Here is a 72,089-nt window from a genome sequence, read left to right as displayed (position 1 = left end):
ACCAGCTAGTCTTTCTAGCATTTGGTCTATGAATGGTAAAGGAAAATGATCCTTTCTGGTGGTTGTATTGAGCCTTCTGTAGTCAATACACATACGCCACCCTGTGAATGTTCTTGTAGGAACCAGTTCATTTTTTTCATTATGAACCACTGTCATGCCTCCCTTTTTGGGGACAACTTGGACAGGGCTCACCCAGGGGCTATCAGAAATAGGATAAATAATCCCAGCCTCTAGTAATTTAGTGACCTCTTTCTGCACCACCTCCTTCATGGCTGGATTTAGCCTTCTCTGTGGTTGGACCACTGGTTTGGCATTATCCTCCAACAGGATCTTGTGCATGCATCTAGCTGGGCTAATGCCCTTAAGATCACTTATGGACCACCCAAGAGCTATCTTGTATGTCCTTAGCACTTGAATCAATGCTTCCTCTTCCTGTGGATTTAAAGCAGAGCTTATAATCACTGGAAAAGTGTCACCCTCTCCCAGAAATGCATACTTCAGGGATGGTGGTAGTGGTTTGAGTTCAGGTTTGGGAGGCTTATCCTCCTCCTGAGGAATTTTCGAAAATTCCTTTGTTTCCTCTGGTTCTTCTTGATCAGGTTGAGCATCCTTGAAGATGTCCTCAAGCTCTTATTCTAGGCTTTCAGTCATATTGATCTCTTCTACCAGAGAGTCAATAATGTCAGCTTCCATGCAGTCATTTGGTGTGTCTGGATGCTGCATAGCTTTTACAGCATTCAACTTGAACTCATCCTCATTGACTCTCAGGGTTACTTCCCCTTTTTGCACATCAATGAGAGTTCGTCCAGTTGCTAGGAAAGGTCTTCCTAGAATGAGAGTTGCACTCTTGTGCTCCTCCATTTCCAGCACTACAAAGTCAGTTGGAAAGGCGAATGGCCCAACCTTGACAATCATGTCCTCTATTATGCCTGATGGATATTTAATGGAGCCATCAGCAAGTTGGAGGCATATCCGGGTTGGTTTGACTTCTTCAGTCAACCCAAGCTTTCTGATAGTGGATGCAGGTATTAGATTGATGCTTGCTCCAAGATCACATAGGGCTGTCTTGGTGCAAGCACCTTCTAATGTGCATGGTATCATAAAGTTTCCTGGATCTTGAAGCTTTTCTGGTAAGCTTTTCAGGATGACTGCACTGCATTCTTCAGTGAGAAATATTTTTTCAGTTTCTCTCCAATCCTTCTTATGACTTAAGATCTCTTTCATGAACTTAGCATAAGAAGGTATTTGCTTAAGTGCCTCTGCAAACGGAATCTTTATTTCAAGAGTCCTTAGATAGTCTGCAAAGCGGGCAAATTGCTTATCCTGTTCCGCTTTGCGGAGTTTCTGAGGATAAGGCATCTTGGCTTGATATTCTTCAACCTTAGTTGCTGCAGGTTTATTCCTTACAGAAGTGGTTGAAGAAGCCATTTTAGAGGGATTACTGTCAGCACTCTCAGGTGTCTGATCCTCCCTTGACGTCTGAACGCCAGGAATGGGTGAAGATTGGACGTTTAACGCCAACTTCTCTCCCTTTTCTGGCGTTTGAACGCCAGAACTGGGTAGGAAATGGGCGTTTAACGCCAATTTTCCTCCCCTTTCTGGCGTTTGAACGCCAACAGTATTCCTCTCTGGGCTCTTGCTGTCCTCAGAGGGATTTTGGACAGTGGTTTGGTTATCCTCTGTCAATTGTTCCTTATTTGGCTTTTTGCTACTTTGAGCAGTGTTATTCAATGTCTTCCCACTCCTCAGTTGAACTGATTGACACTCTTCTGTTATCTGTTTAGATATCTGTTGTTTTGCTTGATTCAACTGCAGTTCTATGTTCTTGTTAGCAATTTTAGTTTCATGGAGCATCTCTTTAAATTCTACTAACTGTTTTGTCATCAGGTGTAATTGTTGATTAAGCTCTATCATCTGTTCTTGAGGATTAGGATCAGTGGCTACTGCCAAGATTTCCTCTGTTGGAGAGAACTCATCGCTAGAATACAAATATTGATTTCTAGCAACAGTGTCTATAAGCTCTTGAGCCTCTTCAATTGTCTTTCTCATGTGTATAGATCCACCAGCTGAGTGGTCTAAAGACATCTGAGCTTTTTCTGTAAGCCCATAGTAGAAGATGTCTAACTTTACCCACTCTGAAAACATTTCAGAAGGGCATTTTCTTAGCATACTTCTATACCTCTCCCAGGCATTGTAAAGGGATTCATTATCCTCTTGTTTAAAGCCTTGGATGTCCAGCCTTAGCTGTGTCATCCTCTTTGGAGGGTAAAAGTGATTCAGGAATTTGTCTGATAACTGTTTCCATGTCTTTATGCTTGCTGTAGGTTGGTTATTCAACCACCTCTTAGCTTGATCTTTTACAGCAAATGGAAACAGTAATAGTCTGTAGACATCCTGATCCACCTCTTTATCATGTACTATGTCAGCAATTTGTAAGAACTGTGCCAGAAACTCAGTAGGCTCTTCCTGAGGAAGACCGAAATACTGGCAATTTTGCTGCACTATGATAATGAGTTGAGGGTTTAGCTCAAAGCTGCTTGCTTTGATGGGAGGTGTACAGATGCTACTCCCATATGCAGCTGTAATGGGGTTAGCATATGACCCCAGAGTCCTTCTGGACTGATCAATCCCACTTAGGTCCATGATGGATAAAGGGAATGATATGGATTGCAAGTAGATAAATTTTTTTTTTGAATTAACCGAAAAATTAAAATAAAATAAAACAAAAGGAAAATAAAATAAAAATTCGAAAATTAAAAGAAAGTAAGACAAAGCAAATTGAAAATTGAATCAATTAGTTAATTAAAAAGATTTTGAGATTAGCAATTAGAAAGATATGGTTGAAAAATTTTTATGAAACAGATTTGATTTTTGAAAAGAGGAAAGAGAAAAACAACAAAATGACACCAAACTTAAAATTTTTTAGAAAATCAAACACAATTTTTTCGGAAATTTTAAAGGAAAAACACAAAGAGGACACCAAACTTAGAATTTTTACGGATCAAAAAGGGACTAAAGACATGCAAATTCGAAAATTAGAAGAAAAACAAAAGCATGCAATTGACACCAAACATAAAATATGAAACTAGACTCAACTAAAAGACTCTAAACCAATAAAAATAAAACAGTCCTAATCTAAGCAACAAGATAGGCCGTCAGTTGTCCAAACTCGAACAATCCCCTGCAACGGCGCCAAAAACTTGGTGCACGAAATTGCAATCACACTTTTGCAATCCCGCACAACTAACCAGCAAGTGCACTGGGTCGTCCAAGTAATACCTTACGTGAGTAAGGGTCGATCTCACGGAGATTGTCGGCTTGAAGCAAGCTATGGTTATCTTGTAAATCTTAGTCAGGATATCAGAAATTATCAGGATTGATTGTGAAAAGCAAAAGAACATGAAATAAGTACTTGTTTTGCAGTAATGGAGAATAGGTTGAGGCTTTGGAGATGCTCGGCCTTCTGAATCTCTGCTTTCCTACTGTCTTCTTCATCAAACACGCAAGGCTCCTTCCATGGCAAGCTGTATGCAAGGGTTTCACCGTTGTCAGTGGCTACCTCCCATCCTCTCAGTGGAAAGGTTCAACACACCCTGTCACGGCACGGCTATCCATCTGTCGGTTCTCAATCAGGCCAGAATAGAATCCAGTGATTCTTTTGCGTCTGTCACTAACGCCCCGCCCTCAGGAGTTTGAAGCTCGTCACAGTCATTCAATCATTGAATCCTACTCAGAATACCACAGACAAGGTTTAGACCTTCCAGATTCTCTTGAATGCCGCCATCAGTTCTAGCTTATACCACAAAGATTCTGATTAAAGAATCCAAGAGATATCTACTTAATCTAAGGTAGAACAGAGGTGGTTGTCAGGCACACGTTCATAGTTGAGAATGATGATGAGTGTCACGGATCATCACATTCATCCGGTTTAAGAACAAGTAATATCTTAGAATGGAAGCAAGCATGATTGAATGAAAAACAGTAGTAATTGCATTAATCCATCGAGACACAGCAGAGCTCCTCACCCCCAACCATGGGGTTTAGAGACTCATGCTGTAAGAAGTACACAAAGAAACGTGTAAAGTGTCATGAGGTACAGATACAATGTCAAAAGATCCTATTAATAGTGAACTAGTAACCTAGGGTATACAGAAATAAGTAAATGACGTAAAAATCCACTTCTGGGTTCACTTAGTGTGTGCTTGGGCTGAGCATTGAAGCTTTCATGTGTAGAGACCTTTTCTGGAGTTAAACGCCAGCTTTCATGCCAGTTTGGGCGTTTAACTCCAATTTTTATGCCAGTTCCAGCGTTAAACGCTGGAAATTCTGAGGCTGATTTGCAACGCCGGTTTGGGCCATCAAATCTCGGGCAAGGTATGGACTATTATACATTGCTGGAAAGCCCAGGATGTCTACTTTCCAACGCCGTTGAGAGCGCGCCAATTAGGCTTCTGTAGCTCCAGAAAATCCACTTCGAGTGCAGGGAGATCAGAATCCAACAGCATCTGCAGTCCTTTTCAGTCTCTGAATCAGATTTTTGCTCAGGACCCTCAATTTCAGCCAGAAAATACCTGAAATCACAGAAAAACACACAAACTCATAGTAAAGTCCAGAAAAGTGAATTTTAACTAAAAACTAATAAAAATATACTAAAAACTAACTAAATCATACTAAAAACATACTAAAAACAATGCCAAAAAGCGTATAAATTATCCGCTCATCATAGGAACCAGTTCATTTTTTTCGTTATGAACCACTGTCATGCCACCTTTCTTAGGGACGACTTGGACAGGGCTTACCCAGGGGCTATCAGAAATAGGATAAATAATCCCAGCCTCTAGTAACTTAGTGACCTCTTTCTGCACCACCTCCTTCATGGCTGGATTCAGCCGCCTTTGTGGTTGAACCACTGGCTTGGCGTCACCCTCCAGTAAGATCTTGTGCATGCATCTGGCTGGGCTAATGTCCTTGAGATCACTGATGGACCACCCAAGAGCTGTCTTGTGTGTCCTTAGCACTTGAATTAGTGCTTCCTCTTCCTGTGGCTCTAAGGTAGAGCTTATAATTACAGGAAAGGTATCACCTTCTCCCAGAAATGCATATTTCAGGGATGGTGGTAATGGTTTGAGCTCGGGTTTAGGAGGTTTCTACTATTCTCTCTGATTCCTCCAGGTCAGGCTGAACATCTTTAAAGATGTCCTCTAGCTCTGATTCGAGACTCTCAGCCATATTGACCTCTCTTACTAGGGAGTCAATAATATCAACACTCATGCAGTCATTTGGGGTGTTTGGATGTTGCATGGCTTTAACAACATTCAACTTGAACTCCTCCTCATTGACTCTCAGGGTTACTTCCCCTTTTTGGACATCAATGAGGGTTCGGCCAGTTGCTAGGAAAGGTCTTCCTAGAATGAGAGTTGCACTCTTGTGCTCCTCTATTTCCAGCACCACAAAGTCAGAAGGAAAGCGAATGGCCCAACATTGACAATCATGTCTTCAATCACGCCTGATGGGTATTTAATGGAGCCATAAGCAAGTTGAAGACATATCCTGGTTGGTTTGATTTCTTCAGTTAAACCAAGCTTTCTGATAGTAGATGCAGGTATTAGGTTGATACTTGCCCCAAGATCACATAAAGCTTGGTTGGTACAAATACCCTCTAATGTGCATGGTATCATAAAGCTCCCAGGATCTTTAAGCTTCTCAGGTAAGCTTTTTAGAATGACTGCACTGCATTCTTCAGTGAGGTAAACTTTTTCAGTTTCCCTCCAATCCTTCTTATGACTTAAGATCTCTTTCATGAACTTAGCATAAGAGGGTATCTGCTCAAGTGCTTCTACAAACGGAATCTTTATTTCAAGAGTCCTGAGATAGTCTGCAAAGCGGGCAAATTGCTTATCCTGTTCCGCTTGGCGGAGTTTTTGAGGATAAGGCATTTTGGCTTTGTATTCCTCAACCTTAGTTGCTGCAGGTTTATTGCCTACAGAAGTGGGTTGGGAAGCCTTTTTAGAAGGGTTGTTATCAGCACTTGTATGTCACTGATCCCCCACTGGCATTTGGAAGCTGGGGTGGAAGCTGGGGTGGCGTTAGACGCCACCTCCTTATTTGTTACTGGTGTCTGAACGCCAGAACTATGTTCCCTTTGGGCGTTCAACGCCGGATTCATGCTTGTTTCTGGCGTTGAACGCCAGGAATGAGCATGGTCTGGGCGTTCAGCGCCAGCCTTATTCCTCTCTGGGCTCTGATTGTCCTCAGAGGGATTTTGAGTAGCCATTTGTTCATATCTTGGCTTTCTGCTGCTTTGAAGTAAAGTATTTAGTGTTTTCCCACTTCTTAAATGAACTGCTTGGCATTCTTCTGCTATTTGTTTTGACAGTTGCTTTTCTGTTTGCTTTAACTGTACTTCCATATTCCTGTTAGCCATTCTTGTTTCCTGTAGTATTTCCTTGAATTCGGCTAGCTGCTGAGTTAGAAAGTCTAATTGCTGATTGAATTCATTAGCCTGATCTACAGGACTGAGTTCAGCAGTTATTGTTTTAGCTTCTTCTTTCATGGAAGATTCACTGCTGAGGTACAGATGCTGATTTCTGGCAACTGTATCAATAAGCTCTTGAGCTTCTTCAATTGTTTTTCTCATGTGTATAGATCCACCAGCTGAGTGGTCTAGAGAAATCTGAGCTTTTTTTGTAAGCCCATAGTAGAAGATGTCTAATTGCACCCATTCTGAAAACATTTCAGAGGGGTATTTTCTTAGCATCTCTCTGTATCTCTCCCAGGCATCATAAAGGGATTCATTATCTCCTTGTTTGAATCCTTGGATGCTTAGCCTTAGCTGTGTCATCCGTTTTGGAGGGAAATAGTGACTCAGGAATTTTTCTGACATCTGCTTCCATGTTTTTATGCTGTTCTTAGGTTGGTTATTTAACCATCTCTTAGCTTGATCTTTTACCGTAAATGGAAACAGTAATAATCTGTAGACATCCTGATCCACTTCCTTATCATGTACTGTGTCAGCAATTTGCAAAAATTGTGCCAGAAACTCTGTAGGTTCTTCATGTGGAAGACCAGAATACTGGCAGTTTTGCTGCACCATGATAATGAGCTGAGGATTCAACTCAAAGCTACTAACTCCAATGGAGGGTATACAGATACTACTCCCATATGAAGCAGTAGTGGGGTTAGCATATGACCCCAGAGTCCTCCTGGACTGTTCATTCCCCCTTAGTTCCATGATGGAATAAAAGAGATGGTATATATGTTGATATTATTTATTTTATAAAAATTAATTTTTTTTATAAAATAAAATAAAAAAAATGAAATAAATAAAAGAAATTGGAATTATTTTGAAATTGAAATCTGAATTTTATATAAAAAAATTCGAAAATGTAGTTTTAAAATTAGTTAGAAAAGATATTTTTTTGAATTTTGAATTTTATGATGAAAGAGAAAAACACATAAAAGACACAAGACTTAAAATTTTTAGATCTAATGCTCCTTATTTTCGAAAATTTTGGAGGGAAAACACCAAGGAGCACCAAACTTAAAAATTTTAAGATCAAGACACAAGAAAAACTCAAGAACACCTTGAAGATTCACAAGAACACCAAGAACAAAAGAAAGAACACCAAACTTAAAATTTTTAGAAAACCAAGACAAATTTTCGAAAATTAAAGAAAGATCAACAAGAAAACACCAAACTTAGAGTTTGGCACAAGATTCAATCAAAGAAAAATTATTTTTGAAAAAGATTCCAAAGAAGATACCCAATTATCAAGAACAACTACCAATGCTCCAGCCAATTGGGCAGTAACTTCAATGTTGGTTTTAAAAATGTATTATATTTATAGATAAAAATATAAATTTTTGAAAATTAATGTTTTGAAAAAGCACAAGAAAAACAAGAAAAGACACAAAACAAGAACAACTTGAAGATCAATGAAGAACAAAGAACACAAGTCTGAAAATTTAAAGAAAATTGTGAAATATGCAATTAACACCAATCTTAGAATAAGACACTAAACTCACGAAAATTAGCAATTAATAAAGAAAAATAATATATTTTGAAAAGAAATTTTTGAAAAGAAACTATCCTATCAAGATTTAATGACTCTATAACAATAAAAATAAATTATTCCTAATCTAAGAAATAAAATAAGCCTTCAATTGTTCAAACTCAACAATCCCCGGCAACGGCGCCAAAAACTTGGTGCACGAAATGCAATCTAACTCTTTGGCAATTCGCACAACTAACCAGCAAGTGCACTGGGTCGTCCAAGTAATACCTTACGTGAGTAAGGGTCGATCCCACGGAGATTATTGGTTTGAAGCAAGCTATGTTTATTTTATTAATCTTAGTCAGGAAGCCAATAAGATTATTTGGATTTAATTGTAAGAAGTAAAAGTGTCTGGAATTATTAGAAAAATAAAAGAGAATCAAATCGTTACTTGTTATGCAGTAATGAGAAATATGTTGGAGTTTTGGAGATGCTTTGTCCTTTGAATTTCTACTTTTCCTTGAAATCCTCTTCCCACACGCAAGGTCCCTTCCATGGCAAGCTCTATGTAGGGTGTCACCGTTGTCAATGGCTACCTCCCATCCTCTCAGTGAAAACGTTCCTATGCTCTGTCACAGCACGGCTAATCATCTGTCGGTTCTCAATCAGGTTGGAATAGAATCCATTGATTCTTTTGCGTCTGTCACTAACGCCCAGCCTTCAGGAGTTTGAAGCTCGTCACAGTCATTCAATCCCAGAATCCTACTCGGAATACCACGGACAAGGTTTAGACTTTCCGGATTCTCATGAATGCCGCCATCAATCCGGCTTATACCACGAAGATTCTGATTAAAGAATCTTAGAGATACTCATTCAATCTGATGTAGAACGGAGGTGGTTGTTAGGCACACGTTCATGGATTGAGGAAGGTGATGAGTGTCACGGATCATCACCTTCTCCATAATTAAGCGCGAATGAACATCTTAGATAAGAACAAGCGTGTTTGAATGGAAAATAAAGTAATTGTATTAATTCATCGAGACGCTGCAGAGCTCCTCACCCCCAACAATGGAGTTTAGAGACTCATGCTGTCAAAAAGTATGTAATTCAGATCTGAAAAATGTCATGAGGTACAAAATAAGTCTCTAAAAGTTGTTTAAATAGTAAACTAGTAACCTAGGTTTACAGAAAATGAGTAAACTAAGATAATTGGTGCAGAAATCCACTTCTGGGGCCCACTTGGTGTGTGCTGGGGCTGAGACTAAAGCTATCCACGAACTGAGACTTTTCTTGGAGTTGAACTCCAAGTTATGACGTGTTTTGGGCGTTCAACTCCGGATCATGACGTGTTTCTGGCGTTTAACTCCAGACAGCAGCATGTACTTGGCGTTCAACGCCAAGTTACGTCGTCTATCTTCGCGCAAAGTATGGACTATTATATATTGCTGGAAAGTCCTGGATGTCTACTTTCCAACGCCATTGAGAGCGTGCCAATTGGACTTCTGTAGCTCCAGAAAATCCATTTTGAGTGCAGGGAGGTCAGAATCCAACAGCATCAGCAGTCCTTTTTCAGCCTAACTCAGATTTTTGCTCAGCTCCCTCAATTTCAGCCAGAAAATACCTGAAATCACAGAAAAACACACAAACTCATAGTAAAGTCCAGAAATATGATTTTTTCCTAAAAACTAATAATATTCTACTAAAAACCAATTAAAACATGCTAAAATCTACATGAAATTACCCCCAAAAAACGTATAAAATATCCGTTCATCACGCCGTTGCCGGGGAATTGCAAACGTGTGCCTTATTATTGGTTATTGTAAATATTTTTCAAAAAAAAACAAAAAAAAATTTCTTTTACTTGTTTATTTGTTTTCTCTCTTCCCTCTTATTTCTGATATCTATTATGAATTCTCACCCCTCTCGCTTTGAGTTTGGTTCTAATTTTGTTGCAATGAATGGAAGCTATAACTGGACTATGCATCAAGGTCTAAGCAATCAAAGATGGATGGAGCCACAAGGATCCGATTAACCCTTTAGGCAACAACATCATCCTAGATATCATGGACAAAGACCATTCTACAATGCATACCCAACTGATATATTTGGTGGACTGCCTTGTAGCTACCAAGAAGCCCCACCCTGTGCTCAGAGACCATCCTCTTGACATAACTTCGAACCACCACACCCACAAGCTTCTTTTCACCATTCACTACCACATGATCCTTATCCACCCCAACGCCAATCCAATTACTCCCAAGAACCACCACTCTCCTATACACCATGTCCATATCCATCAAGCACAGAATCACAGGTTCGCCTCGAAGAATTAGTAAAACAATTTAATGCAACCCTTCATCAACCAGAGCAAGCAATAAATCAATTATCTTCCAGACGTTCAGCCCCTGAACAAACTCCCATGGCTTTAAGTGGAGAATCCAATGAAGAACGCAGCACAAAGAAGACGCTAGAAGCTCCAGTGGACAGCATAGAGCATAACTTCGTACTGGAACAATTAGAGGAAGCTGTCATGGTAGAAGAAGAAGAGTTGGTTGAAAATTTAGGAGATGCCGAACCGCCACCTGAATCCAGAGTTGTGGAGAATTCCATCAAGGATGTTACAATTGATGCTCAAGAGGATGTTGCGCAGCCTCTAATGCAGATATCTTATGAAAAACTGGACGGAATAACCCAAGAAGCAAGTTTCCTTGATGACGATGATCACAAGTCGAGTTCTCTTAGTAACGAACTTGTATTCGCAAGTGAATTCTTTGAGACTGAAGAATCTTCCCCAAGTGAATACGAAGATGATGCAGAGGTCGACTTTTCTCAACCTCCTATTTACGACTCAAGCGATGAGGAAGATATCAATGACTTTGATCAAGACATGGGTGAAGTTGAAGAAATTTGCAAAGAAGTGGAGGAATTCACTGAAGACCACAAGGGAGTAGAGCTTGTAGAACCACTGAAAACACCTATCCCAAGGCCACTACCACCCAATACAAACCTCAAGTAAATAAAATCCTTAGCTTTTATCTTTACTTTTCCACTTGAATATGGTCTGCTTGAAACAGATGGCCAGCTTAGAGCTCTTTGCGGCTTTAAGAGTAAAAGGGAATTGACTCGCACTCAGAGTTGGTATGCAAGATTCAATAAGGTTTCACACTTCAATTTGAGGTGCAAGGATTGGTGTCAAGCTCAATTGCAAGGATCTCGGAAGCTGATTGGTCACTACAGTGCGAATTCAGACTACTTACCACCCGGCTGGAAAAATACAGATCAAGACAAAGATGGGTGCAAAAGCAAGATTTGGGACCCCGGAATTCAGTCTAGAAATCAACACTCTTGGGGCCTTGTCACTTGCTTTAACTTACTTGAAGGCTTTCTGCACCTAGTTTGGGATCCCGGAGGCCATTGGAATCACAAACATTGGTGGAGATTTCTGGATGAGTTCAAGCACAAGCCACCATAACAAAGGACTCCCCAAATGTCCAACTTAAGGACTTTAACTAAAAGTGATAGGTGGGAGACAACTGGTGCGCGAAATTATGAACTATACTTTTTCACAACTCTCATAATCCCTGGTAATGGCTCCAAAAACTTGGTGCGCTCAATACCATGGCATTACACAACTTCGCACAACTAACCAGCAAGTGCACTGGGTCGTCCAAGTAATAAACCTTACGTGAGTAAGGGTCGATCCCACGGAGATTGTTAGTATTGAAGCAAGCTATGGTCATCTTGTAAATCTTAGTCAGGCAAACTCAGATATATATGGTGATGAACGAAAATAACATAAAAGATAAAGATAGTGATACTTATGTAATTCATTGGTAGGAACTTCAGATAAGCGCATGAAGATGCCTTCCCTTCCGTCTCTCTGCTTTCCTACTGTCTTCATCCAACCCTTCTTACTCCTTTCCATGGCAAGCTCGTATAGGGTCTCACTGTTGTCAGCAGCTACCTCCCATCCTCGCAGTGAAAGCTAATGCACACACTCTGTCACAGTGCTGCCAATCACCGGTGTGGTTCCCTCCCCTACCGGAATAGAATAACTCTTTTGCGTCTGTCACTAACGCCCAGTAGGTTACAGGTTTGAAGCACGTCACAGTCATTCAATCATTGAATCCTACTCAGAATACCACAGACAAGGTTAGACCTTCCGGATTCTCTTGAATGCTGCCATCAGTTCTTGCCTATACCACGAAGACTCTGATCTCACGGAATGGTTGGCTCGTTTGTCAGGCGAGCACTCAGTTGTCAGGCGATCAACCATGCATCGTGCAATCAGGAATCCAAGAGATATTCACCAAGCCTCAAATGCTTGTAGAACAAGAGTGGTTGTCAGTCACTTTGTTCATGAGTGAGAATGGTGATGGGCGTCAATCATCACCTTCATCATGTTGAAGAACAAGTGATATCTTGGATAAAGAACAAGCGGAATTTGAATGAAAGAACAATAGTAATTGCATTAATACTCGAGGTACAGCAGAGCTCCACACCTTAATCTATGGTGTGTAGAAACTCCACCGTTGAAAATACATAAGCATAAGGTCTAGGCATGGCCGAATGGCCAGCCTCCCAATGATCTAAGAACTAAAATGTCCAAAGATGATCTAGAGATCTAAAAGTGATCAAAAGATTTCTATACAATAGTAAAAGGTCCTACTTATAAGAAACTAGTAGCCTAGGGTGTACAGAAATGAGTAAATGACATAAAAATCCTCTTCCGGGCCCACTTGGTGTGTGCTTGGGCTGAGCAATGAAGCAATTTCGTGTAGAGACTCTTCTTGGAGTTAAACGCCAGCTTTGGTGCCAGTTTGGGCGTTTAACTCCCATTTGGGTGCCAGTTCCAGCGTTTAACGCTGGGATTCCTTGAGGTGACTTTGAACGCCGGTTTGGGCCATCAAATCTTGGGCAAAGTATGGACTATTATATATTGCTCGAAAGCCCAGGATGTCTACTTTCCAACGCCGTTGAGAGCGCGCCAATTGGGCTTCTGTAGCTCCGGAAAATCCGCTTCAAATGCAGGGAGGTCAGAATCCAACAGCATCTGCAGTCCTTTTTGGTCTCAGGATCAGATTTTTGCTCAGGTCCCTCAATTTCAGCCAGAAAATACCTGAAATCACAGAAAAACACACAAACTCATAGTAAAGTCCAGAAAAGTGAATTTTAATTAAAAACTAATAAAAATATACTAAAAACTAACTATATCATATCAAAAACATACTAAAAACAATGCCAAAAAGTATACAAATTATCCGCTCATCACAACACCAAACTTAAATTGTTGCTTGTCCTCAAGCAACTGAAGATCAAATAAGATAAAAAGAAGAGAATATGCAATGAATTCCAAAAACATCTGTGAAGATCAGTATTAATCAGATGAGCGGGGCTTTTAACTTTTTACCTCCGAACAGTTTTGGCATCTCACTCTATCCTTTGAAATCCAGAATGGTTGGCTTCTTTAGGAATTAGAATCCAGATAGTGTTAATGATTCTCTTAGTAAAGTATGATGATTCTTGAACATAGCTATTTATTGAGTCTTGGCTGTGGCCCAAAGCACTCTGTCTTCCAGTATTACCACCGGATACATACATGCCACAGACACATAATTGGGTGAACCTTTTCAGATTGTGACTCAGCTTTGCTAAAGTCCCCAATTAGAGGTATCCAGGGTTCTTAAGCACACTCTTATTGCCTTGGATCACAACTCTTATTCCTTTCTCTCTTTTTTTTCGGTTTTTTTTTTTTTGAAATGCTTTTTCTTGCTTCAAGAATCATTTTATTGATTTTTCAGATCCTCAGTAACATGTCTCCTTTTTCATCATTCTTTCAAGAGCCAACATTCATGAACCACAAATTCAAAAGACATATGCACTGTTTAAGCATACATTCAGAGAACAAAAATATTGCCACCACATCAAAATAATTAAACTATTATAAAATTCAAAATTCATGCAATTCTTTCTTTTATCAATTAGGCACGTTTTTATTGAAGAAAGGTGATGGATTCATAGGACATTCATAACTTTAAGGCATAGACAATAAGACACTAATGATCATAAGACACAAACATGGATAAACATAAGCATTAAAATTCGAAAAACAGAAGAACAATAACAAGGAAATCAAAGAACGGGTCCACCTTAGTGATGGCGGCTCTTTCTTGCTCTTGAAGATCCTATGGAGTGCTTGAGCTCCTCAATGTCTCTTCCTTGTCTTTGTTGCTCCTCCCTCATGATTCTTTGATCTTCTCTAATTTCATGAAGGATGATGGAGTGTTCTTGATGCTCCACCCTCAGTTGTCCCATGTTGGAACTTAGTTCTCCTAGGGAGGTGTTTAGTTGCTCCCAATAGTTTTGTGGAGGAAAATTCATCCCTTGAGGAATCTCAGGGATCTCATGATGAGTGAGATCTCTTGTGTACTCCATCCTTTTCTTGGTGATGGGCTTGTCCTCATCAATGGGAATGTCTCCCTCTATGTCAACTCCAACTGAATAACAGAGGTGACAAATGAGATGAGGAAAGGCTAACCTTGCCAAGGTGGAGGTCTTGTCCGCCACCTTATAGAGTTCTTGGGCTATAACCTCATGAACCTCTATTTCTTCTCCAATCATGATACTATGGATCATGATGGCCCGGTCTATGGTAACTTCGGACCGGTTGCTAGTGGGGATGATTGAGCGTTGTATGAACTCTAACCATCCTCTAGCCACGGGCTTGAGGTCATGCCTTCTCAATTGGACCGGCTTTCCTCTTGAATCTTGCTTCCATTGTGCGCCCTCTTCACATATGACTGTGAGGACTTGGTCCAACCTTTGATCAAAGTTGACCCTTCTAGTGTAAGGATGCTCATCTCCTTGCATCATAGGCAAGTTGAACGCCACCCTCACACTCTCCGGACTAAAATCCAAGTATTTCCCCCGAACCATAGTGAGATAGTTCTTTGGATTCGGGTTCACACTTTGGTCATGGTTCTTGTGATCCATGCATTGGCATAGAACTCTTGAACCATCAAGATTCCGACTTGTTGAATGGGGTTGGTAAGAACTTCCCAACCTCTTCTTCGGATCTCATGGCGGATCTCCGGATATTCGCCCTTTTTGAGTGAAAAGGGGACCTCGGAGATCACCTTCTTCAAGGCCACAACTTCATAGAAGTGGTCTTGATGCACCCTTGAGAGGAATCTATCCATCTCCATGACTCGGAGGTGGAAGCTTTTGCCTTCCCTTTCCTCTTTTTAGAGGTTTCTCCGGCCTTGGATGCCATAAATGGTTATGGAAAAACAAAAAGCAACGCTTTTACCACACCAAACTTAAAATGTTTGCTCGTCCTCGAGCAAAAGAAGAAAGAAGAGAGTAGAAGAAGAAGAAATGAAGAAGAGGGAGATGGTGGTGTATTCGGCCAAGAAGGGGGAAGAAAGGGTGTTTAGGTTGTGTGAAAATGAAGAGTTGAAGAAGGGTATTTATAGGAGAGAGGGGGGTAAAGGTTCGGCCATTATGGGTGGTTTTGGGAGGGAAAGTGGTTTGAATTTGAAGGGTGAGGTTGGTGGAGTTTTATGAAGGATGGATGTGAGTGGTGAAGAGAAAGATGGGATTTGATAGGTGAGGGGTTTTTGGGGAAGAGGTGTTGAGGTGATTGGTGAATGGGGGAAGAAGAGAGAGAGTGATGGTAGGGTCCTGTGGGGTCCACAGATCCTGTAGTGTCAAGGAAAAGTCATCCCTGCACCAAATGTTGCTCAAAATCACGTTTTGAGCCATTTCTGGCGTTAAACGCCGGGCTGGTGCCCATTCCTGGCGTTTAACGCCAGGTTCTTGCCCTTTACTGGCGTTTAACGCCAGTCTGGTGCCCCTTTCTGGTGTTAAACGCCTAGAATGGTGCCAGACTGGGCGTTAAACGCCCAACAGCTAGCATTACTGGCGTTTGAACGCCAGTTTCTTCTCCTCCAGGGTGTGCTGTTTTTCTTCCTATTTTTCATTCTGTTTTTGCTTTTTTCATTGTTTTTGTGTCTTCTTATGATCATCAACCTACAAAAAAGATAAAATAACAAAAGAAAATAATTAATTATAAAACATTGGGTTGCCTCCCAACAAGCGCTTCTTTAATGTCATTAGCTTGACAGAGGGCTCTCATGGAGCCTCAGAAATGCTCAGAACCGTGTTGAAACCTCCCAACACCAAACTTAGAGTTTGAATGTGGGGTTTCAACACCAAACTTAGAGTTTGGTTGTAGCCTCCCAACACCAAACTTAGAGTTTGACTGTGGGGGCTCTGTTTGGCTCTGTTTTGAGAGGAGCTCTTCATGCTTCCTCTCCATGATGACAGAGGGATATCCTTGGGCCTTAAACACCAAGGATTTTTCATTCACTTGAATGATTAACTCTCCTCTGTCAACATCAATCACAGCCTTTGCTGTGGCTAGGAAGGGTCTGCCAAGGATGATGGATTCATCCATGCACTTCCCAGTCTCTAGGACTATGAAATCAGTAGGAATGTACTGGTCTTCAACTTTAACCAGAACATCCTCTACAAGTCCATGGGCTTGTTTTCTTGAGTTGTCTGCCATCTCTAATGAGATTCTTGCAGCTTGCACCTCTAAGATCCCTAATTTCTCCATTACAGAGAGGGGCATGAGGTTCACACTTGACCCTAAGTCACACAAGGCCTTCTTGAAGGTCATGGTGCCTATGGTACAAGGTATAGAAAACTTCCCAGGATCCTGCCTCTTTTGAGGCAGTTTCTGCCTAGACAAGTCATCCAGTTCTTTGGTGAGCAAGGGAGGTTCATCCTCCCAAGTCTCATTTCCATATAACTTGTCATTTAGTTTCATGATTGCTCCAAGGTATTTAGTAACTTGCTCTTCAGTAACATACTCATCCTCTTCAGAGGAAGAATACTCATCAGAGCTCATGAATGGCAGAAGTAAGTCCAATGGAATCTCTATGGTCTCATTTTGAGCCTCAGATTCCCAAGGTTCCTCATTGAGGAACTCAGAGGAGAGTGGTGCACGCCCACTGGGGTCTCTCTCAGTGGCGTCTTCTTCCTCTCTTTCCTCTCCATATTCGGCCATGTTGATGGCCTTGCACTCTCCTTTTGGATTTTCTTCTGTATTACTTGGGAGAGTACTAGGAGGGAGTTCAGTAACTTTCTTGCTCAGCTGACCCACTTGTCCTTCCAAATTTCTGATGGAGGACCTTGTTTCATTCATGAAACTTTGAGTGGTCTTTATTAGATCAGAGACCATTGTTGCTAAGTCAGAAGTATTCTGCTTAGAACTCTCTGTCTGTTGCTGAGAAGATGATGGAAAAGGCTTGCCATTGCTAAACCTGTTTCTTCCACCATTATTATTGAAACCTTGTTGAGGTCTCTCTTGATTCTTCCATGAGAAATTTGGGTGATTTCTCCATGAAGAATTATAGGTGTTTCCATAGGGTTCTCCTAGGTAATTTACCTCTTCCATTGAAGGGTTCTCAGGATCATAAGCTTCTTCCTCAGATGAAGCTTCCTTAGTACTGCCAGGTGCATTTTGCATTCCAGACAGACTTTGAGAAATCAAATTGACTTGTTGAGTCAATATTTTATTCTGAGCCAAAATGGCATTCAGAGTGTCAATCTCAAGAACTCCTTTCTTCTGATTAGTCCCATTGTTCACAGGATTCCTTTCAGAAGTGTACATGAATTGGTTATTTGCAACCATTTCAATTAGCTCTTGAGCCTCTGTAGGCATCATCTTCAAATGAAGAGATCCTCCAGCAGAGCTATCCAAAGACATCTTGGATAGTTCAGAGAGACCATCATAGAAAATACCTATGATGCTCCATTCAGAAAGCATGTTTGAGGGACATCTTCTGATTAATTGTTTGTATCTTTCCCAAGCTTCATAGAGGGATTCTCCATCCTTCTGTCTGAAGGTTTGGACTTCCACTCTAAGCTTACTCCATCTTTGTGGTGGAAAGAACTTTGCCAAGAAGGCATTGACTAGCTTTTCCCAAGAATCCAGGCTTTCTTTAGGTTGAGAGTCCAACCATATTCTAGCTCTGTCTCTTACAGCAAAAGGGAATAGCATCAGTCTATAGACCTCAGGGTCAACCCCATTAGTCTTGACTGTGTCACAGATTTGCAAGAACTCAGCTAAAAACTGATGAGGATCTTCCATTGGAAGTCCATGGAACTTGCAATTCTGTTGCATTAGAGAAACTAATTGAGGCTTAAGCTCAAAGTTGTTTGCTCCAATGGCAGGGATAGAGATGCTTCTCCCATAGAAGTTGGGAGTAGGTGCAGTAAAGTCACCCAGCACCTTCCTTGCATTGTTTGCATTGTTGTTGTTTTCGGCTGCCATGTGTTCTTCTTCTTTGAAGAATTCGGTCAGGTCCTCTAAAGAGAGTTGTGTTTTGGCTTCTCTTAGCTTTCTCTTCAAGGTCCTTTCAGGTTCAGGGTCAGCTTTAACAAGAATGCCTTTGTCTTTGTTCCTGCTCATATGAAAGAGAAGAGAACAAGAAAATATGGAATCCTCTATGTCACAGTATAGAGATTCCTTGAGGTGTCAGAGGAAAAGAAAAATGGAAGACAGAGGTAGAAAATTCGAACTTATCAAAGAAGATGGAGTTCAAATTTTTGCATTAAAGAATAGTGTTAGTCCATGAATAGAAGGATGTGAGAAGAAGGGAAGTAAATTTCGAAAATTTAAGTAAAAGATTTTGAAAACATTTTGAAAAACACTTATTGATTTTCGAAAACAAAAGTGGGAAAGAAGTAAAGTGATTTTTGAAAAAGATTTTGAAATTAGAAGTTAAAAAGATTTGATTGAAAACTATTTTGAAAAAAATGTGGTTAAGAAGATATGATTGGTTTTAAAAAGATGTGATTGAGAAGATATGATTTGAAAACAATTTTAAAAAGATATGATTTGAAAACAATTTTAAAAGATATGATTTTTAAAAATTAATGACTTGCCTAACAAGAAAAGATATGATTCAAACATAAAACCTTCCTCAACAGAAAAGGCAAAAAATGTTCAATCAAATCACTAATTGTTAGTAAGTATCTTTGAAAAAGGAAAGAAATTAATTTTGAAAACATTTGATTGAAAAGATATGATTTGAAAAAGATTTGATTTTGAAAAACTTTGAAAACTTGAAAAAAAAATTGATTTTGAAAACAAAATCTTCCCCCTTGTGCCATCCTGGCGTTAAACGCCCAGAATGGTGCACATTCTGGCGTTTAACGCCCAAACTACTACCCTTTTGGGCGTTAAACGCCCAGCCAGGCACCCTGGCTGGCGTTTAAACGCCAGTCTGTCTTCTTCACTGGGCATTTTTGAATGCTCAGCTTTTTCTGTGTGATTCCTCTGCAGTATGTTCTGAATCTTCAATTCTCTGTATTATTGACTTGAAAAGATACAAATTAAAAATATTTTTGGATTTTTAATAATGAGGAATAATCAAAATGCAAATAAAATCAAATAACAATGCATGCAAGACACCAAACTTAGCAGTTTGTATACTACTGACACTAACAAAATGAGAATGCATATGAGAAACAACAAAACACTCAAGTCAATAGAATTCAAAGATCAAAACAAGAAAATCATCAAGAACAACTTGAAGATTAATGAGGACACATGCATGAATGCAATAAGAACAGAAACATGCAATTGACACTAAACTTAAGATGAGACTCTAGACTCAAACAAAAAATATTTTTGGATTTTATGATTTTGTAATTTTTTTGGCTTTTTTTCGAAAATTAAGTGAAAAGGAAAATAAAGGTATCAAAGTTTTTAATGAGAATTCCAGGAATCATGCAATATTAGTCTAAAGCTTTAGTCTAAAGGAATTAGACATGGCCGGCTAAGCTTCAGCAGGACATTGCATTCAAGAGCTAAATTGATGAAAATCAATCAGCTTTGGTGATGATAAGAACATCACCTTGAAACACTAGAATTCATCCTTAAGAACTCTGAAGAAAGAAAAAAAATACCTAATCTAAGCAACAAGATGAACCGTCAGTTGTCCATACACAAGAACAATCCCCGGCAACGGCGCCAAAAACTTGGTGCGCGAAATTGTGAACTATACTTTTTCACAACTCTCATAATCCCTGGTAATGGCTCCAAAAACTTGGTGCGCTCAATACCATGGCATTACACAACTTCGCACAACTAACCAGCAAGTGCACTGGGTCGTCCAAGTAATAAACCTTACGTGAGTAAGGGTCGATCCCACGGAGATTGTTAGTATTGAAGCAAGCTATGGTCATCTTGTAAATCTTAGTCAGGCAAACTCAGATATATATGGTGATGAAGGAAAATAACATAAAAGATAAAGATAGTGATACTTATGTAATTCATTGGTAGGAACTTCAGATAAGCGCATGAAGATGCCTTCCCTTCCGTCTCTCTGCTTTCCTACTGTCTTCATCCAACCCTTCTTACTCCTTTCCATGGCAAGCTCGTATAGGGTCTCACTGTTGTCAGCAGCTACCTCCCATCCTCGCAGTGAAAGCTAATGCACACACTCTGTCACAGTGCTGCCAATCACCGGTGTGGTTCCCTCCCCTACCGGAATAGAATAACTCTTTTGCGTCTGTCACTAACGCCCAGTAGGTTACAGGTTTGAAGCACGTCACAGTCATTCAATCATTGAATCCTACTCAGAATACCACAGACAAGGTTAGACCTTCCGGATTCTCTTGAATGCTGCCATCAGTTCTTGCCTATACCACGAAGACTCTGATCTCACGGAATGGTTGGCTCGTTTGTCAGGCGAGCACTCGGTTGTCAGGCGATCAACCATGCATCGTGCAATCAGGAATCCAAGAGATATTCACCAAGCCTCAAATGCTTGTAGAACAAGAGTGGTTGTCAGTCACTTTGTTCATGAGTGAGAATGGTGATGGGCGTCAATCATCACCTTCATCATGTTGAAGAACAAGTGATATCTTGGATAAAGAACAAGCGGAATTTGAATGAAAGAACAATAGTAATTGCATTAATACTCGAGGTACAGCAGAGCTCCACACCTTAATCTATGGTGTGTAGAAACTCCACCGTTGAAAATACATAAGCATAAGGTCTAGGCATGGCCGAATGGCCAGCCTCCCAATGATCTAAGAACTAAAATGTCCAAAGATGATCTAGAGATCTAAAAGTGATCAAAAGATTTCTATACAATAGTAAAAGGTCCTACTTATAAGAAACTAGTAGCCTAGGGTGTACAGAAATGAGTAAATGACATAAAAATCCTCTTCCGGGCCCACTTGGTGTGTGCTTGGGCTGAGCAATGAAGCAATTTCGTGTAGAGACTCTTCTTGGAGTTAAACGCCAGCTTTGGTGCCAGTTTGGGCGTTTAACTCCCATTTGGGTGCCAGTTCCAGCGTTTAACGCTGGGATTCCTTGAGGTGACTTTGAACGCCGGTTTGGGCCATCAAATCTTGGGCAAAGTATGGACTATTATATATTTCTGGAAAGCCCAGGATGTCTACTTTCCAACGCCGTTGAGAGCGCGCCAATTGGGCTTCTGTAGCTCCGGAAAATTTGCTTCGAATGCAGGGAGGTCAGAATCCAACAGCATCTGCAGTCCTTTTTGGTCTCAGGATCAGATTTTTGCTCAGGTCCCTCAATTTCAGCCAGAAAATACCTGAAATCATAGAAAAACACACAAACTCATAGTAAAGTCCAGAAAAGTGAATTTTAATTAAAAACTAATAAAAATATACTAAAAACTAACTATATCATATCAAAAACATACTAAAAACAATGCCAAAAAGTATACAAATTATCCGCTCATCAACAACCCACCATGGTATGATCGTTCCCGTTTCTATTTTATTTTGTTTTTGTTTATTTTATATTGTTTATTTCTATTGAACCTAGATGCTATTCATAACATTTGCATTTAGCACTGCATACTGCATAATTACATACCTGCATAAAAAAAAGAGAGAGAGAAAAATGGCGTGCGACGTGACCGCATCGATCATGCGATTGCGTCAGTTGCGACAAAACACCTTCCACGCGGCCGCGTCATCCACGCGGTCGCGTGACCTGGAAATCAGCGTAAAGATCCAACACCCAGAAAATTGGGCTGGAATCGTGTGGCCATTGTGCGTTTCGCACAAAATGAACCACGCGGTTGCGTCCGTGACGCGATCGCGTCACATTCACCAGCACTAATCCCACGCGACAGCGTGAGCGACGCAATCGCATTGCGTGGATAGCACACCACCCCAAAGGAGACAGAGAGTTGCGCTGAAGCGACGCTAGAATTGTGCGTTTCGCATGATTTCCAGCGACGCGATCGCATCGCCTACGCGATCATGCCATTCATTATTTACCAATCCCATGCAATCGTGTCAGCCAAGCGATCGCGTCAACCCCCATTTCACCCTGGCCATACGACCGCGTGCCCCACGCGATCGCGTGGATTCAAATTTACTAACCCCCCAGTCACGCAAACCCTACCCATTCGCGTCACCCCCACCCTTCTCCTTCCTCTCTTCTCTCCACAGCCACCACCCACAACCTCCAGCAACCACCACCGCCCACCGCAACTCCCGACGACCACCCAGAAGCCACCACCATGACACCCCCTTCCTCTTTCCCCCTCTTTCTTCTTCTTCTTTCCCCTTCTCCCTCCACCGATGCTGACCCCCGTCCGCGATCGCCACCCACCCCGCTGCCATCACTGCCGCACCCCTACCCGCCCACAACCACCTCCCTCACCCCCGTCCCAACTACCCCCCATACCCCCATTACCCCTACCTTTGCCTCCCTGCCCCCAAACAGCAGCCACCGCCGCCGCGCTACCCTCCTCCGCCGCGCCAGACGCCACCACCACTATCCCCCAGTCACCTCTCTGCCCCACTCTCCTTAATTCGCCTACCAGGTTCCGACGAACGCCACCCTTCTCTCATTCATAGTTAATTTCATCTTTTTCTGTTTATGTTCATCATTAGGTTAGTTAGATATGCATGTTGTAGTGGATTTTAGGTTGTTAGGTAGCCTAGGATGTGGTTAGTGGATTTAGGCCTGATAATTGCGCTGTTCGTGTTTTTTGCTTTATGATTTTCGCAATTCTGATGTTTCTGTGCTGTTGCTATTGTTCATATGCTGTACTTTCTTGTTTCATGCTGCTTTTTACGTTGCCTTTTCATGTTCATACTCCTTATATGTGATTGCAGCTATGTTTTAATTTTCATTCATATGAACTGTTTTGTTGCTGTTTATTTTCCGGGATAATCCAATTTTAGCCGAAATGTTGCCCAAATTTCTGTAAAATGTTTCCATTCTTGTCTTGGTTTTGGCATTTTCAATTGTGCTTTCCTTAGATTCCCCCAAACCAATTCATGAATGCCAGGGAACGCATTCTAATTCTCTTTGATCTCCTGGTTCATAAATTGCATTTTTGATGTTTGATTCCAATTCTTGCTATTTCTATATCTATCTGAATCAACATCAACCTGTTTTCCTTGTTTGGTTATGAGTTACCTGTAGCTTCTAATTATGAATGCTTGTTACTTACAAACTTATCCTTATGCCACTTACCTTAACCCATTTTTCACTAACTCACTAATTTTAACTTCCTAAACTCTTTTTCAATTCTAACCAAACTAACCTTTTAAAACATCTCTTCTGGTTTCTCACTTTCTTTTAACCTTCTAACCATGGCATAATGATAATTTTTCCTAATTAACATGCCTTCTATTACATTTTGGATTGTCAATTCTTCCTTTCGAACTTTTAACTCCTATACAATCCTTAATGCACATTTACTTAACTCATTTTCCACATTCTATTCTCCTTTGCCACTATGTGCTTATTTTATTATTTGCCTACCTATTTTCCTCTTCCCATTATATCCTTGATTTCTGTCTTTCAGGATGTTTGACACCCAAAGAAAGGGAAAAAGAAAGGCAACTACTGGCAAACGGAAAAGAGGTGAATCCTCTATGTCTCTAATGGAACTTCTGCATGATGACTCCTGGCGGGACAAGCACTTTACCACGCAGGAGAAAGCTGACCAACTCCTCCCTGCCAATGATCCAATTAAGTTTGCAAACCGGTACTGTGAGCTAAAGTTTCCTAAGTTTGCTACCTCCAGAAACCTGTACCTGGAGAGGACTTTAAAAATCCCAGAAGAACTACACCAGTACACCTCCGATCAAATCAAACAGAGAGGCTGGTTCTTCTTAGAGCGAAACTTGACTGAGGTAAATGCTTCCTGGGTCAGAGAGTTTTACTGCAACTACTTCAAGACTTCCCTGGATGTCGTGCACCTCAGAAGGAAACAGATACTAGTCACTGAAAAGGTCATTGAGGATATTCTGCACCTTCCACCAAAGTCCGATAAGCCTGACGGTTACCACAAGGCTGAAGAGGACATGCGCTTCATGAGGTTTGATTGGGATGCTGTCAAGGCAAGGATAGCCCTTGACCCGACTGCTCCATGGGAATTGGGTCAGGACACCACCATGCCTAAGGGAATCAAGCGGATTTACTTAAATGATGAGGCTCGGTTATGGCATCAGATCCTGAGCAACTTTGTTATGCCAAATAACCATGAGACTGTGATCCCTGCTGCCATGATCACCCTCCTCTGGTGTGTGATGAAGGGTAAAGACCTGTACCTCCCACGATTCATCCGGCACTATATGGCTAGGGTACATATCCGAGGCACCCTCCCCTTCCCTTATCTGGTTACCCAGCTAGGCCGTCAGGCTGACGTGCCTTGAGAGGACGCTGATGAGAGGCCACCTGCTACAGAGTGCAGGAAGATTATTCCTCACAGCAGGAACTTTCTGGCCTTGGGCTACAGACCTGATTTCCTTACTCCTTCAGATGAGACAGCCACACCTTCAGCTGCCCCCTCTTCTTCCACTGCTACACCTACCCCGCCCACTGCACCTCCACCTGCCTCAGAGCCAGTTTATCACCTAGTGCACCGCTTGTTTCAGCAGCTAGACAGGATGGAGCGCCGCAACCGGTGCCGGTATGAGAGATCTGAGCGTCGCAGCCGGCGACACTATGAGCACCTGAAGCTGTTGATACGATCTGGCGGTGACATTCCCTCCAAGCCTGACACACCATCAGAGCCATCTGAGGAGGGGGCGGATGAGCACGAGGAGGAGACCCATCCACAGAGAGAGGCTGCGCAGGCAGGCTCAGAACAGACTGCACCCCAGCAAGAGGACCCACCTCAAATTCAGGCTGTAGACTCCGAGATCCCCATTCAGTCAGCACCTCCTCTGCAGTAGGCAGATCCTCAGACCACCACTACAGAGACTCCAGCTACCCATCCTTCTGGAGATGACACTCCCTCACACCCAGCTTGAGTGAGCATCGAGGACGATGCTATTATTTAAGTGTGGGGAGGTTGCCATCTCTGGCATATCTTTATTTTGGTGAACCACTACAAACTCTTTCTTATTTTGTTCATTTTCTGTATTTTTGCATATTTTTCTCTTTTTTCTTTTTATTGTACTTTTTGCATTTTTCACTTTGAGCTATATGTATACTATTTTGGATATTTTAGCTTGATTTGCACATTAGTTTACTAGTTATATTTTAAGTGGATTAATTAGTATAGTTTACCCTTTTTAGTATATGATAGTTGATTTGATTGAAAATAAAAAGGAAGTAAGTTAGAGACCTTAACAGAATCAATCCACACACCTTGTATATATAGCATTACATGTTAGTTAGTTAACAACATTTCATCAACGAGAAACACTAGAACTTTAAAGCCACCTTAAGTTTTACATTGAGAATAATGGGAATTTTTAACTAAACCTGCATGACATACTTAAGTGATATATGATTTATGAGTTAAAGAACACACAGCCTGTGAGTTTAAGCTTAATTGTATGGTTACATTTAAACCATAATATTTCATTCCTGTGTGTTCCGCCCTTTTTATTTATTCTGGTGTTCTTTACTTTGTTTTAATTTATATGTCCGATTATAGAATATAGATACATGCCAAGAAAGTGATTGAGGCCATTGTTTGATTTTAACTCACTTATCCCAAATAAAGCCTACCTTTTACATCACCCTTGTTAGCCCACTTGAGCCTTTTAATCCCTTCTGTTTTATAACTACATTACTAGCCTTAAGCAGAAAAACAAAATAAAAATCCCAAGTTGAATCCTTGGTTAGCTTAAGATAGATTTTGTGTAATATTTAAGTGTAGGGAATTTTATGGGAACATGGAATGATAGAAAGTAGGAAATTAAATTAAACAAGTCATGTGAAAATAATTTGGGAAACATGCTCATGTGAAGTCAAAATAAATTAATTACCATGTGTAAAAAAAATTTTTTTTTAGTATTTGAAAAAAAGGGGATACAAAAAGAATTCTCCAAATTCAAAAAGCGATGCACATGGTATAAAAACAATTATGAGCATGTAATACAAAAAGTGAAAAAAATATGGAAAAATAGGTAAAGAGGCTTAGCTTTACAAAGTATGTATGTTAGGTGAGATCTTAGACTAATCAAGGATTCACTTAATTAGCTCACTTAGCCTTATACATATACCCTTACCTTTACCTTGGCCCCATTACAACCTTAATTAAAGACCTCATGATTTTTGTATGTCTGTATTTTATAATTGTTGATTGGTTAGATGAAGAACAAGGTTATAGAAAGAAAGAATAAAAAGAAGAATAGAGTGATTAACCCAATAAACACTGAGTGACTAGAGAGTAAACACAAAAATCCAGTGAGGGTTCACTAACTCATTAACATATATCTCTGCTTAAATTATTAATTGTCTTGCATGTTTATAAAATATTTTTCTCTCCCATCTCAATTGTAAAAGTGCTTTATCATTATCTAAGGTTTGGCTATATATATATATATATATATATATATATATATATATATATATATATATATATATATATATATATATATATATATATATTCCTTGAGAATGTGAATTAATTCAACTATATGTAAGCTTTATATACAAGTGAATAACAAATTAGAATTGCATGATGCATCATTCATTTAGTTAGTTGCATTTAGATTAGATTGCATTGCATGACATTCCACCACTTTAACCTTACTTTTTACCTTGGATTTAGCATGAGGACACGCTATTGTTTAAGTGTGGGGAGGTTGATAAACCCATATTTTATGATATATTCTGTACTTAATTTGAGTGATTTATTCAATCTTTCACCCACTTATTCATGTAAATTGCATGGTTTTACTTTCTTTTCCTTATTATGTGATATTTGTGAAAAAACATATTTCTTATGCTTTGAAATTAATTATTTTAATTATCCTTTATTATCATTCGATGTCGTGATTGGTGTGTTGAGTTGTTCTAGATCTCCTAAGGCAGGAATGACTTAAAGGATGGAAAGAAAACATACAAAAATGGAAGGAAAGCATAAAACGGAGTTTGTGAAGAAACTGGCAGCGACGAGACCGCATGGACGACGCGGCCGCATGCCAAGCGCGAAGAAGCAGCGACGCAGCCGCATGACTGACGCGACCGCGCACCTAAAGAAGAACACCTATGACGCGGCCGCATGACTGACGCGACCGCACGACAAGGAGAACTCCAATTGACGCGACCGCGTGACCCACGCGGACGCGTGACAGAGGCCACACACCAGAAATTGCAAAAAATGTTCATAGCGAATTCTGAAGCCCTTTTTGGCTTAAATCCAAGTCCAGAAGGCATAGACCAGAGGTTATGAAGTGAGGGAATGCATCCATTCAAAGGAGGCTCTCATAATTCATAATTTTAGGATTAGATGTAGTTTTTAGAGAGAGAGGTTCTCTCCTCTCTCTTAGGATTAGGATTACGATTAGGAATTCATCTTCTTCAATCACAGGTTCAATATTCCTTTTTCATTACTTGTTTTCTCAATTTAGTTTAAGAATTCTTCTATGTTACAGAATACTCTTTCGAATTAATGTTATTTGAGGTATTTCAGTTTATTGTTGCTTTCTTTTATTTATGTTACTGTTGCTTCCCATCTGAAGGCATTTTTATTCCAGTAGATTTACTTTTCCCCTTTTTTTTGGTCTTGGTTAAGAAATCAGTAACTCAAGAGTTATCAAACTCAACATGCTTGATAATTGTTATCTTTGCTAATTGAATTGTTCTTCAATAATCCCAATCTTTTCTCCGGAAATAAATAGGATCCGAAGATCAGACTAATTAATCCCTTGACTTTCCTTTGCCTTAGTAAGGGTTAACAAAGTGAAATTAAGATGCAATTTTTATCATCATTGATAAGGATAATTAAGACTGGACTTCCAATTTCTCATACCTTGCCAAAAGTCTATTTTACAGTTATTTATTTATTTTAATTGCCATTTAATTTACTCGCCATTAAATTACTTGTTCCTCATTCTTGAAAACCCCAAATTTACAATCTTCATAACCAATAATAAGAACATACTTCCCTGCAGTCCCTTGAGAAGACGACCCGAGGTTTAAATACTCGGTTATCAATTTTAAAGGGGTTTGTTACTTGTGACAACCAAAACGTTTGCACGAAGAGATTTCTGTTGGTTTAGAGTCTATATCTACAACGCGACTATTTTTATAAAATTCTTTACTAGCAAAAATCATAACGTCAGGTATCTTCCTAAACAAGCCTTTCTAGACAACAAAGGTAGATATTACATAATCTATTTGTACATGCTCCCAATGACAAGAGAATTAGCAAATCAATATCATAATTAAAATGACTCTGGGATAAAAGGAAAAATGCAAATTATATAGAAAATAACATGGTCCCTATATCAAAATCCAAACTTCAAAGCATTCTATAAAAAGACATATGGCCATTAATCCTCAGGTTCCAAAATCCCACTAATAATCCAAAAAAACTACATTTTTTTAAACAACCATAACATCAACAGTTCTAGTTATTTAGCTATTTACCAATATAGAACATGGCAAAGCATCAGCCCATTAAGGTTATATTTGACAAGCAACACCGGCAACATGAAAAGAATTGACAAGATGCCATATCAAGTGGCATTTATCTTCTGGAATCAAAGTACGTCTTAAAGGAAAACACAGTGATCTAAGCCCTCTCAAAATATCATTAATGAACATATACCCAAATATAAAACCATGAAAACTTGTATTATCATGAATAAGGTTATCATGACTAAAGTTATTATGACTTAATCATTATGTATTAATCACAGAACTTGCTTTATTTAAAGATGTTGTCTCAATGTATCTATCTTGCTTGAAACTTGTATTACATATATAATCAGTTAGTTGAGTTATAACCTGCAAATTAGGCATTTTAAGACATACTTCAACTACATATTGTAAAATACAAACAGTCCAGGATCCTTTGATGACAGTGGGGTGATGAACAATACCAGAAATACCTTTTTGCATTGATTGGCTAATGGCACAAGGGTCGCAGGTTCCACCTGTTCATGGGTAGCATGTCTTACAAAAAGATGAAATAAAATTAGCAACATTGGTTTTTTACATTGAAAAATGAAAATCATTACATATTGACAATCAATAATCTACTTATTGCAATTAATAACAAGCTAACAACAGAACTAACAACTTACTTAGGGAACAAATATAATATTAAGCAGAACATGCAGCCAAGAAAAGAAGCACATGTTCCTAACTTGATCTACTCATCTTCAGATCCAATCATACACAATAATACTTTATTTCAATATAAACAAAGAATAAAATTAAAGAAAGAAAGAAATGAAAGGACACACATACATTCTTAAATCATGCATGTATATACACTGAAAAATCAAAACACATAACATAATTAAAGATAGAGAATTAAGGCCACAAACTAAAAAGAAAGGAAGAGCAGTAGTGTAGTGAAGTGATCTGAAAAATAATAAGATAAATAGTGAAAGAAGTTAGAAGTAGATGGAAAGTGCAAACCTTGATCAGGTGGAAGAAGAAAAGGGTCATTCATGAATCCAAAGTTCATGGTTTCCAACCCATTTACAGGATCAGGGCACTGTTCCTCTACATTGGGGATAGTAGGAACTTGGATGAATCTAAATCCATTGAGGAAACTAGAGTTGAAATTAGGATCCATTTTCAAAGGCATGAAATCTGAAAGAAAATTCACCTCTTCCATCAATATTATTAATCAAAAGTGTAGTTATGTGTCACCATAAAAATCACCACCACTACAACAACAACTACTAAATGAAAATATTCTTCACATAGTTCATGAGCTCTATGTAACAGGTAGATTGAGCACAATTATATCCCTGATCTTCTAAACTTCCAAACTTCACTTGAGTTTCTCCAATAACAAAACCTTTTTGAATATGCTGAAAACTGATACTTTCTGCTCACCTCAGGACAACTGCAGTTGTAGATCTAAATTAGAAAGAGAGGTTAGTGGCAGACATATATATCAGCAAAAGAAAAACTAATCTGAAACTAATACAAGTCAAACAACCAAATAAACAGAAACACCATCATTAAGAAGTAACCATAAGCTTTCAAGTTATAGAACAAACACACAAATTGAACAGTACAAAGTACCCTTTCCATGTAAGGAGAATCACAATCCAACAACTACATACGAGAAACCCTAATTCTTACTAAACATTAAGAATAGACATGCTTCTACACAGAAAGAGGCATTAGGAGAAGTTCAGAAAACAAGCATTAGCAGACTAGATACAAAACCCCCAAAGCCCAACACTTTCAATTCAAAGATTCAAATTTTCAAAAATTCACTAATGAAGATTGCAAAAAACATCACCAAAGAGGAAAAACTCTCCAATTAAAAGTACATAAATTATAACACCAATTATCAGCACGCATACACACCGAGACACATAAATTAAGAATCCCCAAAGTCTACAACGTAAATCAAACCGCATAGAAGTACCAATTACAATCCTCTATGATAAGTAAACCAAACCTCAAACTTAGCTCAGCACCGCAAAAATCACAGAGTCCTGTGAACTACGGCTCCTGTAGCACTTTCACCATAACTTTCAGCAAACTCTGAATCAGCAAGGGCAGTGCCATGGGAAGCAATTCATGAACTGTCAAATAAACAATCAAGTCATCACAAAACTTGACACACAGTGGCTCTTTCATGGTGAATAATCAAAGAACTCGATGAGTTAATCCAAATTTAGGAGAAACAAGCAAACGCAGAGATTAAATCACAAAATCGGAAATGAAATCACAAAATCAAAGGCAAACGCTACCTTAATTCTAAATAAAAAATGGCGAGGAGCAGAGAATCAGAAACAACGCATGGCGAGGAGGGGAGGAACCCTTCGCGACGGCGATGCCACGAGCTCAACTCAGAACTTCGTGCGACGGCGAGGAGAGGAGAAACGATGAGAAGAGGTCCGAGTAGAGCTTTTCCAGATGACGAAGGCACCCACGGTCTGTCCCGCCAGCGGCGACAGCACCTTCTACCGGAGGAGAAGAGTTCGAGGGATGAGGGCAAAGAGTTCGACAGCACCTTCTACAGCAACGTTCAAACGGAGTGTGAATGGGTGGTGATAAAATTAGGGTTATCTCAATATTTACTGACGGAAAATTTAAATTACAGACAGATTTTTTGTCTGTAACAATTTAATAAAATGCACCATTTTTGTCTATTTAATTACAGACGGATTTTTCGTCTGTAACTATTTCCCATGGAAAAAAAATTAATTTTTCCGATGGAATTATCGATGGATTCTCTTTTCCGTCTGTAATTTATACTAATTCATTTTTTTTTCGACAAAAAATCTCTCTGTATTTCTGTGGGATAAAATCCATCGGAAATATCCGTCTGTAATAACTAATTTTCTAGTAGTGGTTTATCACAACAAAATACACAATTAAAATAGGTTACTACCATACTACATAATTAAAAAAATGAAAAACCAATTAAGAGAGCAAAAGTCATTAGAGGAGGAGTTTTAGGTTATTTTGTGAGGATGTTTTGTAGGATTTAAGAGTGAGAGAGTTGGCTATGTTTCTCTATTTAAATATGTGATCTGGTTGTTGTGTTGTTTCGCATTGGATCAGGTTTCTGATCCTACCCACGATAAAAAAAATATATTGACATATTCATAAATGAAAAATTGTTAGTATTCCTTATTATTAAGATTGTACTAAATTTTTAAATATTTTCTTAACATGTCTCTTATAGAAGAATTTAAAATCTGATCAGATTTGATCTACATATATATATATATATATATATATATATATATATATATATATATATATATATATATATATATATATATATATATATCCAATTTACACACTACAAAATTTGTCAATTACAATTCAGTTGTTATTATTGAGAATCAAACTTGGAGGCATTTTAGGAGGCAAATAACTTTGCTATTAGAATACAAGCCTCAAAAATCCAAAATTCATCCAATTTAAAAACAATGTTTTATTGTGTTTAAATTTATTATTTTTGTTTGATGCTGATTTTGGATTGGGTTTGGAGATGAGTTATGTGTTAGAAACAAGAGACTGAGAAAGTAATCTGAAAAATGTATTATTGAGTTGTGTTGCAAGGTACAATATACAAGGGATATTTATAGGTGCTAAATGAATCAAAGTAATAAAGACATAGAATCCTACAATTAATGTACAGATATATTATATAAATATAGACGATACTAATTGATCTAAATTGATTCTTAATGATTCTCTAACATCCCCCCTCAAACTCAAGTGAGAGCTAAGGATACCAACTTGAGTTTGGATAACAAAGTCCGGAAACGAGTTGGGTGATGAGTTTTCGTGAAGATATCAGCAGTCTGATCTAGTGTTCCAACAGTAATGAGACGAACAGCATCAATAAGAATACATTGCCGAACAAAGTGACAATCAATCTCAATGTGTTTGGTGCGTTCATGAAACACATCATTATGGGCGATCTGAATAGCACTGCGGTTATCACAAAAAACATTAGTAGGGGATGACTGAGGAGCACCCAAGTCTTCGAGAAGCCAACGAACCGAGATAACTTCAGCAGTGGTGTCAGCGAGGGCACAGTACTCAGCTTCTGTGCTTGAGCAAGCAGTGAACGTTTGCTTCTTAGTACGCCAAGAAATGAGAGCGTCGCCAAGAAACAAACAATAACCAGTAGTAGAACGACGATCAGTGGGATCACCAGCCCAATCAGCATCGGAGTAAGCCTGAAGAGACAAAGAGGAATGGGCAGAAAAATAAATGCCATGAAATAGAGTGCCTTTGATATAGCGAAGAATGCGTAGAACTGCCGCATAGTGAGTAGTACGAGGAGCTGACAAGAACTGGCTAAGTACATGAACTGGATAGACGATGTCTGGTCGGGTGACAGTCAAGTAGACGAGACCGCCAACTAACTATCGATAGAGAGTCGGATTATCTAAAACAGTGCCATCCATAGGGGTGAATCGAATATTAGGCTCAAGAGGAGTAGACTCAGTGCGACTATCTGTAATCCCAGCGCGAGTAAGAAGATCTGAAGCATACTTAGCTTGAGAGAGATAGATGCCATCATCAGTGGAGATGACCTCGAGACCAAGGAAATAGCTAAGAGAACCAAGATCTTTCATCTCAAAGGTACAGTGAAGTAAGGCCTTGAGATCAGAGATACCATCAACATCATCCCCAGTAATGATCATGTCATCAACATACAAAAGTAGAAGAACAACTCCACGTTCGCTTTTACGAATGAAGGGCGCATTCTCATGAGGGCTAGAAGTAAAACCAAAACTGCATATGGTAGTGCTGAACTTGTCAAACCATTCACGAGGAGCTTGCTTAAGTCCATAAAGTGCCTTGCGAAGGAGACAAACCTTATTAGAAGGACAAGGATATCCCGGAGGTGGTTTCATATAGACTTTCTTTTTCAAATCCCCATTAAGAAATGCATTCTTCACATCCATCTGACTGAGAGACCATTTTTTAACCGCGGCAATGGCAAGAAGAGCCCTAATAGACGTAAGACGAGCGACAGGGGCAAAAGTCTCTTCATAATCAATACCATACTCTTGCGTACAACCTTGAGCAACCAAGCGGGCCTTATAACGGTCAATAGAGCCATCAGAGCGAGTCTTGATTTTGTATATCCATCTACTGCCCACAACTTCCTGATCAGAAGGAGGATCAACCAGATCCTAAGTGTGTGCTTTTTCAAGCGCCTGTAATTCTTCTTGCATTGCTTGTTGCCAATTTGGGTTTGAGGAGGCTTCTCTGAATGTCTTAGGTTTATGTTGATGAAGAATAGTAGAAAAGCAATGGTAATCAAGAAGATGAGGAGGTGGATTCCTTACCCTAGAAGAATGAGCAGGAGGAGGAGGCATGACGGTAGGAGCAGGATCATCGTCCGGTCTGGAATCATCGAGAGATGGAGAAGGCGGAAGAACAGGAGGCTGTGAAGGGTCACTCGAGAGAGAATCTGTAGAATCATCACTAGGAAAAAGATCAACATTGGGGTTAGTAAACAAAGGTGATTGAGTAGTAGGGATCGACTCAAAGGATGAGGATCGAGAAAACATGTGGTGCTCCCAGAAGACAACATGACGAGATATACGAATACGTTTAGAGAGAGGATCCCAACAATGATAACCCTTGTGTTCAGTGCCATAACCAAGAAAACAACACATATGTGCCCGAGGTTCAAGTTTACTATGTTCATGAGGCTAAAGAAGAACAAAACATACACAACCAAAAACTCGAAGAGAACTATAATCTGGGGAGGTATGATAAAGACGCTCAAAGGGAGTAACATTACCAAGAATAGAAGAAGGGAGTCTATTGATAACATGAACAGCAGTAAGAACAGCTTCACCCAAGTACGCTCAGGACACGAAGAGGAAAGGAGCATTGCACGGACGGAGTCAAGAATGTGACAGTGTTTGCGTTCAGCTCTACCATTTTGTTGAGATGTACCAGGACAAGAAAACTCAGACAAGGTACCCTGTTCTGCAAGAAAGGCTAATAGTTTGGAATCACGGTATTCCATAGCATTATCACATCGGAAAACCTTAATGACTTTGGAAAACTGAGTTTTAATCATAGTAGCAAAGTTGATATAGATCTGAGGTAACTCATGGCGATTAGTCATCAAATAAACCCAAGTGAAACGGGAATAATCATCAACAAAAACGACAAAGTATCGAGCTCCGCCCATAGAGGCAGTGGGAGAGGGGCCCCAAACATCAGAGTGAATGAGTTCAAAAGGAGAGCAAGCAAGAGATGAATTATTGTGAAAAGATAAAGCATGTTGTTTGGCAGTTTGACAAGAAATGCAATCAAAAGATTCATTTGGAACCTGACCTAAAACACCCTGAGAGACAAGAGGACGCAGTTTTTCTAAGGAGGTGTGGGCAAGACGTTGATGCCATAAGTGGAGGGTAGAGGGAGAAGAAGCAACACATAGATTTGGTACAGGAGAAATATGAAGATTCTCGAGTTCAAATAACCTTCCGACCTTTCGTCCAGTCTCGATGATTTGTCCCGTCCGAGGATCCTGTATACGACAACCAGAAACAGAAAAAGTGACTTCAAAACCCAGATCAACAAGTTGACCAACAGAAATAAGATTGAAGTTTAATTTGGGAATATAATAAGTATCAGGAAGATTAAGAGTTGACTGGGATATAGAACCCTTGTGTGTTGCGTGCAAGAGGGAGCCATTTGCAGTATTGACAGAAGGTCCATTTGTAGTGGTAGACATGGACGAGAAAATATTACGCAACGGAGACATGTGATTAAAGCAACCCGAGTCAAAGTACCATTTTGAATTACCTGAAGATGTGGAAAAAGCAGCAGGGGTATTACCAGAAACAGAGAGAAGATGATGAAGAAGAGATGCAATATCAGAAAGAGAGACAGGAGACGAGTTGAGTGGACTAGGACGTGGTGGGCGAGTAGGACAGGCAGTAATTAAATGTCCCGAGAGCTTGCAATAACGGCAGAACAACTGTGAACAATGGTAGCTAAGATGACCTTTCTGGTGGCATGTGCGACATTCAACAGAAGGACAGTCCGCGAAGAGGTGCCCAGAACGGTTACAGTTTTGACAGAATTTACCTTTTCTGTCGGTGGCAGCAAAAACATTTGGCTTTTCCATGATAGCAGTCACAAGGATCAAAGAGAGGAGAGAAAACCGAAACGTCGGAGCAGAAAATGAGAAATCGGAGTGCAGAATCGAAAAGAGCTCACCAAAAAATCTTAGGAGGGTCCCGCGTGTCCGCCACGTCAGCGCCACATCAGCGCCACGTCAGCAAACAGTGACACGTGGCAGCACCTGAGAGGAGGCAGAGAGACACGCTGGCAGCGAGTTGGAGGCGCGGGTCGGGCTGCGCGGGTCGGGTCGGGCAGTGCGGGTCGTCTAAGGAATGCTTCCTTGCGACACGTGGCAGCACCAGGAGCGTTGGATCGGCACCGAGATCAACGGCTGCTGAAGCTTCTAGAAGGCAAAACAACCAAGGTGGCTAGCAATGTTCCGACGGCGCGTGGCGGCGCGTCCGGTAGAGTCTGGTGGCGATGTTGGTGTCGTTGGAAAGCTGACGAAGAGAAGATCACAATGATGCCAGAAGTGACGAACCAAAGCGTCGGAAACAGATCGAAAAGTGAGGGCAAAGAGGCACGGGTGGAATCTGGAAGGGAGAGCAACCTGGTCGTGGCAGCGTCTTTCGGCGGCGCGTGGTGGCGCGTTTGACGGCGGAAGGCGGCGGTTCTGGTTGCGATGGAATCTCGGCGACAAGACGAACAAGATGGTTACGGGAGTGACGAACCAAAGCGTCGAAAAGGGAACGGAAAAAGAAGCCAAAGAACACTGCCGGAAAGGAAAGACAATGGGGCTATGAACCAATATTTTGAGAAAAAAAAAAGGCCTAAGCTCTTGATACCATGTTAGAAACAAGAGACTGAGAGAGTAATCTGAAAAATGTATTATTGAGTTGTGTTGCAAGGTACAATATACAAGGGGTATTTATAAGTGCTAAATGAATCAAAGTAATAAAAACATAGAATCCTACAATTAATGTACAGATATATTATATAAATATAGACGATACTAATTGATCTAAATTGATTCTTAATGATTCTCTAACATTATGTTTTAGATAAATCTAACTCGATTAGAATTTAAATTACAAAAACTAAATTATATTTTTTTAGCAAAATTAATAATAAAATGTTATACTTTATTTAATATTTGGTAAAAATTCACATGTAATTATTTTTGTGTAAAGGTGATAGCTAAGATTTATTAGATAATAATTTAGTAAAAAACATCAAATCATCTAACCATTTTTAATTTTATATAAAAATAATTGTATGTGAGTGTCTACTTTAATATTTTATATTATATAATGTTATTTTTCTTAAAAATAATTTTTTTTAGTAATATTTATTAAAAGTTAACTTTTAAATATAATATTTTATTAGTTTGTTATACATAACTTTCAAATATGTATATATTTAGACTCAATAAACTATTAGGATCTAATTTAAGTCTAACCAAACACTGACTAGACCGAACCCATTAAAAAAAAGAATTATTCTTCACATACAAGCGTTTTTTTCATACAAGTCTTTACAAGTCATTTATATTTACGCATTTTGTACCGTTACTGCACATTCTTCTTCTTCGTTATGGTCGTCATCAACACCACTTCTTCCTTCTCCTCCTCTTCCTCCTTCTTTTTTCATTGAAATTTCTTCTCCTCTTTTCTTTTTCTCTTTCTCCTCTATCATCAGCTATCTCGTTGTTGAAGATAATGAATAATTTAAGTTCAGATTTTCAATTGAACATGAACGAAATTGATTATTGTTTTGAATTCAATCAAGTGGCAGAGGCTTGATTCAATTCAAAAGAAAAAAATGTAGCATCAGAGAAAATATTTTTCTGTATTTACAGCAAATTTGAGTGTAACACGAATATATTTGCGTGTATTTTTATTCTTATAAGTTCTGTATAATTTAAAACCCTTCCTCTTCCTCCTCCTCATCTTTTGTTGCTTCTTTTTTTTCATGATCATCACCATCTTTTTCTTTTTTTTTCTTATTCATCTTTTTTTTTTTATTTTACCTTCTCAAGTTTCTTCTTGTTTTACTCTTTTAACAAGAATAAAAACAAAAAAAATCAAACAAAGAAGAAGAAGAAGAAACATAATGCTGCAAAATTACTTGGAAGAGAATGAACTTACATTCATTTAACTAAAAGAAAGAAAGAAATAAGGAAAAAAAAAAGAAAAAAATGCAGCATTAGAGGAAACATTTTTCTGTATTTGCAGCAAATTTAGGTGTAATACGAAGATATTTGAGTATAACGCGAAGATATTTGAGTGTATTTTTATTCTGATAAGTTCTGCATAATTTAAAACTCTTTCTCTTCCTCCTTCTCATCTTCTGCTGCTTCTTCTTCTTCATCTTCTGACAACAACAGTAGTAAAAAAACGACGATGAAGATGAAACATGTGAAGAAAAAGGAGAAGAAACACAAAGAATGAGAAGAAGAAGAAGAAAGAGGAGGAACGTGAAGCGCGCTATGGAAACCATTGAATAGTGCGCGTATTGACAATCTCGTATGGGTGAGCGTCCTTTTTGTTAGATTTAGCCCAGCTTATGTCTTGTAAACCAAAATAACATGTATGTGTACTACTCTTAAAAAAAAATTATCAGAAACTAACACATGTCAGACACATGAACACCTTAGTTGGTGTATTTATGCTCTGATTTGTATAACCATGCACTAATTATCAAGAATAAATGTTATATATCACTCACATAATTCTCTAAAGAACGCTACACAACAACTTAAAATCTTGATTGATGCAAAATTCAACTATTCAAATTTAATCATTCCATTCTCAGAATTACCCACTCCTCTCAGCTGATCTTTTCCCTTCTTGCTATACAAAAATCTAAGATAAAGTAGAACATCACAAATTAGTGCTGCAACTGAGATCAACAATGCAAATTCCAAGCCGCTTTTATTACTTTTCATCAGTTTGTTCTTACATCATATTCCCAATAGAGAAAGAAACTTATATCTGGTGCAACAATGTAGCAATTTGATATATATATAAGGTATGTGTAAAGGGCTCAATCTTCATTACAAGCCCTGTAATGTGTATACATAAAGTAATCAATATTCAGCACAATAGTTCTTGGCTTATATACACAGCATCTCTCTGCAACGACATTTCTCTTATCTACATTTGCTTTTGGGCCTTCTAATCCTTAGAGCATGTAGTAGGATTGAACATTGATTGAATACTCTCTGTATATACTTGAACCTAATATATGATCTGAGCCACATTTATTTGGTGCAATCATTGGATCTAAATGCATAAGGCTAAAAATGAGAGCTTCATTGTGTTTTTTTCTAGACAGATTTTCTTCTGGAGCTACAGTTACCAAGCAAGATGAAAGATTGCTTGCTGATGCAGTTCTGCCAAAAAAGAAAAGAAATAAAGATGACAATGATGATAAGCTTTGGAAAGATGTTAACAATATAAGATTGTATCTAGTTAAGGGCATTGATTAAGGATTCAAAAATGGAAGGTTTATATTGAGAAACCAAAAAGCTTAAGTTTTTAATGTACTAAGTCAATTTTCCTTTTCTGAAAAAATGGGAAGGAGATGATTGGAACTTGGAATACCCTTTCAGAAGCATCTTTATGTACACACTTCATGTTCTCTTCACCAAAGAAATCCCTGCAGGATTTCCTCCCCACTCCTCAAACACAACCAAGGAGTTCCCACCTGGTCTTAGCCATGCGCGAGGAACATGGTACCTGTCCGAACCACAAAAATAGTTTCAACATTATTCGCTTCTGTAACCAAGTTCTATGAATTCTCAAAAAATTTGTAGTAACTTTTGATGTTTTGGAAGAGGATCTGAAATTTGCTATATCATTTGATTCTCTCTTTAGGAGTCAAGCATTCCTTAACTATCGGCGAAAAAAGGTTGTATAAATTCTTACCATCTCTGGGAAGGTTGTCCACAGTTTGTAAGGCATTTCTTCTCAGTGTAAGTTCCGGCATAGTTGCAAGCACCACAATTACCGCCTGCCTTGTATCCAGGCCAATGGCGACCGATGCTCTGACCATTTATCCATATTTCACCCTTTCCCATGGTACTCATATCTAAAGCCAACGGTTCATTGCCGGCTGGAGCGCTAAAAGTTGTCTAATAACATTAAGGAACAATACAATGACTCAGAATACAAGTAGATGAAGGTGGATAATCTTTGTAAGAAGAACAAAAATGCAACATTTTGCTGAAGATCTATTCTTACCTTGTACCATGTCAAAGGTTGTTTTACAGCTAGCAGTGATCCTTGTACCCAATCAACAGAGCTACTCCCACTTTCAGTATGAAGGCTCAATGATTCGCCTTTCAGACCAACCTGTCCAATAGCATACAGATTTTTAAGCTAATAGCCGTTTTCAGAAACCAAAACCATTTTGATGCATTGATTCATCCTCATGTAATTGGTGTGGAAGGTGGTCTGTTAAACTAATGCGATAATATATGATATTTTGTAAAACTATTTTACACCGACAATGCAGCCTTATCCATACTAGGCATCTCATTGTTCAATTTTCCACCTAAGAATTTGGTAAATTTGCTTGGTGAATTATGATTTAAAACTTTTCAATGTTGCTAAATAGCTGAAAAAATTTATAAGATAACAAACCTTGTAAGACCATTTCTGCTTAGATAGGTCTCTTGTCCCTTCATTTAGACCGTTCAATGTGACTGGACCTAACACCCCAGCATTCCATTTCTCAAAGTGTGTACCCACATTCTGGTATTGATCAAATAAAAATTAGTTGAGATGAAAAAAAATCTAACGAAAAAAATATATGTTAGCAAAGAAAAAACTAACCGGGAGACCGACTGCGACACTAAGTAAAGAAATCTTGTTGTTTCCAGCCCTTAGCTTAACACTGTCACTAAATGTCAATTTAGGATTATCCAATCCACCATATGAAGTTCCTGCATTCACAACAAAGAGATTGATAATTGAAAAAAAAAAGGGTGTTTTCTAGAGACACTAATCAAGAGAAGCACACTAATTACTAATTATAATTCACCTGAAAGTTGTCCATTAATGAAAACATGCAGAACATGCCCTGCTGACATTGCTGTAAGAACAGGAGATTGACCATTCCTTAGGAAACCTTCATTAGGGCTAATGTTGACACTGAAAAAGGGATATTGAAATCGATTTAGATGGCGAGAAGACAGAAATATTGAACATCAAAACATGTAAATCTTTCATGGTTTTAAAACCATGCTATCTTTAATTAAATCCAACGTGTTGAAAGATACTTACTCTGTCATGTACCACAAATAATCTGAAGAGTCCTTGGTTACATAAACCTGCTCCAAGAGTGAATTTGCAGTAAGGCGATCATTTGGACCCGACGACTCGGGTACTTCATTGAATGACAGCCAACCAAATCTACCGATTACTGGAGTCATCTTCCTCTCGAATCTCAGGGCACTAACCTGCATTAAATTGAGACACAGTAAGTAATGACCAGAAAAGAAAAAGGAAAAGAATGAAAGCACAGTACATATAAAGAATTTATGCACAATAACACTATAATCTTTCAGCATATTTTCCATTATTAAGGAAAAGTATAAATGGAAATTTTGTGTTACCTTTGCAGTGTTGAAAACTTCAGTCTTGCAGTCAGGAAGGATACTAATAGACCAAGCCGGTACATCATACACCCCGTTTCCAAATCTAACTTTTGCGGAAGATCCGGTGTTGTAATTTGCAAGGAATGCAGCACAGGAAGTGGTTGTCTTGTAGACATGTGCCTAAGGTTACAAAAACAGAACAAATCAAATTGAAAGCAAATTAAAATTTCAATGCAGAGAGAGTTCTGTTTGTATTCTTCATCAACTTAGACTCTTACCTCAATGTTGTTAGCAATGAGTGTAAGTGTTGGATCCACAGCCACCAAAGATGGCTCACATTGTTTAATTGCTTTATGCAAATCTCTCAAATGAGTCCATTTTGGTTCATTTGGTAGTCCTGAATGGAGAGATGAACAAGGTTAGTTCAGATAGTAATGCGGCTTTATTATCTAAAAATCTTAGTACATACCATATTCGTCTAGGGGAGCGTCGTAGTCATAGCTTGTGGCAATGAAACGGCCAGCAGCCGTGCGGCCGAAGTTAGTTCCTCCATGATACTTCACACAAAAATTAGATACATCAGACATGAGACCTAAATCAAATAGTTATAGTCTACAACAATAATGCATAGGATTAGGAGCAACATACCATATAGTAATTAACAAACGAGCCGCGATTCTGAATGAATCTGGCAACCGAGAATGCTATGTCTTCTGCTGGTCTGATGGGGGTTGCGCCACCAAAAGCAGTGTACCTACAAAAATGGCAGAGTTGAATAGAAGATTGAAACACCAGGTGAAAAATTCTCAAAAATGGTAGCATTTTTATGAGATATATACCAGCCAGTCCAATTCTCAGTCCACATCTTGGGCTTGTAATTCTTGTTGGGAGTGAAGCCTTCGCAGTAGAAGGCATTGCAGGTGTCAATCTACAGCCACAGTAAATGAAATCAATTTTTGTCTTTGAAATTGAAAACACAAGCAAGTTGGTTGGTCCCCTCATGAAAAAAGTTGAATTGGAACCAAGTTCCCAGCTATGCACTTTAATTACCCCAATTATAGATCGAACCCTAAACAAGGAGAAAAAAGTGCGGAATTTGATACAAGAATTGCAGATGTAAGCCACAGAAACCTCATCCACCAAGAAGATAAAAACACGTGGTTCCAACAACTTATGATAAAAGTAGCAACCTTAACCCAACCAAAGTAAAGCATAAACAGTGTTACAAAACCCCACCACCATAGTTCAATTAGAAAGAAAACAAAATAAAATGAATAAAATAGAGTAAGTATCTTACAACAGGATCAGGAGCATCTTGTTGCTTGCACATAACCCATGGAACACCAGTGTCAAGAGCCACAGCCATTGATGCAGCCCATCTTGTGTATGATCTTCCAGGAGCACCAATTTCCCACTCCACTGGTCCATACTCATTCTCTATCTGTCATTTTCAATTCAATTATTCCAATTATTATTTATTTATTCAAATTAAACCACCACCAATCACGATTATTATTCTAACTACTAGTTGCCACTGCATAAAACAAAACTTTAATATCTTATCTTATTTAAATTACATATCAAATGAACATTATTAACATTTTTTTTTTCTGGTTACCTGAGACATGATTATTGGACCTCCCTGGCTTTGAAACAACCCCTCTGATTTCATCAAGCTTACAATTTTCTGAGTGAATTTTTGCATTGCAGCCTATACAAATCATCACAAATATTACTCACTAATATTTTTTATCTTTTGATCAATTAATAATAAGTAAAATTGACAGGTCCAACCTTGAAAGGTCCATTGTCTGTTCTGAACTCAATACCCGGAACATATTTTAGCCAAATAGGGAATCCCCTGAAAAATAATAATAAAAAATATAAAATACAAAAACAGAGAAAGAAAACAGAACATATGACTGGTTGCTAAGAATAATTATATAATATTGTCCATAAATTATTATTATTTTTCTTTTGGGGGGAAATCAATACCCGAAGTTCCATTCAGCACAAACGTAAGGACCAATGCGGAGATGAACATAAAGGCCAGCTTGTTGAACCAGCTTGACGAATCTCACCAAGTCATACCTATCTTGAAAATAATACTGAAAAAGAAAAAAAAAAATCTTCTAAGTTATATGAACCAAACATAAACTATTTAAGTCCTTAATAGTTTTGGCGCACACGCGCGGACGCACGCACACACATAATTTTGTTAATTTGGCATGTGCATTACATTTCCAGGAGAAGGCTCATGTCCATTCCAGAAGACATAGGTCTGAATGACATCAAGGCCGCCGTCTTTGGCCTTTTGAATAAGGTCCGGCCACATCTGTAATCACAAGAGAATAAAGCATGAAACCTTTGATTGATTGCATGCATTGGATATGAAGCATGATGAAAACACCAACCTGGGGTGTGCTTCTTGGATAGTGAATGGAGCCAGATATCAAGATCCTTCTTTTCCCATTTATAATAAGAGATTTGTGATCGTATGTAACAGAAGCAGTTACACAAGTACAAACCCACAAGAACAACACCACAGGCACCACATGAATTTTTCTCTCCATCCTATAGATTAGTGTTTGGTTTTGAGGGGCTTGGGTTTAATGTAATAAAGATAATGGATGGAACTTGGAAGTGTTATGTGGTGGTGGGTTTGTTAGAGAGAGTTGAAGTGGTTAATGCAATTCAATGGCAACTGAATTCAATTTATATATAAAGCATTTGGATTTTGGAGGGATCAAAGGGGGGTGTAGTGTGAGTGGACCCATTTACCCTTTTTCTTTTTGTCCTTCTCATAACTAGTGGGGACTCTCTCTCACTCACCTCACCTTATTCTCAACACGGAACCATTCACATTTAAGCATTCTATGCCTTTTGCTTTGGGTCATTACAAATAATGTATGTATCTTCATTCTCTCTAGGTGAAATATTTTGTAAAAAGTCAAATGCAAATTGTTTTTGCATAAAGATGGTCGAAAACTATTAAACGACGTCTAATAATTTTTAATTATCAACTTTATATATAGTTTATATATGAGTGTTTACTAAAATATATATATAATAAAAAATAAAAAAAATATTGTCACTCTTATTTTAAATTTTTTTCTCTTTTATCTTGTGTTATATTATACTGATTTTGAAAGATTAATTCAATTAAATTTCTCTTGTCCATACCATTAAGGATCATGCTTTACTCATTTGTAAATAAATAAAGTAATATTTTTGTTGAAAAAAAGAGATGTAAAGTGACATTATCAAAAGTAGAAGTAATATTACCTTAAAAAAATGTTATGTGTATATAAAATGTACAATTCTTTTTTCTATGTATTACTAATGATATCCTTAGTTATTGGATAAGTACAAAATGTGAACACACTTCTATTTAAGATTTTCTACCCTTTGTTTTTCTTTTCATTTAATATTTTCTTTGTAATGTTCGTTATAATTATATTTAATACCATCAAATGTAAATATTACAAAATAAACTTTTAAAATTTCTTCTTTTATCTAATTAATTTTAGTTAGAAAAATGTCACATGCATATTTTTTCAAAATTTGATAAATACATTTAAGTCTTGAAAAGCAAATGAAACTCCAATTACTATGAAATAAGTATTTTAACGTAAAGAAATATAATTTTATGTGGATGTGACAATATGAGGAGAAAGAATTGTTCATTGTCTCTAAATTTTACAAAAATTAATCATTCTTAATAATGTGGATATTAAAAATATTTTTAATAATTTAATTTTTTAAGTGGTATTTTAAAATAATTTTTTGATGTTAATAATAGTAAAATTTTTATAATAATAGTTATTTAAATTATAATAATTCACTTATGCAATGTAAATTTCAATTTTAGAATAGATATAATAAAAAATTTAATAAAATGAAGAATTAGGGGATAAATTAAATTATGTTAGTACAGTAATTTATTTGGAGATTTATTTGCGTGAGTGGCAAAATCGTCATTTTGACAGCAAATTTTGAAAAAAGTTTTTGTACCATATATCGATCCTAATTAATAGCAATGCTTTTTTTTTACTTAAGCATTGTCTCCATTCAAAAGTCACTTACATTGTAAAATTTGTGTATTATTAGTTTAATATTAAATTAACCCAAAATTAAACATATATATATATATATATATATATATATATATATATTTATATATAAATTTTGATCTTTTAAGGAGTTTGATATTTTTTTTCTCGCCCAAAAACTTTCTTTTATTGATCTGTTGTTGAATATCAAACATAATCTTTTACGATGGAAACACATTGGTGCAAATTTCAAAAGAAGAATCTATGACGGAAAGTGGAGACTTTATATTATTATAAAATTTATGTTGTTAAATTAGGAAAAGTAATAACTCATTTTTATTCACGTCAAATAAAGGGGAAGGGTTACTCATTCTTATTTCTATCAATCTCCTATATTCTATGATATACAGATATTAATATAAATTTAAATTTAAAATTTTTATAAGATACGAGAATGTGGTATATATATATAAAATAAAAAATATTTTTTAGATAAATTATTATAATATTTTATATTTTATTAATATTTAAATATAAATTAATTTTTATATAATTAGAATAAAATTAAACATACATACTAATATATGATAGTATTTATGTTTATACAAATCTATTAAAAATAATTTTTTATTTTTTATTAAAATACGATTAAAAAAAATACGTATGTCAAATAAATATCAATAAATATCGTGTTCAAAATAAATCTAATACACAGATACAATAAATAAAAAAAGTATATATACTTCTTAGTCTAATTTTTTTCCGTCTGCCAATATCATATATAAACAGTAAGGTTTTGGGTCGTTGTTATTAAGGGGACATATATACTCACGTACATATACAATTTTTTTTTTCAAATGTTTATATCTTTTTGCATATAAAAATTAATTAAATTGTTATATTAAGAAGCAAGTTCTTAGAAAATTTTGAAAAAAAATATATATTTATAGGTTTTTGAAAAAATAAAATATCAACTAAATTTTGAAGAAATTTTTTAAATTAATTTATATATAGTTTTTGAGACAAAAAATAATTAATAAATTACTAAAGAAATTAAAAGTTGGACTTACTTATAGATTCTTGAAAAATTAGTATATATATTATATACTATTTATCTTTATGTCAGGAACTTATAAGTGTATTATTGCAATTCTTCAAAGTCTTGGTATTTTTTTCTTCAAAAACCTATAAGTAAATTTATCAAAATTTTTTCAAAGACTTATTTTATATTATTCTTTTAAAGACCTATAAATTTATCACAAAATTATATTATTACTCTTTAGTTTTACTTCACAGTTCATAATGCAATTGCCCTTCTCAATATCATTTGAACAGTAACTTCAATAAGCAAAAGCAATAAATAATAATGTTTCTAGGATATATATTTTTTTCTCTTTTCTCCTACTTTAGTGGCATAAAAATCTATCTTACTGCTGGTTGCATGTTACTTTTTCCCCAATTACAATACTCCATTTGATGGCTCGAAAAAGAAAAGATTGGACTGAATAACTATTAGAAGTTAAAATTGCCACATCATCAATCATTGTGTGGGATTATCCTACTATTGATGTTTATACTTCATAGACGATATTTATTTTGATCACATCAATATTTATAAAGATTTAGTTGAACTCACAATTATTCAGTTATTAAAATTAAATTTTTATATCTTATTTGGCATGGAATGTTTGCTGATTTTCATTTTTATTTTTTATCTTTTTAACTAAAAGAGGTAACATATAAATATTATTTCAAATTTTCAACCAGTGATGACAAAAATAATTTTAAAATATAAAAATGACAAAAAAGACCTTCAAAAACTAAGTATTATTTTGGAAAAAAGAATACTATTCATTTTTTTATAAGTAGCATACAATTTATACATTTGATCTAATATTTTTTCTGGAAACATTTTAATAATTATCTAAAAAGTGCATCTAAGATAGTAAGGTAAAATTTGATTTCTAGAACCTGTTTCTCATTTATTTAATTTTTTTGTCATTTTCATAGAAACAAAATCATCAAAAGAAAAAATCATCGCCTGACACAAAATCACCCAAATTTATGGATAGAAAAGTCTTATATTTTTTTTTTTTACATTATACTTGCAAAAATTGCATTGAAATTTGAATTTTAAAGTCTTTTTGAAAGCGTATTTTTATATTTTATTATTTTTGTCAAACTAATATTGCATAATTTTTTATTATTTTTATTTTTTAAAATTTTTGTTTTTGTCCACACTTACAATTTTTTAGGTCAATTGATAGTAATTCATCCAACAAAGAAAAGCATATTTATAAGGATAGATTAGGCCTTTAGATCTAAAATTGAAGTTTTACCATTTAATTAAAGAGGAAAAACATTATTACGTATACCTTACAACATAAGGTTTTAGGCCATATTACGGTGGTCATCATCATATCATATATAGATAAAAGATAGATAATAATTGTTTTCTAAATTAAACATACATTTCTAAGTATTCAGATAATAATTTTCATTTAAAGAAAATGACATATTAGACTCCTTATGTATTTTGTTAAGAACATTTTTATAGAAGTTAGTCCTTCTGTTGTTTAGACACACAAAAAAAGAAGTCCCTCTTTTGTTTTTTACTTTTTATTTTAAATAAATAATTAGAGCATCCCAAGAAATTGAAGAAAAGGATACTCTAGCGAGGAAAAAAGCATGCAAATTTCTAAATAGACAATGTTTTCCACTACCAATTATTTACTGAAACAATACTTATTAGTTATTACAATATTAAGTTTGATGACTAACATTTTAATCAAACACCATAACGGGAAACGGGTATTTTTCTAATCTTTAACCTGTTTTCCAAATCAAAAAAAGGAAAAAGAATCTCATACCAAACCAGGACAAATAAAAAATGGGTTTTGTAACCTGCTCTTCTGCTCCTTCCTTAATTTATAGAGAGAGTGTTTTTATCCTTTTTTTTTCTTTTAAAAAACAAAAGCAACAAAATTACAATTTTTATTATTGTTCCATGAAACATAAACGCCGCTATTGTCCAACCTCGCTCAAGTATTCAATACTATAAGAAAGCATGGCATGCGACTTAACCCTGCGAAATGCACCTTTGCAGTAGAAGCTGGCAAATTCTTAGGATTCATACTCACACAAAAAGGAATCGAAGCAAACTCGGACAAGTGACAGGCCATACTCAACATGAAAAGCCTGACCTGTATCAAAGAAGTGTAACAACTCAACGGGCGACTGGTAGCCTTGTCCAGGTTTCTAGTTGAATCAGCCATAAGATCTCTCCCCTTCTACGCTACGCTAAGGAAGGGAAAGAAGTTCGAATGGATGTCAGAGTGCGAGTTAGCTTTCCAGGATTTCAAAAGATTCCTGGGACAACCACCCGTTCTTACTCGACCTCGGGAAGGAGAAGCACTCATATTATACCTAGCAGTAGGAAGCCGGGCAATAGCCTCTGCACTAGTCCGAGAGGACAAAAGTGGACAGCAACCTATATACTTCATCAGCAAAGCACTACAAGGGTCCGAACTGAACTATCAAAAGATAGAGAAGTTCGCCTACGCTCTCATATTAACCTCTCGACGACTTCGTCCATACTTCCAGGCTCACACCATCAAGGTTCGAACCAACCAGCCCATAAAAGGCATTTTGCAGAAAACGGATTTAGCGGGGAGAATCCTACAGTGGGCAGTCGAGTTGTCCGAATTCGACCTCCAATATGAAGCTCGGACAGCGATTAAATCACAGTATCTGGCCGACTTCATTGTAGAGTACACTGACACCCCGGAAATTCCTACAAAGTGGAATCTTTATGTGGACGGCTCTTCCAATAAAACTGGAAGCGGAGCAGGCATGATAATAGAAAGTAATCAGGGAGCCCAAATCAAACTCTCACTAAAGTTCGAGTTCCCTGCTTCCAATAACCAGGCTGAGTGTGAGGCAATATTGGCTGATTTGAAGCTGGCTAAAGAAGTCGGAGCCCAAAAAACTTGTCATCTTAGCGACTCACAGGTTGTCACCTCGCAGATAGCAGGGACCTACCAAGCTAAAGATCCGGCTATGAAAAAGTACCTGGACAAAACCAGGGAACAACTTGGGCAATTCCAGTAATACGAGATCCAACATATACCTCGGGAACATAATGCTCGAGCTAATGCACTCTCAAAATTAGCTAGCACCAAATCAGGGGGCAATAATAGGAGCCTCATCCAGGAAATACTGTAGAACCCATCAATCTCAGAAGAAGAAAAAATCTTAGCCATAACAGGCCAAGATCAAGGATGGATGACTCCCATAATTAACTACCTCAAATCAGAGATAATCCCTACAGATAAGCAGGAGGCAAAGAGGTTAAAACAGGAGGCACAGTATTACACCATCATAAACAACATTCTATACAAGAGAGGAATTTTGACACCTCTACTAAAATGTGTACCGACCTCTAACACAAAAGAGGTATTGGAAGAGATACACAGTGGCGCCTGTGGGAACCATCTCGGAGCACAAGCCCTTGCTAAAAAAGTACTCCGAGCCGGATTCTTTTAGCCGACTTTGCAAAAAGAAGCCATCGAGTACGTTAAGACGTGTCCACCATGTCAGAAACATGCTAACTTCCATGTCGCCCCACTAGAGGAGCTCATCAGCATGACATCACCTTGGCCATTAGCAAAGTGGGGACTCGAACTTCTCGGGCCCTTCCCCCAAGGGTCAGGACAGGTTAAGTTCCTCATTGTAGGGGTAGATTATTTCACAAAATGGATAGAGGCAGAGCCCTTAGCCAATGCCACGACCCAAATAAGTCAAAAATTCCTATATAGGAACCTTATCACGAGGTTTAGGGTTCCTTACTCCATCACCACAGACAATGGCACTCAATTCACAGATGCAGGCTTTAAAAAATTGGTAGCCGACTTGAAGATAAAGCACCAATTCACATCCGTGGAACACCCGCAGGCTAATGGACAAGCAGAAGCTGCCAATAAAGTCATACTAGTCGGGTTAAAACGGAGGCTGCAGGACGCAAAGAGAGCCTGGGCTGAAGAGCTCCCACAAGTCCTATGGGCATATCGGACAACTCCACACTCCACCACAAAGGAATCACCCTTCCGATTGGCTTATGGAATGGAGGCTATGATACCGGTAGAAGTTGAAGAAGGATCTCCCAGAACGATCCTCTACAGCGAAGAAGCTAACTCCCGACTACAAAGGGAAGAGCTCGACCTACTCTTAGAAGTCTGAGAAAGAGCTCGGATCAGAGAAGAAGTACTAAAACGCCGCATGGCCTTAAGATACAATCAAAAGGTAGTACAGCGAAGCTTTGCCAACAATGACCTCATCCTAATCCGAAATGATATCGGAACAAGTCGATTCAGAGAGGGAAAGCTAGCAGCTAATTGGAAAGGACCCTACTGTATCACAGAGGTACTGAGAAAGGGTTACTACAAAGTGTCCGAACTCGAGGGCTGAGAGCTACCGAGATCATGGCACGCCTGCAACCTAAGAAGGTATTATAGTTAAAAGGTAATAAAAGATCTTAGGACAAAGGTGCACGCTTTTTTCTAAAAAAGGTTTTTTAATGAGGCACCAAGCCAAGATCTACAAAATTACCTAGGGTAAGCACCCACATGTATATATTTTGCATATTTTCTATTTTTGAATAAAGTTCTTCAGATTTTCTACAAATTCTCTTTATCAAGATGCATTATTCTGAAAATGCAAAATTCATCGCCCGATTATAAATCTACAGATCGGCAAAAGTGAAAACCAAATTCACTGCCCGACGTGATCGACAAAGAATGAAAACCGAATTCATCAAAGATCGACCAAGCGAGGATCAAACTCTACAAAATCGGCAAAAGATGAAAAGCGATAAAAACAGAATAATGCAAGAAGTTATAAAAAGCAATCCATAAATAGAGGCCTGACGAGGTCTGAAACAAAAATGGATTGCTAAGAAATAACTTGGAATGGACCGACGCAAAAGAAGTCGGACCAGATCAAAGCGACAAAAAGTTATAAAAAGTAATCCCTTAAAAAGAGGCCTAGCCAGCCCTAAAAAGTAGATTACTAGAAATAACTTCCAAAGGGACCGACATGAAGAAGTCGGACTAAAGCTACAAAAAGTTATAAAAAGTAATCCTTAAAAAGAGACCTGACAAGGTCCAAATAAAATGGATTACTAGAAATAACTTCCAAAGGGACCGGCATGAAGAAGTCGGACTAAAGCTACAAAATGTTATAAAAAGTAATCCGTAAAAAGAGACCTAACAAGGTTCAAATAAAACGGATTACTAGAAATAACTTCCAAAGGGACCGACATGAAGAAGTCGGACTAAAGCTACAAAAACTTATAAAAAGTAATTCGTAAAAAGAAACCTGATAAGGTCCAAATAAAACGGATTACTAAAAATAACTTCGAAGGGACTGATACGACGAAGTCAGCCGAGAAAGCTACAAAAGTTATACAAAGTAATCCATAAAAAGAGACCGGACAAGCTCCAAATAAAATGGATTACTCAAAATAACTTGGGGCAGACCGACATGAAGAAATCAACCTGAGGTGACCAAAAGCGACAGAGTTATAAAAAGTAAACCCAAGGAATTACTAGAAATAACTCAAGAAAAGAACAACTAAGAGAATCAACTAATAGAAGGCGTGCGTCAAAAGTGAGACAACTCGACCTGAAAGACCACGACCTTGCCAAAATCCATTTACAAAGTGTTCTATCAAAGAATACTCAAAAGAAAAGAACTAGCCTTAAAAGGGATACTTCAAACATGTGACAAAGCACAAAGACAATCAAAAGAGGTCGGACAATAAACACTCTGAAGATTCCTGAAAAGTGCTAAAGAAAGCTGCAGGCAAGCATATCACAAAGAAACAAGGCCATTGCCATAAAACAAGACTCAAGAGGCCGCTTGAAGCCGACCCCAAGAGCAAGAGAAACTATTTTTGTTTTTCAAAACAAAGTTGCTAAAACAGCAACTGGAGTATCCAGAGTCAAAGATCACAAACTTACAAAATAAAGAGTTCAAAAGCCCACAAAGACCGGCTATACACAAATACGTCAGAGAAATTATAGAGGATCCAAAGACTTCCCAGTAGCATCATCTCAGAGAGAAGGATGGCGAGTCTGAAGGGGAATTGCGTCTACCGTCCCGTCATCCCGGTTCAAAATCTGGACGTCTGGATCAGATTCCGGCTAACTGGCTTCAACTACCGGAGTTGAGGAAGGCGGGATAATAGAGGCTTTGGCAGAAGAAACTGGAGGAGGGACGACATCATCATCATTATCGAGGTCATCAGGAACAATCTTACCATCTTTTACAATGTTGTTCAAACTAAAAAGGGTAAGGTCGAGCTCGGGCGCAAGAACTCGGACTTGATCCTTCAAATTCTCATAAGCAGCATTCACACTACTTACAAGATGACCATGGAGCTTGGCATAGTCAGCTCGAGCAGATTCTAAACTCTTCCGGAACTCTACCATCTCTCTATAGGTCCGGACATAGCTATCCTTGTGCTTCTGGGCCATCTCCTCAGACAGATCCGCCAGGGCCTTAGCCGCTGTAGCCCAAACCTTTTCACCCTTCAACTCTTTCTCCAGTTTCGCCACCTTTTTTTCGAGCTCCTCCTTCAACTTATTAATCCTATCATACTCTGACTTGGCCTCCTCCATGAAAGCCTTAGTGGCATGAACATGAAAATCTTGAGCAGTCTGGAACAAGGCCGCTCCCATGTGCGCCATTTTAACACTATTTCGGGTAATAAATTCCAGATGGTGAAGGATGGATACATCATCCGTAGGCATAATACCGTAAGGAGCAATTTGTTGATCAACAAAACTCACGGCATCAAAATCGGGGACATTCAAATTAAAGGGCTCAGCAGTTCTCGGCTTTTTAGGAGAAGGGCCGGCAACAGACGGGGAGGCAGCACTGGAGGTCGGCAGAGGAGGAATAGATGAGGCCAGCCGGACATTAGGAGTCGGGATGATCTATTTGGTCCAGAAGCATCCGAGGTCGACCTCTTCAAAAAAACCCTAGACGACCCCTCCTCGGGAACCTTGGCCGAGAGGTTTAGGGCCGCAGTTGCCTTCTTCGCCTTTTTAAAGGCCTTCATAGCATCATTATTTTTAACCATCTCTGAAAATATGAAACAAAGAAACCAAGTTATAAATCGAAAAGAAAAGAGATAAACTCAACAAAATAGAGCAACACAACAGATACAAAAAAGTTGACCACTACCCAACTTAGCTCGGAGAAGTGAATGATCTCCTAGAAATTTCTTGGTATCGAGATGGGGAGGCTGCCCCCAGTTCTCTTCCAACACAGTTACAAAGACTTGTTCGACCTCATCCAACATCTCCCAGGAATATCTAGATACCACTACATTTTGTTGCCACTCCAAAGGAAAAGCAGGTTCATCATTCTCATCCAGAAAAAAGGGACGAGCACCTTCAACAGTTCGGACCTTGAAAAAATAGTTCTTAAAATCACGGAAGGATTCATCATACATGGAAAAAACCTTTTTTCCCTGGGAAGCTCGGAAGGAAACCCAGGTGGCCTTCTTCTTAACCACACCAGGCTTTGTCAGAACAAAGAGGTAAAAGAAGAGGGATTGAGAAGGTTGGACACCCAATTCATGACACAGAAATTGGAAGATTTTTATGAAACCCTAGGAATTGGGATGGAGTTGGGACGGAGCCACATTACAAGACCACAACAGGTTGGTCTCAAAAAGAGTAAAAGGAAGGGTAATATTCATCTGACTAAAAAAGAAGTCATACGCATAGAAAAAAAGGCAATCTCCAGCACAAGTAGAAAAATAAACTCTCTCTTCAGAAGTAGGGGATACAAGCTCATAGTTCTTCTCATAACTACCATTACTACAAATCCTATGAAATTTTCTAAGTTGCTCACAAAATTCAGAGTCAACCAGCGAAATACATAAAAGAACCATAGAATCTACCCAATCGGCCATGCTAGCAGGAACTTGGGAGGATGTCTCGACAATATTCTTACGGGAAGACATGGATCAACTATTCCTACAAAAGAAAAAAAGGGGGTTACTAATCAAACAGCTCGGGCAAAGTGAGGAAGAACAGCTCAGACAAAAAACTACAACATACAGAATATCAGAAAAAGCAAAAAAGGAAACCTCAGGACACAACCCAAAGTCCTGGGGCATCATTTGGAGGCAGTAATAGAGTACGAACTACAGCCTACGATCAGACGTCTCCCAGCAAAGAGAATAACCTTCTTCTCAAAACAAAGCGACACTCCGAAAAGAACTTTTATAAACCAGAAAAACTATCAAAATCACCTTTCTACAAAGAAAAATATTATACAAATGTATGCCAAAAAAGCAAGCTTTTTTAGAATCAAGAAAACTCATCATTCCAAAAGCAAGGAAACCGAAGATACAAGCAGAAACGGTAGCTACATGCAAAACCCTAAAAGCGTCACCTATCAAGAAATGCGGCAGATTCAACGAAGAGACTCTCAGAGCACACATTATAGCAGCAATCAGATGCAACAAAAACAGAGAAAAGATTCAAACTTTCCATCACAAATGCAAGCAAGATCAAAGCTTTTCATGACCAAACAGAACTTTAAAAGGAAAGAGCGTAAAAAAGGGAGAAAAAGAAAAACCAACTTGTTAAAGAAGAAGGAGATGACAAAAGAAGCAACGAAGAAGCTGCGAAGCATGAAGACGGAAGAACTTGAGAAACGAAAGGGTAAAGCGCCAACAGCCAGAGAAGGAGAAGCGAAGAGAGAAAAAACTGAAGCTTTGAAAATTCAAAAGATACGAAGAGGGAAGCAGAAGAAACGGCAAAAGAGGAGTTAAATGAGTCTTTAAAAACCCTCGCATGTTTCCAAGAAAAGGCACGGAGAACAAAACACACGTACCATTAAAAGAGGAGAGAGGAAAAATGTTCCGCATTCAAGCTACAAAATAAAAAGCTCTACGACGAGTTTGACAAAATGCTCGAGCTCGACTTTCCCAAATAAAAGACCAAAGTCTAGCAAAAAGACACGATCTCAAGGGAAAGACCGAGCTCAAAGCAGGGGCACTGTTCATACCTGGAGTTGAGCTGTACGACCCGGGATGATCGACGACAAATCGACCGACCTGTTCAGACCAGGACTATCCAACTTCGTTACGAAAGAGGTCGGCCAAACCGCTACGGAGGCCCAATAAGTCCCAAAAAAGAGGAACACGACCCAAATCTAAAGGCAGCCCGAAGCCTAGAAAGATGAAGGCGGCTCCCTTAAAGATAAGATAACTTCACTCAAAGATAAGATAAGATAACTATCTTATCCCAAAGAAAGATCATTCTACACCATTATAAATACACTGGAGCACCCAGGTATAACTCATACTCTGATTCTACAAAAAATCTGCTTAATACCCTTGCTAACTTAAGCATCGGAGTCCCTTATAGGTACCACCACCCTCCGGTGACGAAGGATCAGCACCACCACCAAGTCCAACAAAGTCGGACACGGCGGCTCCGGCCACCATCATCAAGTCGGACTCAACAGCACCGACCAGTACAAAAGATCTCGTCCGAGATCGACCTACAGTTTCAGATAACCCTCGAAACAGGTACCAAAATGTCAGTGTTTTAATCTTTCGGATACTAATTTGGTCGTTACCTCTTGCTATTTAGATTATTTTTTCAAACGTAGTATATTTGTTGGGAGTCATTTTGTCATTGATATCTTTTAAGTATTATTCTATTAAAATTAGTTTTTTGAATACCAAAATAAGTATTTATTCTAAATATAAAGTAGTAAATGTAATTTTCACACTTAAAAATTCAATAAATAACTATGACTAAAAATAGTACATCATATTTATATTTTGATCAAGATCAAAGTTATTTTCCTTTTTAAGAAAATAATCAAGGTTAGTTCTCTTATACTTTAATTGCACAAACCTAGAAAATATCTAGTGGTCCTACATATATTTAAAAATCAAAATAAATAAATTTATGTACGATGTGGTAACTGATATAGTGATATGACAACAATGTCTTATGGTTGAGGATGAGGAACAATTCATGAATAGAAACAGAAACAACATAAGAAATTAAGCAGTTCCAAAAATTCAATGGCATGTATTAAGCTAGGTATAGCTACCACTTAAGAGGATTAGGTTTAGGATTGGTTTTAGGATGAGGATGAGGTTTGCCACGTTTGTTACACGACTATAGCTTGATGGCTTTTTATATATATATATATATATATATATATATATATATATATATAAATCCATATCCATATTTTTTTATCAATGTGTTAATCTTAATGTTATTTTTTTTACAATATTTTTTTTTGTAAATTAAAGATTAATTTATTATAAATTAAAATTTTATTTAAAAATTTATTATTTATTAATAAATTATTGATATACAAAATAAAATTTAAATTTTCGATATTTAAATAAATTAATAAATTAATTATTCAACTAATTTAAATTGATTAATCTTAATGTTGTTAATGGGAATTTTTATATTCCTTGTTCCATTGGGCCCTCGTTACCCATTTTATTGATATGGATATATAAAATGGATTATTCACTTATTATCGGTTATATATTGATTATGTTAAGTGGACATTAAAATTGATTATTAAAATTAATTATTAATATAAAATATATATTAAAATATAAATATATATTAAAAATAAATTAAATATATATATATTTATACATAAATATATTAATAATTAATTTTAATATATAAAACTATAAATAACATTTTTAATTTTATATGCGTTTCTAAATCTTAAAAGATTGAACGAAGGTGCTAAGAAACACAGAAGGGATTCGTTTCAATACCAAACATTTTCTCTCACCTAAAGCATCCCACTCATCTTTAAATTATAACTAAAAAGTCTAAAACTTCGGTCCCCATATTCCCACATTCCCAGTAATTTAAGTAATCTTATATTAGAATTGATTTTTCTTTTCTTAAAAAAATCATATACAGATGTTGTCTTATAAAAAATTTTAGGAATCAATATTTTTATTAAAATTTAATCAATAATTATTCAATAAAAAAATAAGTAATTTTATATTATTAAATATAATTTTATATTATTAAAAATATTAATAATAATTAATTAATAATTACAAATCATAAAATTTGCTTAGCTCTTAGTACTCTTGGTTGTCTTATTATCATCGTGAAGTTTCAAGTCAAGCTAGTTAATACATGTGATGATTCTCCTTCTCCCCCACCATTATTTTTTGTTTAATTTGTATGACTTCAATTAAGTAATAAGATGTGGAAGGTCGTTGTTATAATATATCTAGAAAATTATTAAATAATATAATATATAAATATATTTTATATTAATTTATTTTCAACCGGCGTTTACCAAAAAATGTATATATTTTCAACCGGTGAATTTTTCTAGCATTGATTCAATAGTTGGTCTCTATTGTTTATCTATTTCTGTATGAATCACTGCAGAAGGGAAGTGTGATTGATGAGCCAAAAATTCATCTTATTTTAACTAAATGTTGAATTTTCGATCCATATAAATTTTGAATATAAAAAAATTTAATTAAAATTTTGACTCAACTATTTCACTCAATACTGAAAATCAGATCAAATACGTCGATAATTTTGATTTGATTAATCGAAAATTAATGACCAAATCGGTCTGCTTCAAAGTAAAAATTATTTAGTAATGACATGTCAAAAATTAAAAAATCAATAAAAAATCCATTAATTAATTGAACCGAAACGATTTTTAATGATTAATTGTCTTAAAAAAATAAACGACAAAAAAGGAATTTTTAAAAAAAATTATTTTTAAACTTTTAACTTCACCAATTTGATAACCTATTCGATTTTCCGAACCTTGGGATCAATCATCCTACTCAATGATGGATATTCATGTGGGAGAAGAAAACATTAATCCCAGACCCAAAATACAGTAAGACAACATCTATCTAGAAGCTAAGGCCTTTATTTAATTTTATTTTATCCATATAGGCTTCTAATTTCTAAATTATTGAAACGTAAACATCATGTTTTGCAAACAGTCATCATCTGTATATTTATACTTGGAAGTAATATTAATCTTTATTCCGTCGTCTATAATTAATAATGCTAACAAACATATAGATATATATGATATCGAAGATATCGAAAAAATTTCAAGTGTACCGAAAATATCGGTGTTCTAGTTATTTTAACCGTTGATTTCAATTAATATATATTATATATATTTTTTATAATTCAAATCGGTTAAAACAACTGAAACATTGGTATTTTCAGTATACTTGAAATTCATTTATAATATCACATATGTTAATGATTAAACTATGAATGTATACAACCTGCTAGGACCATACCAGCGTCATATTTCAATGAAGTATATTGAAAATAATTGATTGCGGATTTGTAGGTTGAATGTAGATATCAATCATATACATCATTATGAAATAAAAACTATATGAAACGTACCACCAACTTGGTTGAAAGATTAGTCATTATAATTATAATTATATATGGCATTTTAATTATAATTCATCATCATCGTCATAAAGTAACATGCATATGCGTATTCTAATCATGATGTGAAAAGGATATATTGTTGTATCATCAAATTAAATAAAAGTCGTCTTTCCCATCCACCATGCATTTCCTAATAAAATTAATAAAAAATTTGTTATGCTTTAATCATTCAGCATATATATCACAATTACCTGTATGGCTGTATGTCCATTGAAAATGATTCTTGATATTTAAGGTAAGTCTGTTATCCATTGAAAATTCTTACATAATGAGTTTTTTTCTTTTTTTTTTTTGTTGTTGTCTTTTTTATAAAAATATATATGATTCACTATCATGCATAAAAGCGAAAACACAAAACAAACTTATTGCATAAAACTTATATAATAAAAGTAAGATATGCTTTGATGGAACGTTATTAAAAATTTAAATCTAACAGCGTAGAGATATAGTCTAATTAGTTATGGGTTGACACAAGGCTTTTTAAGGGTAAAATATATTTTTTATTTATAAATTATTTTAAAAATTTTAAAAATATATTTAATATTTAATTTATTATAATTTTATTTTAATATTTAAATAAGTTTTAATTCTAATATTCATGTTAATTTTTTAACGGTTAATATATGGACAATTTATTTATTTTAAATTTTTTTATTATTATTATTATTGTTTATACCTAACTCAAAGCATAAGTTAGACCCAAAAGTAGAAAATAGCCCAAAAGACAGTTCTCCATAACGACCTCTCGGCAGGTCGGACAAAAGCGCTGCAAAGTAATAACTCTCACCCCTGAAAGAGTTATAACTAACCCCTAATTTCTCTCCCCACTTCGTGTAGAGAGATCTCAACAACCCCTAGATAAAGAGGCGGTTATCCACCATCAATAGTGAAACTACACCAACGGTGGTTATTGACTCATCACCTATAAATACCCTGACACTCTCAGATATATTCAAGATCCAATACACTATAGATCTACTTATACACTTGCTAACTTAGGCATCGGAGTGTTTTGCAGGTACCACCCCCTTCTCCTTTTCGAACAACTCGGACGACGGCCATTCAACCTAGGCTAAGTTGGGAACTACCTCACTAAAGAACTTGGACCTCACGTACAAGTCCAAACTCGATCTAGTTTCAGGTAAACCCCGAAACATTGGCGCCGTTGCAAGAGAACTGAAAATCGGCATTCCATGGCAGACGATCACCCTGAGAACGGATGTATAACGTCCAAATCAGAACCAGAGTACCAAGATGTAGTTGACAACGACCAAGCCCTCGTGGTACCTCTTTCAAGAACTCAGGAACCACATGGGAAAGACATATAGGGTATTCCTCCTCATAGAAGAATCCCTTCTGAAGTTCATCATTCGGAAGGTGAATGCCAATCCCATTCCGCCGATCTTATGGGGCTACATCATGGACATCATGGCAGACTCGAACAACTAGAGCAAAAACGAGAGGCAAAAAGAAACCTGAAGAGAGAAATTAGACGATGGAGGGAGCTGGAAGAAAAGCTCTCAAAGTTAGAATCTGACCTTCAGAGCAAGAATTCACACATAACTCAGGAAGACACCCCAATAGGAGGGGAAGATCTTTTCATTGAAGACATCATGCGGGATAGGCTTCCTAGAAACTTTAAAAGCCCAGACATAAGTCTTTACGATGGGACTTATCAATTCGAGGCACCACCTAAGCAATTTCAAAAGTTGGATGTATCTGGCCGACGCCTCAGACGTGACTTGTTGTAAAGCTTTTCCGACGACTCTAACTAAGTCGACCATGAAGTGGTTTGACAGCTTACCCCCAAGGTTGATCACTAGCTTTAACGACCTTGCAAAAAAATTTCTCACACGATTCTCAATTCAAAAGGATAAGGCCAAGCATGCACCCAGCCTACTCGGAGTCAAGCAGGAAGTTAGAGAATTCCTCAGAGATTATATGGAAAGATTCAACAAGGTATGCTTGGAGGTCCAAAACTTACCCACAGAGGCGGTAATAATGGGGCTGGTCAATGGTCTCTGGGAGGGACCTTTTTCCCAGTCTATCTCAAAAAGGCATCTGATAAACAACTACTTTACGGTTTATTTTGTATTGAATTGAGTGAATTTTATCAACTATTCTTACACTTATTCATGTAAATTGCATGTTTTTAAGTTTCCTTCCGAATTTGTGCTATGATTGAAAACATGCTTCATTGGCCTTAAAAATTGCTAATTTGTAATATTCTCTTATTACCATTCGATGTCGTGATATGTGCATTAAGTGTTTTCAGGTTTTATAGGGGAGGAATGGCTTAGAGGATGGAAAGGATGCATGCAAAAGTGGAAGGAACACAAGAATTTGGAGATTTGAGAAGCTGCATCCGACGCGCACACATGGACGACGCGTACGTGTGACTGGTGCAGCAGATAAATGACGCGCATGCGTGGATGACGCGTATTCGTGACCAGGAATTCATTTAGCGACGCGTACGCATGACAAGCGTTACGTGCCTCAGTTACGAGAAAATGCTGGGGACGATTTCTGGGTTGCTTTTGACTTAATTTCAGGCCTGAAAATGAGGACAAGAGGATGCAGAATGAAGCTGGAAGATTCATTCATTCACTTTTCATTCATTCACACTTTAGGTTTTATATGTAGGTTTCTAGAGAGAGGGGCTCTCTCCTCTCTCTAGGTTTTAGGGTTTTTAGTTTTATTTCTTCTCAAATTCAGATTTCCATCTTGCTTTAATTTAGTTTTTTCTTACTTTTATTTGTTCTAGCTCTTTAGTTGTCTACTTCTCTTATTGATTCTTTTATTTTGCTAATTTAGTTTATGAGTTCATGTGTTACTTTCAATTTTCATTAATGCAATTTATGTTTCATATTGTTCAATTGCTTTGTTACTGTTATTTTTTTGCTTTGGTTAGTCTTAGAATTTCCTATGTCTTGTCAATTTTCTATGTTTTTATTTTATGCCTTCCAAGTGTTTGATAAAATGCTTGTGTGGATTTTAATTTAGATTCTTATGTTCTTGACTTGGATTGATTAATTAGAGACTCTTGAGTTATCAAAATTCTTTTGTTGGTTGGTAATTGAAGGTTGCTAGTTGGCTTGAGCCTCACAAAATCTAGTCTTTGATTAGGACTTGTGAACTTAAATCGATTTTGCTCGCTTGACTTTCCTTCATTTGTTAGAGGATAACAAAGTGAAATCAATTTACATTTACCATCACAATTGACGATGATAATAAAGATAGGACTTCTAATTCTCTTTCCTTGCTAAAAGCTTTCTTAGTTGTTAGTTTATTTTTTTACCATTTTACTTTCTTGTTTCTTATTACAAAACCAAAAAATATACTTTTCTATAGCCAATAATAAACTACACTTCCCTGCCATTATTTTGAGAGACGATCCGAAGTTTAAATACTTCGGTTAATTTTATTGGATTTGCTTAAATGACAAACAATTTAAACATTGATCGAGGATAATTTGTTGGTTTAGAACTATACTTGTAACACGATATTTTTTGTAAAATTCTTTACCGACAATTTTCCTCTGTCAGCATCTGACTTCTTTGAATGATGTGCAAGAATAAGCTAAAAGTACATTAACATGGAAGAAAACGCCAGGCTACGAGAACCTAATTGGCGATTAGGGCATCCTTATCAAGCACGAGAAAAAGGAAAAAGAGCCCAAGAAGAAAGAAGAACTTAGCTTGGAGAAACCAAGGAGATATCACAACTACACCCCACTACGAGTTTCCCTCGTGGATATCTACAGAGAAATTTGTCATACTGAAAAGTCCCCCCGGCGTCCGATTAAAAATAAAAAGGTAGGAAGCCGTACTGAGTATTGCAAATACCATAAGTTGTATGGACACTCTATAAATGACTGTTACGACTTGAAAAATATGATAGAAAAACTGGCCAGAGAAAGTCAGTTGGATAAGTATCTTATAGAAAGGTCGGACAGCCATGGAAAGAGAAAAGAGATTATAAAGACATCGGTCAAAGAGGCCAGCTCCCACAAACTCCAGAATAGTATGTCCACATGATAGCAGGTAGATTTGCCGACGGAGGACTAAGTAAGTTATCTCGAAAGAGACACTTAAAAGAAGTTTTTCAAGTCGAAGAAGAAACTGCCAACCTCCCAACTATCTCTTTTACAAAAGAGGACTCGCAAGGAATTGTACCCGGGCATGATAACCCCGTTGTAATCACTATGATACTTGATAATGCAAATCTACACAAGACTTTGGTGGACCAAGGAAGTTCAGCCGACATTTTGTTTAAGCAGCTTTCGATAAACTGGGATTGGAAGAGAAGGACCTAAAATCCTACTCGGATTCCTTCTTTGGGTTGGGAGATATTCCTATTAGACCGATGGGCTTCATTTCCTTATATACCACTTTTGGAAACGGATTGAAGTCTAAAACCTTGAACATTGACTACATTGTTGTTTATATAGCTTCAGCCTACAATGCCCTAATAGGCAGGACGACCCTAAATCGACTAGGGGTAGTTGTCTCCACTCCTCACCTTTGCATGAAATTTCCAACACATAAAAGAATTGCTACCATCAAGGGGGATCAAAAGCTGGTAAGAAAATGTTACAATGAAAGCTTGAATCTACGGGGTAAAGGTAAAGAAGTTAATTCGATTGAGCTTGGAGGAATTCGAGAAAGAGATGATCTTCAACCATAATCTGAAGGGAAGACAGAAGAAGTACAAATCAGAGAAGAAGTTGGAAATCTACTAACATAGGAGTAAATATGAGGGTAGATTTGAAATGTTAGGTCCTATAAAAAGGACCAATATTCACAAAAGATATACAAAAGAATACAAAATTTAAAATTTTCATAAAAGGTTGACGAGAGATTTATTGTTGATCTAGAATTAATCAAAATATAGGTTCTCTTTGTTGCAAGCATAGCCTATACCAACTAACAATCCTTTCAATCAAAGTTTATATCTTTCAAACACAAAACATAAACTGAGACTAATGAAACCTCGTGTCGTTCTCCTTAGGAATGCAATGGAAGGGTTACACTTTTGGTTGTGAGGAAAAGGGGTTTTGCAATCAAAGAACGAAAGATTAAAAGAGCTAAGATATAAAGAACTAAGAAATGATCAAAATTGATATTAATGCAAGTCTTAAGGAAATAAGATCAAAACTAGTGAAAATGCAAAGATATGTATAAAAGATCCTTGACTTGGGAGTGAGACTCAAGGAATCCTATCATCGTCATAACCACAACTATGATAATTATGATGAGTCAATCTCGCTTAGTTAACCCCTAACATCGAGGAGTAAGTCAAGCAAGCATAATTGACCTTAATCCATAAGTCCTAGCTAACTTACCAAATTAATTGGTAAAAAACTAGCGTCAATGGAAACAAGAGTCAACTAACTACCAAGAATTACCACTAAATGTCAGACATTATGACTCTAGTATCCTAGGAACTCAAATCCCAAGCCAAGGTGTGAAAATCTACTCAAAATTACCAAGTGGCATTTTCACAAACACTTGGTGAGAATAAAACCAAAACATAGAAAAATGCAAAGAAAAATGAAAACTATAACCAAACTATTCACAATATCAACAGTTAACATTCAATCAAACATAAAGAAAGCACAAAACAATAAATTCATCCATCAAAACTTCAAGAAACCAAAATTGCATATATAAACAAAGTAACTTGAACTATAAGAAAATAAAAACAAAAGTAGTGAAATTAAAAGAGGAAATTAAGAGTACTTACAAAAGAGTTGATCAACCTAAGATGAAAACTTGAAACTATAAAATGCTATATTGGAAATGAAAAATGAAATAAAACCGTAAGAGAGCATTCTAACTACACTACTCCTACTCCTAAAATTATGTTCTAAGTCCTAATGAAAGCTTCCTTTGATATGTCTTCATTCCCCCTTCATATAGCACTTCAAAACCAGCTGTAGCCTTCTGAAATTGGGCTAGAAAAGCCCCAAAATCACGAGCCATGTGACTTTTTAATGAAGTCATGCACAGGGACTTGTGCGTACGCACAGGGTTGTGCGTATGCACAGGGTTGTGCATAGGCACACTTGCTGATTTCTATACTTGTGTGTGGGTACAGGTGCTGATTTTGACCTTTGTGTGTGGGCATAGAAGGTGAGCGTGGGCACACTCTGAAATGCTTTTCTCCTTTGTTTTCTTCATGTTTTCTCCCTTTTTGCATGCTTTCTTCCACTTCTACCAAACCATTCTTGCCTCTAGGACCTGAAATCACTCAACAAACATATCACGGCATCGAATGAAATAAAAGTAGAATTAAAATCACTAATTTAAGCATAAAAATGCATGTTTTCACATTTAGGATCAATTTAAGGAGAAAACATAAAAGTATGCTATTTAAGTGAATAAGTGTGAGTTTATATGATGAAATCCACTTAAATCAAGTTAAAAGATATCATTAAATATGGATTCATCAAAGGTCCCACAAACTGGGCCTTGAGGAAACACTACATAGGCCCTAGGAGGGGGTTATGATCATCAGCAACAGAGGATGTAGGTTCAATAGAGGGAGTCAGTAAGGTCTCCTCGGTTGGAACAACCACTGGTTGAGGGAAAGAACTCGGCATGGCCTCCTCGGATGGGACGACCTCCAGTTGAGAGGACTCTACCCAGGGCTCCCTCGAAGTCTTCAGATCGGACATATTATTGTCACCTTCTTGGGGAGGAGGGACGATCTTTCCATCGACCACGAACATGTCCAGATTAAGAGGATAAAGGTCCAAATCGGGAGTAATAACCCGAATTGATTCTTCACGTTCTCAAACACCTCCCCTGTGCCCTCTGCAACCGACTCCTCCAAGTCGGCATAATCATCTTTAAATCGCCTTACCTTCTCCTTCAGATCAATGTTCTCCCCATAAACTCAGACATAGTTTTCTTCAGCCTTTTTTAGCAACCCTTTGTCCATAGCACAAGAGGCTGAGGATTGTTTTTCATTTTCCCGAGTTTTAAGGAGGTCGGATTCCATCTTCAACTTCTCCTCCTCCAATTCCTTTTTTGCTTCACGAAGAGAAGCCACCTCGGCTTGTAGGGCGTCCAAAGAATGTTGAGTAACATTTAAAGGAGACCTCTCTAACTCTTTCAGCAATGTGGAGTAGACCCCAACTGTCCAAATCCCACCTCGGATTAAGACCTTGAGGTGTTTTTGATAGAAACATTATCCATATCAATGAAGCTATAGGGAAGGATGCGTTTCTCACAAAATCTCACCCTGTCGAATACGGTGTCATAATGTTGGCACCACCCGATTCCGAGGTCTTTTTCTTTTTGGCGCTTATCTCCAAGAAGGGGGAAACATGAGGAGTAGAAATAAAAGGAGGAGAAGGATGAGAAGGAGGAGAAGGAAGATGGTTTACCGATTTGGTGTGAGAAGAAGTGTCTGAATTAGACTTTGTCTGGGAAGGGTTATCCAACTTCCCTGATTCCTGCAACTGAGCAGCTCAAGCTCGGGCGTTCCTTTTGGCCTTTTGGGCTTTTTGATAAGCCTTGGAACCACTCTTCATTTTCTTTGCATGAGAACATGAAAGATCAAGATACAAGTCAGAACAGCAAACAATTATTTACAAATGTTAGTAAAAGCTACCTAGCTTGGTACGGACATAACTCGGCGTTTCGAGGAAGACCTTATTTGTATCAAGGATTAGTGCCCGTGTAAACCCCGCTAAAATCGGTAAATAATTAGTCAATAATTTAAATTTTAATTAGAAAAATAAAAAATACAAAACTAATATCAAAATAGGATAGAGCTCGTCAAAACAAGAATTTTGATACCAATTTTAAAATTTTGGCCCAAAATCGGACCGGAAGGGCTGAACCGGGGCCTAAACTGGGCCCGTGGGTCCAACCGGACCCAAACACTTAAAGGAGACAGCAGCTCCTTCTTCCCCCATTTCATGCAACGATACCAAATAGATTGGGGGAGGGAAGAAGATCTCTCAAACCCTCATCAATCTTTGATCCACCATAACTCTTCTGTCCGAGCTCCGATCGCCGCACCATTCACGGTGACGCGCTCAGCGCGTCAAGCTCTATATTCCTGTCGGATCAATTTCACCGGTAAGCTCCATTTTGTGTTTCAGATTCTCTACCCCTTTTCTTACGGTGAAATCAAACCCTTGTAATAAAATGTTGCCCAATTTGGTGTTTTAGGTTCGATTTAGCTTCCGAAACTTATTGGGCTCGAGTTACTACGCATATGGGTGTGGTAAGGATCACTTAAACCCTAGTCAATTTTGAATTCTTGATGAAAAAATCTGAATTTGGATATGTATCTGAATTAGGGGTGAATAGAGTCATATATAGGCATTAGAATTGAAAAGTGAGTATTTAGAGGCTTATTGGTGATCAAGGCTTAGTTTGTGGCTGGTTTATTTGAGCTTGGAGGGGCTGTGTTCTAGCTTGTGAGGCTGCCTTGGATTGAATAAAGCGATCGGCCAAGGTATGGTTTAAGTTTTGCGCGTTTAACATTTAAGGTGTTGTGAAAACTTAGGCTAGAAGAACCATATGTTAAGTTGAATTGGTTAATTGCATTTAATGATTAGTCTTGTGAAGTTGTTGAATAAATTGTGGATGAACATGTGTTGGAATTTATGAGGTGTTGAAGTTATTAAATGTGTGCTCTTAAAATTGAGCTAGTGTTAGAAATTATGAGCATGAGTTGTTGGTATTGAATTTGTGTTCTTGAGACCATTAATGAAGAGTTGATATATGCTAATGGAATTTAATTGATATGTGTTGATAAAAGGGTTGATATATGTGATGAATGGTTAGTATATGGGAAGAGTTAATATATGTAAATGAGTGATTGTTTATATATGTGATGTATGTTGATATATATTGGTCGTTAAGGCTTGCTGGATTAGTTGAAGGTAAATTGGATGTGGATGTTAATGAAATAGGCTTGATGTGCTAGTAATGTATTGGTTTGATGGTAAGGAGCTCGAAATTGGTGAAAATGAGGTTTGGAAGCAAATTGGTAAAAAGTGAATTTTGGTGAACTTTGGAAGTCCATAACTTACTCCTCAAATTTTTGATGGAATTAAGATTTGTTTCAAATGAAAGATGGTCTTACAAGCTTTTAAACGATACCAATTTTGTGAAAAATGGAACTTTGTAGAGAAAGTTATGGACGACAGAAGTTTGGTGTATAAAACTGTGTTACAGGGTAATAAAAACTGGTTGTAGCAGCTTTCTGGGCATTCTGCCAATTTTGAAAAAACGTCCATCCATGCATACGCTTGGCCCATGCGTACGCATGGCGTGGCATTTTGACGATGGATGCACGAGAAGCCATGCGTGCGTGTGTGTGTATGATTACGCGTACGCATGATTCACGCGTACGCGTGACTTGCTGTTCACTCCACGCGTGCGCGTGGCCTACGCGCACGCGTGACCACTGCCTGCTGCAAAACCGGATTTTGGCTGTTTTAAACCCAATTTCCACTTCTAAACCTCCATTTTCTTCTTTTTAAGACTTAAAGTATAGTACTAAGTCCAGTAGATAAATGAAGCTAGGAAAATAAGATAACTTAGAGGTGAAGTAAGAGATAAATGGTGGCTTATATGAAGAAGATAAGAATATTAAAGAAGTTTAATGCCAAGGCTTGATAATTGATGATGTATTGATAATGAAAAAGAAATGGCTTATGAATGATGATATCTGAGATACGAGTTTTCCTGGGTAAGAACCATGGCTTGCCACCACGTGTTCCAGGTTGAATCTCGATACTCTGTTGACCCTACATCCTAAGGGTGACTGGGCATGTATAAATTCCTGGGTATGGATAGCTTCCATTGAGTGATTTGAATGATAATTGATTGTGAAATCTATGCATAGACTCTTGGGGATGCACGACGGGGTTAGTCTAAGGTTTTCGGACTTGTCGGGTTGGCTGGATAACCGACAGATGAGTCTCATCAGCTATAGGACAGGCATGCATCATGTGCACTTCTTTGTTTTGATTTCTATGCATTTTTTGGGTTTGTCTAATTGAATATATACCCTCTACTATCTGTTATATTTGCTACTTGCACTATCTGCTTATTACCTGTGCGTGAACTTGTTTGGTTGTTTGTCTCTGCTAAATTTTGGATGATAGAGGGATGGAGGAAAGAGTGAAATGGTTTGGAATTATGTTAGGTTTAAAAACTGAGTAAGTTCAGGAATATTTAGCTTGCCTACTTCTATTTATGGCTTCTGTTTTAGAAATTAAGTTTGATAACTGAATGACAGAGTTCTAGGATTGCCTCTGGCATTTCCAGGACCTTATTTATTATACGCGTGGCACCTTTACCATGCTGAGAACCTCCGGTTCTCACCCCATATTGTGTTGTTATTTTTCAGATGCAGGTTGAGAGGCTCCTCGCTAGGCGTCTGGATCTTTGAAGCGAAGTAGTTCCTGGGTGTATTTTTGGGTTTCAGTTTATATATATGTATATGTGTGTTTAGCTTACTCTCCAAGTAACTTGTGTATGCTGCTCCTCATAGAGGTTGAGGGAGAGATATGAGCTTATCTTGGTATTTTGGTGTATTTTGGGATACCTATATATATATATATATATATATATATATATATATATATATATATATATATATATATATATATATATATCATCTTCTTGGGATACCTATGTATATATATATATATATATATATATATATATATATATATATATATATATATTCATCTTCCGGCCAGCCTTGGCTTTGCAGGCTGAGTCAGGGGCTAGTTATGCTATTTTTTGGCTTTCCGTTCCTCTTTTGTTTGTCTTTATCAATACCTTTTAGGTTTCTTAGCATGCAAGTAATCCTATTCCTTGAGCGTTGCGCTTTTCATTTTGTGATTTTTGTTTACCCGTTTTTCAAGGCTTCTAGTGTATCACTTCCTTCCACTATTATATGTAAATATTTTTCGTATAGAGGTCCGTAACACCACGCTACCTCTGTTTCTACGACTTCAGCGTAAAACAATGAGTAGTAGGGTGTTACATTATGGTATCAGAGCATTTTGTTCCTATAGAGCCTGATGATGGACTGGTTTTGCTTCTGTACATTCTCTGTGTATGTGTTATATGCTAGTAGGATATCTAACTGATATTTGTGGCATAAATATTCATGAGCATGCATTTGGCACTTAAAGCACTGGACTTGCGATATTAAGACTGATCAACTTGATATCACTTGTTTGGTGTGTATAGAGACCAGATGTCTACTCGCGGATGCGGACGCGGACGAGGTAGAGGCAGAATAGACGATGCTATGCCTGAAGCGTCAGGGAATACTCCTAACCCAGTAGACTTCATGGCTGCTTTAGGCAATATGGCAGCAACAATGCAAGCGACAGCTGAAGCCTTGGGAAATCAAATTAATAATGGAAACAATGGCAATAATGGTGATAATGGTCCAATGTCGCTCTCTTCCTTCTTGAAGGTTCACCCTCCGACTTTCAGAGGAACCTCAATCCTACTGATGCTGATAACTGGATACAGGCTATTGAGCAGGCATTACATGCTTAGCAGGTTCCTGATGAACAGTGAGTTGTGTTTGGAACCTACCAGCTGCATGGTGAAGCTTAGCATTGGTGGTAGGGTATGAGGCGCATTCTGCAGCCTGGCGGGATTGTGATATCTTGAGAGTTGTTTTCCGAGGAATTCTATAAGAAGTATTTCCCCAACTCAGTTAGAAATGTGAAAAACTTGAATTACTTCAGCTGAAACAGGGTCAGATGACCATCACTGAGTACACAAGTAAATTTGAGGAATTGTGCCGCTTTTCACACATCTGTCAGGGAACTCGTGAGGACTTTGCTGAGTGGAAGTGCATAAAGTATGAAGGAGGCCTTTGGAGTGACATTCAGAGCTTTGTAGCACCTATGGAGATTCGGGTGTTCTCTGAACTTGTGAATAAGAGCAGGGTGGCTAAGGATTTTGTCAGAAGGGCAGCAGCAGAAAAAGGGAGTATGAGGATGCCATTCCAGAGGACCATAGGGAGGAATTTTGCACTTAGGGGCAGACAGTTTAAGCATGGCGGCTTTGTCCCTCAAAACAATCAGGGACAAGGCAACTTCAAGAGGCCTAATACCAATGCTAATCAGGGAAGGAGACAGGGGAAGCAGCCACAGAAGGATATGAGTTGCCACAGATATGGGAAGTATCATTCAGGGCCATGCAGGTTTGAGATCGGAGTCTGTTATTCCTGTGGACAGCCTGGACACTTGGCTAACAGTTGCCCAGAGAAGAAGAGGTATGAGACAGGCTGAGTGCAGCAACCAAGAAGAGTATAGACTACTTCTTTAGTAGGCGCTGAGGGGTCAGAGACATTGATCAGAGGTAAATGTGAGATGGCGGTTAAAACTTTGAATGCTTTGTTTGATTCTGGAGCTACACACTCTTTTATTGCATTTGAGAAGGCTGATGAGTTAGGATTGAAAATAGTATTCCTGGGGTATGATTTAAAGGTGTATAATGCCACCCACGAGGCTCTGGTGACTAGGTTAGGGTGCCCCCAAGTTCCTTTTCGAATACAATAGGGTGATTTTGTGCATAACTTAATGAGCAAAGGAGGTTCACTTTCCCAAGTCTCATTACCAAACAACTTGGCATTCAGCTTCATGATAGCTCCTAAATATTGAGCAACTTGCTCTCCAGTCACATCTTCATCCTCTTCAGAGGAAGAATAGTCTTCAGAGCTCATGAATGGCAAAAGGAGAATTAATGGAATCTCTATGGTCTCTATATGAGCCTCAGATTCCTTTGGATCCTTAATAGGAAACTCCTTCTTGCTTGAGGGACGTCCCAGGAGGTCTTCCTCACTAGGATTTTCGTCCTCCTCCTCCTTTGTGCATTCGGC

At 37.6% G+C, this 72,089-nt stretch overlaps 2 protein-coding genes and 1 non-coding gene across 3 annotated transcripts; 2 read left to right on the top strand and 1 right to left on the bottom strand.

The window, feature by feature from the left end:
• Window positions 1-17,823: 17,823 nt before the first annotated feature.
• On the top strand, window positions 17,824-17,931 carry LOC130971545 (small nucleolar RNA R71). Its single transcript, XR_009082759.1, has one exon. It is a non-coding gene; the product is annotated as a small nucleolar RNA R71 (small nucleolar RNA).
• A 20,988-nt stretch (window positions 17,932-38,919) lies between these two features.
• Window positions 38,920-44,312, bottom strand: LOC130968511 (beta-galactosidase-like). Its single transcript, XM_057893828.1, has 19 exons — window positions 44,029-44,312; window positions 43,854-43,949; window positions 43,610-43,722; window positions 43,409-43,475; window positions 43,233-43,325; window positions 42,912-43,055; window positions 42,454-42,542; window positions 42,263-42,368; window positions 42,084-42,171; window positions 41,893-42,011; window positions 41,633-41,794; window positions 41,301-41,476; window positions 41,059-41,168; window positions 40,851-40,960; window positions 40,659-40,769; window positions 40,257-40,367; window positions 39,942-40,147; window positions 39,618-39,752; window positions 38,920-39,406 (listed from the first exon to the last, which is right to left on the bottom strand). The coding sequence occupies exons 1-18, from the start codon at window positions 44,185-44,187 to the stop codon at window positions 39,647-39,649; spliced, it is 2,166 nt and encodes a 721-aa protein (XP_057749811.1). The 5' UTR covers window positions 44,188-44,312; the 3' UTR covers window positions 38,920-39,406; window positions 39,618-39,646.
• A 26,187-nt stretch (window positions 44,313-70,499) lies between these two features.
• LOC130966031 (uncharacterized) lies at window positions 70,500-71,499 on the top strand. Its single transcript, XM_057890784.1, has 2 exons — window positions 70,500-70,829; window positions 70,960-71,499. Exons 1-2 carry the CDS (start codon window positions 70,500-70,502, stop codon window positions 71,497-71,499), a joined length of 870 nt encoding a protein of 289 aa, XP_057746767.1.
• Window positions 71,500-72,089: the final 590 nt, after the last annotated feature.

The sequence above is a fragment of the Arachis stenosperma genome, chromosome 3, assembly GCF_014773155.1.
Source record: "Arachis stenosperma cultivar V10309 chromosome 3, arast.V10309.gnm1.PFL2, whole genome shotgun sequence".
NCBI classification, from domain to species: Eukaryota; Viridiplantae; Streptophyta; class Magnoliopsida; order Fabales; family Fabaceae; genus Arachis; species Arachis stenosperma.
The sequence above is the reverse complement of the archived record's forward strand: the minus strand, read 5'-3'. Positions and strand labels throughout refer to the sequence as shown.

What these genes read in the sequence shown, in the direction of transcription:
- LOC130966031 (XM_057890784.1), top strand. Translation starts at nt 70,500, where the DNA reads ATGCCTGAAGCGTCAGGGAATACTCCTAACCCAGTAGACTTCATGGCT. An exon ending in AGCTTAGCATTGGTGGTAGG is followed by an intron (nt 70,830 to 70,959) that starts GTATGAGGCGCA and finishes CAGCTGAAACAG; the next exon opens with GGTCAGATGACCATCACTGA.
- LOC130968511 (XM_057893828.1), bottom strand. Translation starts at nt 44,187, where the DNA reads ATGGAGAGAAAAATTCATGTGGTGCCTGTGGTGTTGTTCTTGTGGGTT. An exon ending in GTGTCGCAGTCGGTCTCCCG is followed by an intron (nt 40,770 to 40,850) that starts GTTAGTTTTTTC and finishes GATCAATACCAG; the next exon opens with AATGTGGGTACACACTTTGA. An exon ending in AACCTTTGACATGGTACAAG is followed by an intron (nt 40,148 to 40,256) that starts GTAAGAATAGAT and finishes TAATGTTATTAG; the next exon opens with ACAACTTTTAGCGCTCCAGC.